This window comes from Marmota monax, unplaced genomic scaffold, assembly GCF_021218885.2.
Source record: "Marmota monax isolate L192 unplaced genomic scaffold, Marmota_monax_Labrador192_F-V1.1 WCK01_AAM20220418_F8-fsc00041, whole genome shotgun sequence".
Taxonomy (NCBI): Eukaryota; Metazoa; Chordata; class Mammalia; order Rodentia; family Sciuridae; genus Marmota; species Marmota monax.
Genome location: NW_026695238.1, coordinates 6,541,034 through 6,613,122, shown reverse-complemented (window position 1 = coordinate 6,613,122; position 72,089 = coordinate 6,541,034). Strand labels below are relative to the sequence as shown.

At 40.9% G+C, this 72,089-nt stretch overlaps 1 protein-coding gene and 1 long non-coding RNA gene across 2 annotated transcripts; one reads left to right on the top strand and one right to left on the bottom strand.

The window, feature by feature from the left end:
- Positions 1-15,691: 15,691 nt before the first annotated feature.
- LOC131423990 (uncharacterized) lies at positions 15,692-49,394 on the bottom strand. The gene is made up of 6 exons (XR_009226295.1): positions 48,957-49,394; positions 29,548-29,695; positions 26,548-26,792; positions 25,555-25,645; positions 18,195-18,410; positions 15,692-17,556 (listed from the first exon to the last, which is right to left on the bottom strand). It is a non-coding gene; the product is annotated as an uncharacterized LOC131423990 (long non-coding RNA).
- A 10,579-nt stretch (positions 49,395-59,973) lies between these two features.
- On the top strand, positions 59,974-63,135 carry LOC124089551 (RING finger protein 223). The gene has a single exon (XM_058577483.1). The coding sequence runs from the start codon at positions 60,120-60,122 to the stop codon at positions 61,137-61,139; it is 1,020 nt and encodes a 339-aa protein (XP_058433466.1). The 5' UTR covers positions 59,974-60,119; the 3' UTR covers positions 61,140-63,135.
- The last annotated feature ends 8,954 nt before the right edge of the window (positions 63,136-72,089 follow it).

The window sequence follows — 72,089 nt, the reverse complement described above, 5'->3', positions numbered from 1 at the left end:
AAACACATCAAGTCAGAGCCTGGGCATCCTCTGGCTACTGACCAGTATCTCCAACAGTGAACTTAAGAAGATTCTTTGTGTGTGGGGAATGCAGAATGATATTGGCTTCTTTTTGGGGGGGGAGTGGGTACTGAGGATTGAATTTAGGGGCACTCCACCACTGAGATAATTCCCCAGTCCTTGCTATTCTTATTTTGAGATGGTTCCTCCTAAATTGCTGAGGCTGGCCCCGAACCTGTGACCCTACTGTCTCAGTCTCCAGAGTTGCTGGGATTACAGGTTTTTGCCACCCTGCTAAAAATCTGGCTTTTCAAAATCATTATTAGTCAGGTTTTTTTTTTTTTTTATTTCCTGTAGTCAGAATTCTTCTTCTTCTTTTTGTTACTGGGCATTGAATACCAAGAACAGTTAACCACTGAGCCACATCCCCAGCCCTTTTTATTTCTTATTTTTGAGACAAGGTCTCACTAATTTGCTTAGGCCCTTGTTAAATTGCTGAGGCTGGCTTTGAACCTGTGGTCCTCCTGCCTCAGCCTCCTGAATCACTGGGATTACAGGCATATACCACTGCACCTGTCTAGTCAAAATTATTCTAGCACACTTTATGTTTTCATTCAATGCTTATTTAATGTTCACTTTATGGCAGGTACACATGGGGGCCAACATTTGTTGCATCCCACTTTGTGCCAGGTGACTTGTACACCTTGCAGCCTCAAAGCCTCACAGCAGCCCTGGTAAGAATGGCCTCTGCCTTGCAGGGGGAATTCTTGCTCTCCAGTGGCCCATGGAACTCCTACCTCATAACCCTCAAATTGGACTAGCTAAGAATATAGATTCTTGGCATCATCTTGGAATTGCCAGGGCAGATCCACTGGGAATAAATATTCTATTAAGGTGGCCCATAAACATACCCGTATCTTATGATGCTTTCAACATAAACCTGAAACCACTGAGATAAAGAAATGCAGACAGAACTTCTGACAGCAGAACAAAAGCATCACAAGGGCATAGAAGTAGGAAAGACAGGAAGTGAAGAACCATGCAAGGCCCAGTCTCTGTCCTCAAGAAGGTGTGGGAGGCAGAATTTTGAGATGGTCTCCAGATTCCTGGCCCTGGGTACCCCATCCTCCTTACTGTTTATTTAATTGAATGCTAATCTGGTACTGCTGTGAAGGGGTTTTACAGATGTAATTAAGGTGCCTAATCTGGTGGCTTTAAAATAGGGCAATTATCCTGGTGGGCCCCAACTTAATCACAGGGACTCTTAAATCAGGGTCTGGAGGCAGAGGAAGTCAGAGGTTTAAAGCACAAGATGGATTTGATGCCTGAGAAGTTTGTTGCTGGCTTGAAGATGAAGGGGGCAAGGAATGTGGGTTTTCCCTGGGGACAACCTGAAAGGAGCCCTGGCTGGTGACTAGCAAGGAAATGGGGACCTCAATCCCATGAGAACTGAATTCTACTGAACCATGTGAACTTGAAAGAGGATCCTGAGCTCTGGAAAGGTACACAGCCCAGTGACGCCTTGACTTCAACCTTGAGTAACCCTGAGCAGAGAACTCAGTTCGGTGGTACCCAAACTCCTGCTCCATAGGAACTGTGGAATGATGAATTGGTGTTGTTTACAACTGCTGAGTTTGTAGTAATTTTTATGTAGTAGTAGAAAACTAATACGGAAGGAATCTTGGAAAGACCAGGAGAGTCAGCAACTGATGGAGCATAGAGAATGAGAAGGCGGGAGAAAGAAATAGAAACTGGCTTCCCTGTACCTAAGTCCGTGTGCTTCCTGTCACTGTTCACCTTCAAGGGTGGTAATGGTAAGAAGTGCTTTGGCTGCCAAGTCGTGGAGTGCTCAACGCCCAGTAGTGTAAGCAAGGTTCCCCTCGAGCTGGTGCGGATGCTTAATCATGCTGTCTTGCCTTCCTCCTGTTTTTCTGAATCCCTGCCAGGTCTCATGCATTGGTTTTTGTCTTCACATGTTGAGATCCTAAGATGACTGCCCTAGACCTTGCTGCCTTCCAGTCAGGAGAAAAGGGGCAGGTAGAGGATTTGGCCAGCAGAGTCCGATCTTTCCTACTGGAAAAAGTGAAAGCTTCCTGAAAACCCCACCTGGAGGACTTACTCTCTTCTCCATGACCAGAACTGGATTTCATGGGCACCTTTCGGCAAGTGTTGGCTGAGGAGAATTGAATTATTAGGACTTCTTGAGACAATCACAGTTCATGGCCTGGGGCTGGGTATAGATGCCAGTCTCTAGCTGAGCAAATCAAGGTCTTCTGCTCAGGGGACAGAGGCAAGGCTGGATAATGGTTAGGAAAGAGATGGTGTCCCCTGCAGTTGGAGAAAACATTTCATCATTGATTCAGTAAACATTTGTTGAGCACCTATTAGGGCATAAGCTGAGATTTAAAAGGGGTGTGTGTGTGTGTGTGTGTGTGTGTGTGTGTTGGGGAAGGAGGAGGCCCAGACGTGCAAATGAAAATTACAGTGAGAATTGCTTGAATTAAAATAAAGTCTCTACTTTTGTATGGATCAGAATATGCTACCTACCCTAGATACATCAGGTGAGTCTCAAAAGCAGCAATAAAGGTCCCAAGAAAGCATGTTTCAATTTATGCTTTAATTTAATTTATGTTTTAACTGACAGAGAACATATTCTGAGTAAATTTCTAAGAAAAATTAATTATTGATTAATATCTTGAAATAAATCCAGGCAAGAGACATAACTATCATTTAAAATGCAGAAGTGATAGAAACACAGATATGAAGTACTCCAAACGAGGTGTTATCTGTCTCCATTTTATGGGAACAGCCACACTGAGTTTCAGTATAATTTGTACAAGAGTCTCAGGGACTCCACCCATTTTAATATGTAGTTAAGAACTTGGAATACATATATATCCTTTCCAAATTGTTAGCTTTTGATCCACCAACTTTATTCTTGTGAAACATCTGCATGGAAACAATCATTTGTTTCCAAACTCTAATTTGATGCTATGGAATGTGACACTTGGGTTTATTAATACAAGAAAAAAATCAATTCAGTAATTAATTGTTCTGATATGGACTTGGCTTGAAGCTTGCTAACCAGTTTCAGAACTAACATAATTAACCAGGAATTTGCTCCCATGTGAAACAGATGTTTTAAAAATGAGCAACTTGCTGTGGATAATGCAAAGGAAGAGATTTGCAGTTTTTATTTTGAAGGTTTAAAGATTTAAGAGTTGGAAGGAAATTCTATGACAATTTCTTAGGTGCTATTCAAGTGTATGAGTGTTCCCACATAGATGATAACAAATATGATCATGTTTTTTTCTAGTGAAAACTGTTGGATTGGAAGATGAGTAATATAGACACTGATACCAGACATGACTTGAGGGCAGGACCTCGGATTTTGCTCTGGCTTTCAAATCCCTTATGATGCCTAAAAACATAGTGTGATAACAGTAATGCTAGGATGCTTTTCAACTCCATGATACTTTTCAAAGATTGATTGATTGATTTTTTGCAGTGCTGGGGCCCCATGCATACTAGGAAAGTGCTCTATCACTTAGTCACACCCTCAGCCCTAAAGAATTTTTTAAAAAATAAAACTGTTTTTTAAAAATGGTGAAGCATAAGCTTTGGGTGATGTTGCATGGGTCTTAATGGGTTTTCCTGTACCAGCAATTTGTCTTCTCAGCACAGAGCTAAGTCCTGCTCTACTCTCTAGGAAACATCCTGGCCCAGAATGGAGGGATCCTCATTAGGATTGACGGGTGTGCTGCTGGCTCACACAAACCTTTCAGAGGCTGAGTCACATGAATGTCACACTGGGACCTGGTGGCCCCATCTCTGCATGGCTGGGTTTCCAAACCTGCACGCTCCTGCCATCCCACCTTGTCTTTAGGACTGGCTTCAGGAGAGGCCAATTCATCTGAGCCCTTGAACTCTCTCTTTTGTAAGTGCAATAAACCTGGCTTTCATTTTTTGTTCTGATTTAGAAACTTTCTTGAGCTTTAATTTATATACCATAAAATTCATCTTTTTTTGTTTTGTGTTTCGTGGTGCTGGGGATCAAACTCAGGGGCTCATGCCTGCCAGGCAAGTGCTCCACCACTGAGCCTATCACAGTGCCTATTGTTTGCTTTTTAAAAATTTTTATTGATTCTTTTTAGTTACATATGACAGTAGAATTCATTTTGATATGATTATACAAGCATGGGATAGACCTTATTCTAATTAGGACCTCGTTCTTGTGGATGCACATGATGGTGGTATTCACTATGGTGTATTCATATATGTACATAGGAAAATTATTTTGTATTCATTCCACTGTCTTTCCTTTTCCTATTTCCTCTTATTTCTCTTTATTCCTCTTTGTTTAATCTACTAACTATCTGTTCTTCCTCTCTCCCTGCTTATTTTGGGTTAGCCTCCTTATATCAGCGAGAACATTCTACCTTTGGCTTTGGGGGACTGGCTTATTTCACTTAGCATAATAATCTTAGATCCATCCATTTACTGGCAAATGTCATAAAGTCATTCTTAATGGCTGAGTAATTATTCCATTCTTACATATATCACATTTTCTTTATCTATTCTTTTGTTGAAGGGCACCTACATTGGCTCCATAGTTTAGCCATAGTTAATTGAGCTGCTTTAAACATTGATGTGACTGTGTCACTGTAGTATGCTGATTTTAAATCCTTTGGATATAAACTGAGGAGTTGGATAGCTAGGTCAAATGGTGGTTCTATTTCTTATTTTCTGAGGGCTCTCATACAGCTTTCCAGAGTGTTTGTGCAAATTGGCAGTCCCCCCAGCAATGTATGAGTGTACCTTTCCCCCACATCCTCACCAACATTTATTGTTACTTATATTCTTGATCATTGCCATTCTGACTGGAGTGAGATGAAATGTCAGTGCAGTTTTGATTTGTGTTTCTCTAATTGCTAAAGATGTTGAACATTTTTTCATATATTTGTTGACTATTTGTATTTCTTCTGAGAAGTGTCTGTTTAATTCCTTTTCCTATTTATTGACTGGGTTATTCATTTATTTTTTTTTGTTTTGGTGTTAAGTCTTTTGAATTCTTTAGCTATCCTGGAGATTAATGCTCTATCTGAGGTGCAGGTGGCAAAAACTTTCTACCATTCTGTAGGCTCTTTTCATGCTCTTGACTCTTTCCTTTGCTCGAAAGAATCTTTTTAGTTTGATGCCATTCATTTATTGGTTACTGATTTTATTTCTTTATTGTGGTGGGGGGCACGGGTACCAAGGATTGAACTCAAGGGCACTTGGCTAGTGAGCCACATCCCCAGCACCGCCCCCCGCTTTTTTTTTTTGGATATTCTTTAGCGACAGGGTCTCACTGCGTTGCTTAGCACCTCACTAAGTCACTGAGGCTGGCTTTGAACTAGTGATCCTCCTGTCTCAGCCTCCTCAGACACTGGGATTACAGGTGTGCTCCACTGGGCACAGCTGATTGTACTTCTTGGATTTTAAGGAAGTCAGTCCCTGAGCTGATATGTTGAAGGGTTGGGTCATTTGCTTTTTTTTTTTTTTTTTTTTAAAGAGAGAGAGAGAGAGAGAGAGAGAGAATTTTTAATATTTATTTTTTAGTTTTTTTTGGCGGACACAACATCTTTGTTTGTATGTGGTGCTGAGGATCGAACCCGGGCTGCACGCATGCAAGGCGAGGGCGCTACCACTTGAGCTTTTGTTTGTTTATGTTTTTTGGTGCTGGGGATTGAACCCAGGGCCTTGTGCTTGTGAGACAAGCACTCTACCAACTGAGCTATATCCCCAGGCCCCGGTCATTTGCTTTTGATAGAGAAATTTTCTTTTATTTTGGGGAAAATTTTGGTAACAATCTTTATTCCAAACTAAGTATTAATATCAAAAGACTTTTTCTTAAGAATCAAACTGAGGAAAGCATCTTAAAGTAGTGTTCTTATTCCTTAAAATAATTCCACTAAATTTTTACTCATAAATATTGTGTTCTGAAAATAACATAGTTGTTATGTAAAGCACTTGAAGGTAATTATTTTTCTAAAGTAGCTCATTTCTGGTTCTGTATATGATGAACCAAGCTTTTGAAGGCTAGCTTTTCTTCTTTAGAAACTCATGCACATAGGAAAAAACATCCCTGCCGGGCACAGTGGATCATGTCTGTAGTCCCAGTGGCCCAGGAGGATGAGGCAGGAGGACGGCAAGCTCAAAGTCAGCAATTTAGCAAGGCCCTAAGCAACTATGAGATCCTGTCTCTAAATAAAAATATAAAAAAGGACTGAGGGTGTGACTCTGTGGTTAAGGTCCCTGGGTTCAATCCCTGGTATCAAGGAAAAAAGAAGAAGAAAAAAAAAATCCCATAAATTGTATAATTGGCTTTCAACTGCTGGACACTGCAGACTGTCGTGGGCATTTGCATTCAGACACAGGCTGCTCTGAGCCCTCAGCTCATTCACCTTGGTGCAGACTTCTGTCCTGGGAGTGTGTTTGCTGGGCCAAAAGCTGCGTGCTTTTAATTTGAAAGATACTCTGAAATTGTGCTGCAGAGTGATGTCACCAATTTAAAGGTCCTCTAAGAAGATAAGAAATGAATTTACTATATGCTCATTGATATTAAACTTGACCAATATTTAATATGGTCATGAAAAAGGCATCTCATTATTCTAATTTGCATCTTGTAATTATTAAGATCTATCACCCTGTTGTACCCTTTTTTTTTCCCCCTGGGAACTGCCTAATCATTTTCCTTTGCACATTTTTTTCTATTCTTTCTCCATATTTTTTCTTACGGGTTCTTTGTACAGTTCCCAAAGTAGCTCTTTGTCAGTAACATGTGTGGCAATTTTTTCCGGTTGTTATTTGTCTTTTGATTTTGATGACTTTATTTTTGCTGTGCAGAGTTAAAAAAAAATTTCATATGGTCATATTTAACAGTCTTCTTTCTCTGTGGATTTTGGATTTTGTAATGTGTTTTAAAAGGTCCTTTGGGTCGGCATGGTGGCACACGCTTGTAATTCCAGCCACTTGGTAGGCTGAGACAGGAGTATCGCAAGGTCAAGACCAGCCTCAGCAGCTTAGCGAGACCCTGTCTCAAAATAAAAAATATAGAGGACTAGGAGCATGATCAGTGGTAAAGCATATTAAGGTTCAATCCCAGTACCGAAAGAAAGAAACAAAGATCCTTCATATTCCTACATTCCTTTTTTTTTTTTTTCTAATCCACCCACCTTTTCCCCAACATTTTATGATGTCAGCTTTTAGGTTCAATATTGATCCATCTAGATTTCATTTTGTTGTAGGGAAGGTGTACACATTCAATTCCCACTGTGAAATCTGTACTTCACTGCCACCCTTCTTGGCTCTCAAGCCCACACCCACCTTCATGGCTGGCTCTCTGCCTTGGCCCTCTCTCCTCAACACCCTGCAGTCTGACTTCAGTACCCATTGATGCGTTAAAAGTGTTTTCTTCTTTGTCATGTTTCTTGACCTCTGTTTCTGACATCATGTTTCATGCCCTCTTTTTTTTTTCTATTTTTTTTAAATTTTTTATTGTTGGTTGTTCAAAACATTACATAGTTCTTGATATATCATATTTCACACTTTGATTCAAGTGGGTTATGAACTCCCATTTTTAAGATTTAACTTGTCTGCTATCTCAGACACAAGTGGCTCTCAGTGGGGAGGAGGTGGGATTTTTGCCTCTGGGGGACATTTGGCAATAATGGACGTGTTTTGGGTGATTGTGACTGGGGGAAGGTGCTCCTGACTGACTGGAGGGATTCTGCCAACCACCCTCCAAACACAGCACAGCCACCACAGCAAAGGATCAGGACCCTGATGCCAGTATTGCCAAGGATGGGAAGTCCTTTTGTAGTGTGGTAAGGAGCAATGGCATTATTTTGGTGGCTACAATGACCAGGTGACCTGGGAGGCCATAGGCATTCATTTTGAATTGCACTTTTCCTTGGTGCATTATAATCACACATCATAGTGGGATGGGAAGTTACGTGTTCCTGCACATGCACAGTGCCATCAGCACTTACACTGGGAACGAACGATGCAAAACATCCTGCCAGGTAGCACGGGTTTGTGCAGTGGAACCGCCAGCCCCTGGTGCCTGCAGCATCCTCTCTGGGGAGCCCTGCTGTGCTGTCCACCTCTGTGTGCCTTCTCCATTTCTCTCTCTTGTTTTTTCCCCCTCACCCAATTATAGTGTTATTTAAGCCCTTAGTCTCTCTATTTCTGAGAGCCCATCTTATCTCTAAATACCTGGTGATGACAGTGGTGTCACTGGGGATCTATAAATGACAACACAACTTTGATAGTTGGATGAAAGTTTGGTGTTATCTTTCAGCATTTCTTTTTTATTTATTTCCTTTTTTTTTTTTTTTTTTTTGGTGCTGAGGATTAGTGTTTTGGTGCATGCTAAGCTTGCTCTCTACCACTAAACTACACATCTTCTATTATTTATATGGTATAACCTGAATAAAAGGTTTCATTTTCTGCGGATGCTTTTAATATTTACCTTGATCTTTGATGTGACGCTGTTTCATTATGCTGTGCCCAGGTGTGGTTTTCTTTGTGCCCAGCCCACATTGGGTCAGTCAATTGAATATTGTTAGGGTTCAGATCTAGAATGTCCCCCAAAGGTTCCTGTGTGGAAGGCCTGGTCTCCAGGGCAGCAGTGTTCAGAGGTAGGGCTTTTGTGAAGTGAGTGGATCCTGAGCAATGGATTAATCCATTCATCATTTGATGGCATTATTGGGAGATGGTGGAAACTTTAGGGGTGGAGCCTGTTTGGAAGAGGTGAGTCACTGGGGTTATATTCTTGAAGGGTATATCATGTCCCTGCCCCCTTTCTCTCTCTCTTTGCTCTCTTCCCAGCCATTATGAGGTGAGCAGCTACCATGCCCTTCCACCACAGGCTCAGAAACAATTAAGCCAACCAACCATGAGCTGAAACCTCTGAAACTGTGAGCCAAAATAATAAACCTTTCTTTCCTTTTCCGTTTTTCTCAGGTATATTTGTCACAGTGATGGAGTGCTGACTAACACAAGTCTCTAAGATCTATCATTCATTGGTTTTGGAATGTTTTTGACATTATGTCTTCCCACATTTCTTTTATCCCATTCTCTCTCTCCTCTATATCCAGGAGTCAAATTCCATATATGTCACCCAGATCTCAGATGCTCTGTCCTGTTCTTTTCCCTTCACTCTTTGTGTTTCATTTGGAATATATTCTATGGACCTGTATTCAGGTTCATTAATCTTTTCCTCTGATGGATCTGACCTGCTATTATGCTTTTCCAGCAAATTGTTCATTTCTGGTATCGTATTTTTCATTTTCAGCTTTCCTTCTTGGTTCTTTTGTGTAGCCTTTCTCTGATGAATCTCCCCATTTCTTTGCACATGTTTTCCATATTTTCCAACATACACATCAGCATTTTTCTTATAGTTAAAACCACTCTCTGGAAATTCCAACATGTGAGCCATCTGTACATTTACTTCTGTTGATTATTTCCTCTCTTGACCTCTGGTTGCATTTCTTGCTCTTTTGTGTGACACGGTGCTTTCAATGCATATAGTTATTTTATTAACAAGAAAAATAGAGGGCTGGGGATATAGTTCATTGGTAGATCGAGGGCTTACCATGCGTGAGGAGCTGGGTTCAATCCCTAAAACCACTCACACAAAAATAGAGACTCGTGAAAGCAGTAATTACCTTGAAAAAAGGGGCCTACTTCTTTGCTGGTGGATGGCTAGAGAGAGGTCTGAGTCCCTCTGCTCTGTAGTTGAGCTGGGTCGGGGCTTGGTTGCAGTGTGAGTTGTACTGACGTCACTCCTGCCATCAGGTATTTTGAAAATGGGATCAGGACGTCTCTCCCTTCAGCAGACCTGGGGACTGGATGCCAGGAGATGTCAGCCACCTCTGGACCTCACATCAGCACCATCAGCTTCCGGATGAGGAGAGTGCGCTCAGCTTTACAACCTGCTGGCAGCCTGTGGCTCACTGGGCAGCCCTTTTGGACCATGGTCCCATCCTTTGATTTTGCAGGGCCTTGAAGGACCCCTTTATTCCCAGCTTTTAGAGGGCTGCTACATTTGACTCTGTAAATCCCTAAAATGCATCCAAGAAGTGCTTCCGGGTAGTTTCTTCGTTTCTCCCTGCTTTTCTGTCCTACCCTGTCATCGGTCACTGGAACACCAGATGCCTCCAATGCTGCCTGTCAGCTTTCCTGTCTTGTCACCTGCCTTTGGTAGCTGGAAGTCCAGAGAGCCCTATATGGATTTCTCTTGTTTCTCTTGTCTCGCGGCCATCTTTGGAGAGACCCCATTTATATCAGGAAAGTTTTCTCTCTTTTCTCTTGCCTTGCCTCAAACCTTCAACAATCCCCACTGCCCTTGAGGAAGACCCCTGGGAAAGTGTGGATAGATGGGAGCAGATTCACTCTACAGCTGAGTCTCCTTGAATTCCCATCTATCACAACTGCTTTATAGGCCATTTGACTTTGTTAAAAACTCAGCTGCATTCCTTTTCCTCTCGTCCCTCCCTTAAGGATAAGAACATCCCTGGGGGCCCTTCTCTCCAAAACAGTGCCTATCTGTTTCTGGAATTTGGTTCCTTCAGGGTTCTTTGCATCATTGGCTTTCTTGTAAGTCTTAAAATACATGATTTCATAGCTTTTCTAGGTTGATTTGGTCATTAGGACGACAGCTCTGTTCTGCTGAGACTTTCTGTACCCTAATTGGAAGCAGACATGCAATTATCTTGGGGACATCCTTTCTCTTCATCTCTGGCCCTCAGTAATCAAGAAGTCTCCCTGGGGTTGGGGATGTAGCTCAGAGTTGAATGCCTGCTTTAGCACACGTGAGGCCCTGTTTTGACCCCCATCATGGCCCAAAACAAACAAATAAAAATGCATTAATACTTCCTCTAACTCTATGAAGCTGCCCCTACTATCAAGCAAACTGACTGGAAGTCTTGTCTACTTCCACATTACCTTAAGCTAAATGATTTTAAAGTGACTTTCCAGTAACTCCTGAAAAATATTCTGCAGGAAGAGGCAAGCCCTAGATTAGAGAGAAGCAAAAAAGAAATTTCTAATTTTAAATATTGTTTATGGCAACTGGATCTTATATCAGTTGGCTCTCTTTTTAGTTGTTATGAACCTTAAAAGTCAGCCTGAAGAAGAGAAACTCAATTAATTTGAAGTGATTCATATTTTAATACAAATGGACATGAATAAACCTAATTTTCTAAGATTGGTAGTAGCTACTAGGCTGCTTCTTATCATGGGAAAAATAAAACCAACATCTTCCCAAAGAGATTTTTGGAATAGAGACTTTAGTTCCCCTGTAACTAGAAAAATATCCAGCTCACTGATAAACTTTATAAAACCTAAGCAAGGTATCATTCCATCCCACAAGACTACCAAAGGGAAGAGGCTTAGGTCTTATTCTATATAAAATATGTTAACAAAGGAGAACAGTATCATGAAAATGAAGTAAAGAAATCCAAATATTCTTTCCAAGGACTAAAATAGAACGTCTCCAAAAGATGGAAAGTATTTCCCCATCTCACGCAAAGGCAGTGGTCCGTGGCATCGCCTACCTTGTGGAGTTGAGGAAATAACTCTAGTTTATTTTAATGTACCGTGTCATCTGGCTCCATTCCCATATTGTTCTGCGATCTTAACTGTGCAATTCAAAGGAAAACCGGAGCCAGCATTTCAATGTCATCTTGATACAACCTTCCACATTTCCAAGCTCACCTCAGTAACTTGCCTTCCTTTTCCTCCCTCTTTCTTTTATAAAGTTAAACCAATGATAATAAAATCAGTGAAATGAACAACACTATGAGAAACACTTGCCCCGGTACCCAAAGTGCACTGGCTCAAACTCCTGACCCTGGAAGTCCTGACTTCCATGTGCTTGCATGGGGATGACCCCTGGGTTTATTGTTGGTGAATGCTTCACTTTTGATTATTCCATCTTTGATTCTCTTTCTCCCTGAATTGTGCAGATGTCCTACACCCCTTCTGTGTTGGATTAGGTTTTTTTTCTCAGCCTCTGGGATGGACCATGTGGCAGAATCTCTGGTGTCAAGGTTAGAGCTGATCCGGTTCTGGCTTTAACAGAAGGTCATTTTCAGCAAAGGGCTCTGCTCCACGTTTGTGTGTGACGTAGCTCTGCCAGGGAATACACAGAGTTTGCCAGGCATGTGATGCCTCCCCACTGTGTGGTGTGCAGTTTGAGTGCAATAAGCCTTGGTGGAAGGGCATCACAAAAGGAAAAGTGGCTTGTAAGAATGGGGGCTGACTGGCTGTGACCTTGGCCACACAGTCCTGTCTTTGTGAAGAAAAAGAAGGACTGAGGTGATTTCTAAAGCCTACTGCCTGATCTTCCAATTTAGAGACCTTCTTTAGGCATAAGGCCTGTCAAAAGGAAAAAAAAAATGTAACTGATGCTTCCCTGGTGGGAAGACAATGACTGGGCCTAGCCCCATCCCCAGCCCTGCTCCACATAAATATTGGCTGCAACTGAGTCAAAGTATGATTCACATCCATGATTTGTCTGTTGTAATTTGATCATCAGGTGGGTGTCTTTATAGAGGTGGCTGGACGATTTGAAAGAATTTCCAACCTCACAGCCAGGCAAGGTGGTGCATGCCTGTAATCCCAGTGACTAGAGAGGCAGAGGCAACAGGCTTTCAAGTTAGAGGCTAGACTCAGCCACTTAGCAACACCCTGTCTCAAAATAAAAAATAAAAAGGACTGGAGATGTAGCTCAGTGGTAAAGCACCATACTGGGTTCAATAATCCCCAGTATGACCAAAAAGAAAGAAATAAGGGAAAGGAAGGAAGGAAGGAAGGAAGGAAGGAAGGGAGGAAGGAAGGAAGGAAAAAAGAAAAAAAGAAAAAAAAGAAAAGAATTTCCAATCTCATCTTTAGTATTAAAAAAAATGACTTCTGAGGTCAATGTCCTAGGTCTATAGGATAGTCTCTGAGTAATACTAATGAGTGTTCCTGTGAGTTTTAATTGGAAAAATGTATTATTAAAAGATTGTTTTTCTCGTTTCCTGGCCTTAGAAGGACCTGCTGTATCAAGAACTGAAAAATTTTGTATGTACTTGAATTAATTGAAGAAAAATTTCACTGTGAATAAAAGAGCCTGCATCACATGTCTGTCTCCTCACCAACATAAGCTGCAGCCCGAAATCATTTCCCATATTCAATTACCAGAGTCAGGACTGTGTCCAGCTCTAATTGACTCCAGGAATATTTTATTTTTTATTTAAAAGATAATTTAATTCATTGCCACATGTTTACTGGGGTAGTTCTCTGTTCTTGGCCCTGAGGTTCCCTTCTCCTCACCACCAGGTGGGGTTTCCAAGGAACCCAGAGCTCAGTCTTCACTCTCATCCCCACCATTTTTACTGGCTTAGTGTTCTATTTGGAACAACATTTACTCTTCTGTGGTTTCCCCTCCAGTGTCTTTCTCTCTTTGTAATCATTGAAGTCTTCATGCTTGAATTGAAATAGTGAAGTCAGCTTTTAATGCTAGATCAAAAATACCAGAGAGGAGCTCCAATTTCACGGTTCACAAAATAATGGTATCAATCTGGGCTTCTTAAGAGATACCAGAATCTCCTGACCTAAATGTAAACTCCATTGGCCTTGAAATAATTTTACTCATATCTGATGACTGAGGAGACATAGTAAGGTTTTGCTTAGAATTTTCCAGACCAATAACTGTTGTCACTGACTTTCATCCTTAAAGGAATAGAATTTGTGGATTCTCAGAGGCACTCACTTGAACATCAGAAATTCAGAATTCTCTTTTCTGGAAAAACAAACATGGGCGTTCACGGAGTGCCCTTTTATGTGAAAATAGAATGGCCCTCTTTGATTTAGATATGAGATTCATTCCCTCCGCCCATCGCTCAACTATTGCTTGTATAATAAACTATCCCAAACTTGATGGCTTTAAAAAACAACTATTTCTTGCTCCTCTTGTGTCTGTGAGTCTGCTCCGTGGTTCTGTGGATCCCACTGGGCTTGCTCAGGAGTCTGGGGCCAGTTGGCTGTTGTTATAGGACTGGGTGCTCCAGGTCTTAGCTGAAGACCTTGTCCCCCTGCATGTCACATGTATTCTTCCAGTGGGCTAGCTCCAGCATGCTCCTGAGGAGGTGACAAAAGTCTGAGAAATGGGGCCCAACCGGGCAGGAGGGCAAGCACAAATACTCAGTCTTGAATCCTCTGTGTTGTTGAATTTCTCTTGTCCTATTGGCCAAAGCAAGTTCCATGGCAGGCACAGAGGGCAGAGTGGGGGGACTCCGCCAGAGGGCGTGGATAGTGAGGGCACAGACAGGGAGGCCTGGAAAGTCGGGGCCATTAGGGCAAGGCACCTGCCACCCTTACCCACAGCTGGAGCAAGGCAGCTAACAAGGCCAGAGAAGGGGCTTTTACCCATGTTTGGATGAAACTGGATGCCAAATCTCTACACGTTAAAGGACACAGGGGACATGAATTATATTAAACCATCACTCAAAGAGCCCAATACCTACAGGCAATGGAGGTTTTAAAATTTCTACACACGGGAATTTGGTTTTTGTTCTTGTTAAGAACCAGTTGCTGCTGTATTCTTTTTATATATCCCAAAGATGCATGTTCCCCTGGACAGATTTCCTCCAGAACCGAGGACTGGTAAAACCATTTGTTTCCACGTGAATTAAGAGTCTAGCCACAGAATTGCTGTAGCCCACTATATTTTTTTCTCTGCTTTGTTTGTTAGAATTTCAGAGACAAGTTTTGGAGACTTTTTAGGTCAGGATCTTTGGAAATAATTTATCTCTCTTATTTTCTTTTTCTGTGACCTGCCTTTTGTTTTGAATTATGTCCTGTCTTGTATCCTCAGTGTTTACAAACAGAAACTGAGGAAATGGCTGTGAGATCCTGCTCCTATTTTCAATGCAGAATCTCTTGGAATTCTGGTCTCTGGCTCCTGTTTCTCAGAAAGAGAGGGCAGAGCAGGAGTATCATCGTTTTCCTGGTCCCTTACACATTTCAGTTAGAGGAGCTTATGTGCGAAATAGGACCCCAGGCGCCCTGAGCAGCCGGCAGGAGAACCCACAGATGCTTGGCAGTTCCCACATCTCAGAAATAGGGTCAAGAGGGGAACAGACTTCTGGAACAGTGCCCTCGCCCCAGCATTCTTCCCTCTCTATTTAGGTCTTCCCCACCCTACCAGAGCAGAGATGATGATGATGATTATTATTATTATTATTATCAGTGCTAGGGGTTGGACCCTGGGTTTTGTACTTGCTAGGCGGGCACTCTACCACAGACCTACCCCAGCACAAAGCCTCCTTCTATTTTTTGTGACCCTTCTATAGTCAGTTTTCAACTGATAAAGAACACATTGGGATTCAAACAAGATACACAAAATAATATTTTTCTTAGTTATGTTCTTTAAAAGTACTATTTTAAATGTTCTTCAAAAAGTCATATAGTCCACACAAATTTTTCATTCCAAATAACACTTGTTCAGAAAAGAAAATGAAACTTATTATATCCAATTACTTTTCTGTTCACTAAATCAATGTCTTTGAAAATAATGTCATTATGAATACTTACTCATGTTGATGGGAGTTTCATGTTTTGGAGATATTTAAGCAGGCCAGTATTAGAGAATCACAGCTGCAGTGTTCGATTTGTTTTCTTTTTCTTTATTTTTTTTATTGGCTCTTTTTAGTTACACATGACAGTAGAGTCCATTTTGAGATATGTCTTATTCTAATTATGACCCTATTCTTGTGGAGGTACACAATGGTGGGATTCACTGTGGGGTATTCATATATGTACATAGGAAAGTTAGACCACTCCACCGTCTTTCCATTTCCTACCCACCCTTCTCTTCCCTTCATTCCCTGTTGTCTAATCCATTGAACATCTATTTTCCCCTGTCCCCCTTATTGTGGGTTAGCATCTACATATCAGTGAAAACATTTGACCTTTGGTTTTTCTTGATTGGCTTATTTTACTTAACATGACAGTCTCCAGATCCATCCACTCATTGGTAAATGACAAAGTCATTCTTCTTTATGGCTGAGTAATACTCCATTGTCTATATACACCACATTTTCTTTATCCATTCATCTGTTGAAGGGCACCAAAGTTGGCTCCACATTTTTCTTAAAAAATATATTTTCAGCAACATCTACCACATGGGCCATTTTACAGGACATTTGAGCAGGTTTCTTCAAGAAGTCAGTGAACTACAAACAAATAGAAGAAAGAAGAGAATATTTCAGATTAAAGATTAAGGCAGGGAAAATATTATATTAGCAGCCAAATACAATGAGTGGAACTTGTTTGAATTTTGCTATGTGTACACCAATTTTGCTTTCTTTTAGTCAAGAGGGGCAATTTGATCATGGCCTTAGTGTTAGATGGACTAGGAATCATTCTTGGCTGTATTATGTGTGGTCATGCATTGCAGTTATGTAAGAAAATATTCTTTCTATGTTGAGATTCATGTAACAACATTAAGTAAACATTTAGTCCAGATGAAATTATAGAGGCGAGACCCAACTTTTTTGCCCGTTTAAAAAGTGCGTATTTAAAAACGAGGAGGGTGCCATGGATTGCATGTTGTGTCCCTGTAACACTCACTTGCTGAAGTCTAATACCCACTGTGATGGCCTGAGAGATGGGGCTTGGGGAAGTACTAGGTCCTAAGGGTGGGGCCCCCAAGCACGCAATTTGTGGCTTCATGGGGGAGTCAAGAGACCCTCTCACCATGAGAAGACAACAAGAGGCTCTGAACCGAGCACTGGATCAATTGGTGCCTTCATCTTGAACTTCCCAGCCTCCAGACCCTGAGAGAAATAAATTTCTGTTGTTTGTAAGCCGCCTAGTCTTTGTTTTGTTTTAGAAGCCCAAAAGGATTAAGACAGAGGGCAGAGCCTTCTAGAATGCCTTCCTTAGTCGACTGGCTCAGGGAAACAACATCTTCAATCAATGATAATGGTATTCTGAAACAGACATTTGGATGCAACTTTGCTTAGAGAATAGAAGAGCAGTTGGAAGTCTGACAAATTAAGTGAGGAAAACTATTTCTCACCACACCAGCAGTTCCCTGGTTTCAGATTTCAGACCATTAGCTCTGGAGAGAGACTTAGCGATATGATTAATTTGGAAAATTATTTCGTGCGACAGAATAAAAGGACAGTGTGGCAATTGCCTTAAGTTCCCGTTCTAAGTAATTTCGAAACAATGGCGATGGCAGTTGGCCAATTTAGGGACATAATGGCAAGAATCAGGAACATGGATGCTGAATTATCCCAAGGGTGAATTAGCTCTGCCAAACTGCCAACAGCACAAATAAATATTTATTGATGAAGTTAATTGCTTCTTTAGTAAAGAGCTTAGAGGTCTTGATCATTGGAGTTGACCCAAGCAAAAAAAGCAGCTTATCTTGCACACATTGAGATCTTTTTCTTTTCTTCTGCTCTTCCCAACAACTGCTCAGACACCAAATAGACCTGAATATTTCACTTCTCTCTAGAATCAATGAGATATAAAAAGAAACAGTCACATATTCAGGTATGATTATTTTCAAAAGTGCTTGCATTTTAAAATGACCCTAAGATCTTAAGCGAGATCCTAATGTGTGATCAGCACATTAAAATCAACTGGGAAGATTTGAAGGAAGCAAGATTAAAAATGAAAACAAGGATCCTGGGATATATCCATAAAAATTATGATTTAATTTATCTTGAGGTAGGACCTGGGTATCAATGGTTTGTTTTTAATTTTCCTGGGTAAAAATGTATAGCCAGGTAGAAGTGCCTTAACTTAAAATGAAATCCTAACAAGAAGAAATCCAGGCACTTCTTGGGGGTCTCCAGAGAGCTTTTAAAGGGTACTTTATTCATCTCCAAATTTTTTTCTTTGATTTAAAAATTCATGATTAAAGGCTGTGGCTGTGGCTCAGCAGTAGCACACTTGCCTGGCTTGTGTGAGGCACTGGGTTCAATTCTCAGCACCACATATCAATAAATAAAATAAAGGTCTATCAACATCTAAAAAAATTTTTTTAAATAAATAAATAAAAATTCATGATTAAAAAAGAGCATGTAAGTATACTATTAGAGTATCATTTCACCCCCAAATTTTTGAGCAATTTAAAAATAGCATACACTTTTTATGTCACAGTTTCTATCATGCAGGAGTCCAGATCCAACATTCTGAGTCCTTTCCTCAGGGTTCCACAGGTTAAAAATCAAGGTGGCACCTGGAGCTGTGATCACATCAGAGGTTCTGGGATCCTCTTCCAATCTCCCTGGGTGTTGGCAGGATTCATTTCTTGCCACCTCACGACTGAGATCCCGGGTGTGTTAGTCAGCTTTTCATCACTGTGACAAAATACCCAACAACAACAATTTAGAGTAGAAAGGTTTACTTTGGCTCAGTGTTCCAGTGGTTGAGTCCACAATCAGCCAAGCCCATTGCTCTGGGCCCAAGATGAGGCAGAACACCATGATGGAAGAAAATGGTGGAAGGAAGCTGCTCCCCTCATGGAAGCTAGAAAGAGAGACAGAAGGGTAGAAGGGGCCACAGGGCAGATGAACGCTTTCAGGACATGTCCCTGATGACCCCCCTCCCCCAGCCACACCCCTGCCTGCCTACACTTACCAGCCAGTCCATTCATTCAAACTAGGATGGGCCAATTGGGTTACAGCTCTCATACTCTGTAATCACTTCACCTCTAAATATTCCTACATGACACAGGAGCTTTTGGGGGATGCCTCGAATCCAAACCTTCACACAAGGTTCCCTCCTGGTTGCCAGCCAGGAATGCTCACAGCATCTAGAGATTACCCACCATTCCTTGCTCTGCAGCCTTCTCCACAGCAGGCAATTCAAGGCCAGTCAGAGAACTGCTTCCTGCAGCAAAGATGGAGTCTTTTTTCTAATTAGTGTGCTTTAATTAAACAGAATAATGGGTTCACTGCGGCATAGCCATATGTGCATACAACATACTTTAATCATATCCATCCCCCACTACCCTCCCCTCCCCTCTCCCCAACCCCTTTGTCTTCTCTTACAGTCTCCCTGTTACTTTCATGTAATTTTTTTCTCTCTAGATTTCAAAGATAAGAGAAAACATGTAATACTTGTCTGAGTCTGACTTATTTTGCTTAATGTTATGATCTCCAGTTCCATCCATTTTCCTGTAAGTAACATGATTTCATTCTACTTTGTGGCTGAATAATACCTTCATTATTTTTTTCCAATGAACAAGGCCTAAGCTAATTCCACAATTTGCTATTGTTAATTATGCCCTGATAAACAAGGGTATGCCGGTATCTTTATAGTATATTGATTTAATTTCTTTGGGTGTATACCAAAGTCATTCCATTTTTTTTTTTTTTTGAAAAGCATGCTTGCTGTGGATACTATGGTTCATAATAAAGTATGATTGATGTCATTGCCAGGCTATGACATCCAAAATAGTTTTCTCCATTGACAACCCCACAGTGTGGAATACCTCCAGTGCCCAGACCTTCATTTCTAAATAATATTTTCTACTAAAGTGACTCAGGGTTGTTTGAAGAATTGGAAAGTTTAAGTCTGGAGCATGGAAAAATACATGATGAGCTTTAAAGTAGCTGTTTGCCCTAAGGTGATGATGCTTAAAGCCTATTGGGGATGTTTCAAATAGACTCAAAAGCCAGAATGAAGGCATTCATATTAGCTAATTTGGTACAGTTTGAGCACTAGAAGGAATAATGACTATAAATTGATCGTAACATAATAAATAAATAATCTCAGTCCATAATGAGACTCAAAATTAAATAAAAACAACAGAAAAAAAAACAAAAAAACTCATTTGCTTATTAGAGTCAACTTCTCATTTGGAAAGGAGAGAAAAATTAGACATTAATTCTGCTCTTGTAAAAGAAAGGAAACTCATTCCAGTTGATGCAGGGAAGCTCCTTTTTTTAAATAGATGGAGCCTACTTAATAAAAACAAAAACAAAAAAATCACTAAATTCCAATGAAATAATTGATTAATGTCACGATCACTACTGGATGATGAAAACATTAGGTATATAAACTTAATGGGACTTCTGCTTTTGTTAAGGATTGAGTAATAGGAGTATGATAAACCCTTCCACCAGACACACCTAAACACCAGACAGAATATATGAAACAACATTCAAGACTTTGGACACAAGCACAAAAGAAAATTGATAGGTAGAAAATAAATGAGGTCAGCCCTCTGCATGCCCCAGCTAATTGCTTGGAGTTAGATTCTAGACTGAAGGTGAGTTCAGGCAGAGCTCAGAGGTCTCCCCAAGTTGAAAACATGGAATTTGTAGTCCAAGGAAGCCAAGATGCCCAGAGTTTGCAGAAAAGAAGTGAGTGCCACAAAGAAAATTCTGGGAAGGAATCTCACTCAACTATTCAGCTGAGTACTGATCAGTACATTCATGAATGAAAACTCTCTGAGATCCAGGAAAGAACTAGCTGACACGATTAGAGGGATTTGAGTTTTATAGTTAAAAACAAAACAAAATCAAAGATTCCAACAAAGAAAATTTGGGGTTGAGGATGTCTTCATTTGTGAAATAACACCATTTTTACATAGTCTTCCAGAAAATTGGAGGAGGAAATACCAACAACATTCTATGAACCTAGAATTACTCTGATGAGAATTCTACTGCTTCCGTCAGTATTATACTAGAGGTTACAGCCAGTGCCAAGGGTAAGAAAAAGAAAAAGGAAAGCATAAAACCGCTATCATAGTGTATATCTGATCATTTCCATAGAGAATCTAAACAAGCTACAGTAAGTAAGCTGGGAAGGTGGTACACACCTATAATCCCAGTTACTTGGGAGGCTGAGGCAGGAGGATCACAAGTTCAAGGTCAGCCCCAGCAACTTGGTGAGAGCCTGTCTCAAAATTTAAATAAATATGTAAACAAACAGACAAAGAAAAATGGCTGGTGATAAAACATGCCTGGGTTCTATCCTCAGTACCCCTCCAAGACTCCAAATCTACAGAAAAGCAATTAAAACTATCAAGCAATTTAAACAAGCTTGACTATATAAGAAAATTAGCTGACATGTATATTAGAAACTATGAGAAAATAAAATTTAAAAATTAACATTTATAGTAGCATCAAAAACTGTATAAGACCTGTAAACTGAAAACTATAAAACATTGCTGAGATAAATTAAAGAGGAACTAAATAAATAGAGAAAAATAGTATTTCCTCCTTATCTGCAGATTCTTTTTTTTAAACATTTTTTTAGAAGTAGTTGGACATAATATCTTCATTCTATCTGTTTATTTTTATGTGGTGCTGAGGATTGAACCCTGGACCTCACACGTGCGCTGAGCCACAATCCCAGTCCTGTATCTGCAGATTCTATACTCATGATTTCAACCAACCACAGATCAAAAATACTTGGAAAAAAAATTATATCATTGAATCTGTACTGAAAATGTACAGACTTTTTCTTGACATTATTTCCAAAATGATACAGTATGCTAACAAATAGTTTTATATAGAATTTACATTTTATTGGATATAAGCAGTTGAGATATGTTTTAATGTATAAAGGAGGGTGTGTGTGTTGGTTATATTCAAATACTATGCTGTTTTACATAGGGACTTGAGGGTCCATGGATTTTGGTACCTGGGGTCTTGGATCCAGTCCCCTGACAATACTACAGGGTGACTGTACTATATTCCTGGATCTGAAGACACAATGTTAGAATGTTGATTATCCCAAAATCTCTGTGCATATTCAATGTTATCTCAGTTAAAATACCAGCAAGCTGTTTTGTAGAAATTGGCTCCAAAATTCATATGGAAAAGCAAAGGACATAAAATGTAAAAACAACTTTGAACTAAAGCAATGGAGTTTGAAGAGTCACACTAACTTCAGCATTCATTTTTAAAGCCGTAGTAAACAAGGTTATGACATTGATATCAAAACAAACAAACAGATCAACCAAACAGAACAAGAGTTTTATTTCACACATAAGGTCAAATTTTTCAATGAAGATGCAAAAGCAATTCAGTTGAGAAAGAATCATCTTTTCATACTACAGGGACACAGCCACATCAGTGTTTATAGCAGCATAATTCACAATAGCTAAACTGTGGAACCAACCTAGATGCCCTTCAATAGATGAATGGATAAAAAAAATGTGGCATATATACACAATGGAATATATTGCTGAGTAACAATAAAAGAGAATAAAATCATGGCATTTGCAGGTAAATGGATGGAGTTAGAGAAGATAATGCTAAGTGAAGTTAGCCAATCCCAAAAAAGCAAATGCCAAATGTTTTCTTTGATATAAGTAGGCTGATTCATAGTGGGATCGAGAGTTGGAACATGGGAGGAATAGACAAACTCTAGATAGGGCAGAGGGGTGGGAGGGGAGGGGAGAGGGCATGGGGTAATTAATGATGGTGGAATGTGATGATCATTACTATCCAGAGTATAGGTATGAAGACACGAATTGGTGTGAATATACTGTGTATACAACCAGAGATATGAAAAATTGTGCTCTATATGTGTAATAAGAATTGTAATGCATTCTGCTGTCATATATAAATTTTAAATATTACATAAAAAAGAATCATCTTTTCAGTAGATGATGCTGAAACCATTTGATAAACATGCTGGATACCTGTAATCATATCAAAAAATTAATTCAAATGGATCACAGATGGGAATGTAAAACCCAAAACTGTGAAACTACGAGTGAAAAGCAAGAGAAAAACTTCATGACCTTGGATAAGGCAAAGACTTCTAAGGTATGATAACAAAACCATGATCAACTTAAATTACGAATTATAAATTGCATATAATAAAAATTAAAAGCTTTTGCTTGCTGAAAGACATCATGAAGAAAATTAAAAGTCAAGCCACAAACTGGGTAAAGATACTTGTGACTCATATTTCTGATACAGGTCTTATGCCCAGAATGTATAAAGAACTCTCAAAACTCAATGACAAGAAAAAAAAACTAAGCAGGGTGTGGTGGTGCATGCCGGAAATCCCAGCCACCCTGAAAGCTGAGGCAGGAGGGTCAGGAATTCAAAGGCCACCCTCAGCAAAACAAGGCATTAAACAATTCAGTGAGACCCTGTTTCTAAATAAAATACTAAATAGGGCTGGGGATGTGGCTCAGTGGTCGAGTGTCCCTGAGCTCAAGCCCCAGTATCCCCCTAAAAAATAAATTAAAAATAAATAAATAATTTTAAAAAATAGAGCACGGGTAGCTCAGTGATAAAGCACACTCCCTCCAGGTTGTTTGAGGCCCTATGCTTAACCCCAGCACCAAAAACCAAAACAAAACAAAATAAAACAAAACAAAAAAGGTGGGGGACAAAAAATTGAATAGATAATTTTATAACAGAAGATATACAGATGGCAAATAACTACATGAAAAGACCATACCATTAGTCATTAGAAAGATGCAGGTTAAGACTGCAAGATTCTACTTGCAATCAGATTAGAATGGCAAAAATTTTAAAAAGATGGGGCACAACTAGGGTTAACAAGGATATGACAGAACTGGAATTCTTTTACACTGCTGAGAAGATGTAAAAGGGCACAACCACTTGCCGCAGTCCGGCTGCAGCAAAATAACCGGGGGGTGATGAACAACTTGTGTAGATTGATACAGCAGGAGTGGGAGCCGTTTATTGCAGGACAGGAGCAGTATTTATACATTCCACACAGCTTATCTAATTAGCATAAACTAGATACATCAGTCAACCAATAAGGAATCTCCACACTTAATGGCTCACTTTTGTTACTTCTCAAACCACTCCCTCTGGCATTTTGCCAGGCACCATCCAGACTTGTTTACGAACTCTAACATTCCCCTGGCAAAATGCCAGGTGTTATTTTGACTTGTTTACAGACTCTAACCACCACTTTGGACATTAGTTTGGTAGTTTCTTAAAATTTGATCAGGACTAGGGATGTAACTCAGTGGTAGAGCGCTTGCCTAGCATACATGAAGCCTGGGTTCCATCCTTGATACTGCACGAAAAATCATATATTTACCACATGTAATCCAGTTAGGTATTTGCCCAGAAAAAAATGAATTCACATATCCATACAAAAACTTGTAAATAAATATTCACAGTGGCTTTATATTAATAGCCCAAACCAAAAAAAAATGTCCCAGTGTCCAACATGTGAATGGATAAATACTATAATATCCATACAATGGAATCTTTTCAGTAATAAAATGGATGAAACTATAGATATACTCAACAAATTGGATATATCTCAGAATAATTATACTAAGCAAAAGAGGCTAGACCATAAAAAAGTACATATTGTGGGTAATTTATGTCAAATTGTAGAAATATGAACTTCTCTACAGTGACAGAAAACATCTGTGATTGCCTTGGGTTGAGTGAAGGGAGAAAAGGGCAAGAGAAACATTTTGAAGGTGAGTCATTAACATGTTCATGGCCTTTATTGTGTGATGATTTCACAGGTCTATATACCTTTCAAAACTCACCAAACTGGGGGCCAGGGAACCCCGGCATCTCATAAAAAATAAAATAAAGATGTTGTATACATCTACAACTTAAAAAAAAAGAGTTGTTACTGTGAGAAAAAAAAAAAAAAAACTCACCAAACTGTATGATTTAAACAAGTTCAGTCTATACAGAGTAATTTCATGTCAAGAGGCAAATAAAAGTTGGTAGGATGTTTGCATGGTACCAAAGTATTAATCTTGACTGATTGATTGCCCCACAGATTAATTGCAAATTGAATACGAAACAGGGATATTTACAAAAGAAAGTTCTGGCTGCCCCTATGATAACCAACTGACCAAATTTAATCTCAGTAACAGTAGGACCAACTGACCATAAGGGCTTCCTTCTGTCATCCAGCAAGTTCATGGCATCACCTGTTTCTACACAAAAGGCTTAACTTGAATCTTATTACATCAATTGCACATCATTTCAAGTGTATAGGATATACCAGGGAGAAAGAAGTTAAACAGGACTCCCAGGGAAACAGTTAGAAAAATGCAAAATGTGAGATATTCTGCAGGACAATATTCCCATCCTCTTCAAAACAACAACAACAACAACACAATGTGTGAAATTTTATAGCATCCTACTTTAAAAAACAAAACAAAATTCGTTTTGGAGAAAATTGATGATAAGATGATAATTCAATAAGGACTTAAACTGGCCAAAATTTGTATTTGTGGTCAGGCTCAGTAGCACATGGATGTAATCCCAGGGACTCAGGGGACTGAGGCAAAAGAATCATATCTAGATGCCAGCCTCAGCAATTTAGGGAGGCCCTAAGAAACTTTGCAAGACCCTGTCTCAAAATTAAAATAATAAAAAGGGCTGTGAATGTGACTCAGTGGTAAAGCACAAAGAAAGAGAGAGAGAGAGAGAGAGAGAGAGAGAGAGAGAGAGAGAGAGAAAGGAAGAAAGAAAGAAAAGTATTTACTCTAGCACAAAATCTCTCTCCAATCTTACTTACCACAAGCCGAATTAGAAAGAAAGTTGCCCACATATAATTGCAGAGATCTTATGAAGCCATATGCCATGGACATGGGAAAGCTGGCTTGTCCCTTAAAGTAGAGGAAGAAAATTGAAATGTTTCCCTTAATGAAAGGATGCCATCATTCCAGAGTTGTGGCCATTTCTTTTAATATTGTTTAAGAGATCACAGAGGGACTGTCAGCTCTACAATTAGTATGACATATCAGTACATTTTGGGATTTGATATCTTGTGTTGCACTGATACCATCAAAGACTCCCGGCTTTGCAACACCCTTTTGGACATGCAAAACCACTGATAACTTCAGTGTGGAATTCCCAGAATAGACCTTCCTCTAGAAAAAGAATGTTAATACTCCATGTTAAGATGGATCTTGTGATGCTTGACAAACATCTGCACTTAGAGCTCTGCAGAAAAGTTGGCAGCTGTCTTTTCTGCAATGAATCACATCCATTGCCATGAACAACACTGTCTTCATCAGACTCAGGACCTTAAATCACCACTATTTCAAGATTTTTTTTTCCTTTCAATTAAGAGAGGCCAGTAGAAGATAAATTACTTTCTTATAGACAGAAATGTGTTGGCCTTTTAGAAGACAAGCCTTGAGCATTTGAATGATCCTCAGACACACACCCACACCCCCCCAAAAACAGGGAAGGACAAGGAACATCGCTCAGAACTGGGATGTGGGTGAGTTTTTTCACTGATTTATTGGGTGGATACTTTTGATCAACTGAATGAAGTGATTCTTTCTTCAAAGAAAGAATTCAAAGCTTTACATGCTATTAGGAAGGCTGCATAACCACTATGAACCCTTCTGTCCAAACTGCTGCTTTGGCAAGGGAAGGGAGGAGACAGTCATATTAACTTTTCAAAGCTAAAGAAAAAAAAAAAAAAACAATGTTTCTTTATGCTGAAGTGGAGAGTAAAATTTTTTTCCCAAAACTTTTACAAGTAAAAATCTGTAGATACCTGGAACCCTGCAGAAGTCTTTTGATAGCTATTTCTGCTCCAGTGATCTTGAAATTAAATGTGTGTTCATGATCCTAAACTTGCTGACATCAAGTCTGCAGACTCTGCCAAAAATGACCTCACAAAGGAATCGATGCTACTTGGCTTCACTCAAAAGAGCCTTGGAGAAATCTGGGCAGACTCAAGTTTGTCCTTGTTTCACAAAGTGTGCTGTGGGAGCTCCGATTCCATGACTCTTTTGGGAACTGTATGCAATGGAGAGTTAACATCACGTGTCAGTCAAAACGAAAGATGATATTCACTGACTGTCAAAGACGACATTTGCATTTATTTGATCAAACAGCATTCCACAATTCCATTCTCTCATTCAAGCTAAGCAACAGCAGTTTTGTGTTGAATTCACTTTGACCAGATTAGAGTGGACCTTTTATTTGTTTGTATGAAGTGTGGTGTATTTTTTGCATATCTATGCAATAATTTTGCATACTTTTTTCTAGAATGGTCATTAATTTCTTTTTAAAGTTTTTTTATTTGTTCTTTTTTTTAGTTATACATGGCAGTAGAATGTATTTTGACATATCATATATACATGGAGTGAAACTTCCCATTCTTGTGGTTGTACATGATGTGGAGTTACACTGGTCGTATATTCATATAAGAACATAGGAAAGTTATATCTGTTTCATTTTACTGTCTTTCCCATTCCCATCCCCTCTTCCTTTACCCCACTCCACTCTGTCCAATCTAGTGAACCTCCTCTTCTCGCCCCCATACCCCCTATTGTGTGTCAGCATCCACATATCAGAGAAAACACTAGGCCTTTGGTATTTGGGGATTGCCTTATTTCACTTAGCATGATAGTCTTCAGTTCCATCCATTTACCACCAAATGCCATAATTTCATTCTTCTTTATGGCTAATATTTTTTTTAGTTGTAGATAGACACAATATCTTTATGTGTTTATTTTTATGTGGTGCTGAGGATTGAACCCAGTGCCTCACACATGTGAAGCAGGTGCTCTGCCACTGAGCTATAGCCCCAGCCCCTTTATGGCTAATATTCTAATATGTATATGTACCCCATTTTCTTTATCCATTCATGTATTGAAGGGCACCTAAATTGGTCCCATAACTTAACTATTATGAATTGAGCTGCTATAAACACTTATGTGGCTACCTCACTATAGTATGCTGATATTTGGTTATATGCCAAGGAGTGGGATAGCTGGGTCAAGTGAGGAATCTCCATACTGCTTTCCAGAGTGGTTGCACCAATTTGCAGTCCCACCAGGAATACATGAATGTACCTTTCCCCCACATCTTTGCCAACATTTATTGTTACTTGTATTCTTGATAATTGAAGAATGGCCATTAATTTCTACTTTAAAAAATGGGAGTGAAACATGGCATAAAGATTGTTTTTATTTTATATGTAAGTAGGAAAATGAATTTCCTTTATTGCAAATGGTATGAAACATAGTGGGTTGAAGTTTATGTGTTTTTTCCTGGGATGCATACCATTACTTCCCTTGGTGTCTCAGAGTAGTGCTATATCCTAAAACAGTAAGAAACTGTGCAAAAGAAATGAAGCTCTAACCGTGGAAATTCAGGCATTCCTCTGTAGCTTGAGCAGGACTCAGTGTCCAGCTCTTCCCAGGGCTCTAAAACCTCACCAAGACATTCTGTCCTCATCTCTGCCTAAAAGCATTCTTGTGGTCTACTTCAAGAAGTGAAAAATCAGATGTTGCCTATCTTTACAAATTTATCTTTTGTGACCATGCTACTTAGCTGCCACACTATTCAGTTTACTGAAAGTAGAAGCTCAGATTTTGACCTGTGTGTAAGAAGCAGTAGGGGAAGCCAAGAGACACCTTCATCATATTTTTATTCTTGAGGCTAATAATATCTTAGACTATGTGCTCTATTTTCAGCATAATTTCCTGGACATACTTTTTCCTGTTCACATTGGAAAATAAATCTGCTATGAAAAATATTTCCATCATAGCAGGGCTGCTCCATGACCAGAAATAGAGACTGTGAAGTACAAATAGAGGATAGGACCAGGACTGCTACATTGGTGCCGTATTATTGCACATGTGTGGCGTCTGCTTTCCTTTGATCTAGGAATCAATGACATGTGAACAGAGATGAATGTGCTGGAAAGATGCAAATTGCCTGAGCTTGAATACTTGTGAATAAAGTGCTTTGAGTTATGATGAAATACGAAAATGCAAACCTGACAACCAAGGTAATGTTTTTGTTTGTTTGTTTTCAAATAAAAGCAACTTTCTTATCATCCTTCTCATCAGCCTGTTTATTATGGCCACTACAATCTATTCCTCTTCCCCATGTATTTGATTAAAAAGGGAAACTTTCCCTCCTGGCTACACTTAGTCTTTCTTGAATCTACAAGTTTCAATGTATATTTCAGGTTGTGGTTCAGTGGGAGAGTGCTTACCTAGCATGTGTGAGGCACTGGGTTCAATTCTCAGCACCACATATAAATAAATGAATAAAATAAAGGTCCATCAACAACTAAAAAAAAATTTTAAAAGAAAGAAAGAAAGAAGAGAGAACCAAAGTCTATCTAAACAATTTATTTTATAAGTATGATACCCTGTAATTTCTCTCCAGAATATGGCTTTTTATAATATGTGATTTTAGGAATGATGACTTATTTTGTATAATAAATACAAAAGAATAACCCTAATAAATCTTTCATTGAAATAAAAATTGTTTTCTAAAAGCTTAAATATCCTTATTCCATAAGTATTATTCAACTTTAAGAAATCTATCAAATTGGTTTATTAAACAACACTCTAAAAGAGAACAGAATGTCTATCATTTTCAACAAAGACTCACTAGTAGCATGGAATAGAAGGAAATAGAGTAGAGAACTTTATAAGAATACCATGACAAACATATGAAATAACACATTGAAGCAATTTCTATTAAAAATAGGATCACAAACTGTACCTACAAACATAATTTTTAGTCTTACCTGAAACAAGGAGATAAGAAAATAGTCATTGTAAGTGTTGGGGGAGAAAAGGTGGACACAGTAGCACATGTCTATAATTCCAGCTATTTCAGGAGCGGAGGCAGGAGGATTTCAAGTTTGAAGCCAGCCTGGGCACCTTGGCAAGGACCTGCCTCAAAAAAAAATTTTTTTTAAAGGGCTGGATATAACTCATTGATACAGTATTTCCCTCACATGTGGAAGACCTTGGGTTCAAACCCCAGTACTGGAAAAAAAAATTGAGAAGAAGACACCAAAATGTCTTATGTTTTCTTAATATCATTGCATTTTCCAAAAATAATAAGAGAAACTGTTAATGTGATTAAATACAAGATAAATATACAAAAAGCCACAATAATTTTATTTTCTAATAGCAGTAATAAGTTAAAAGTAGAAACGTGAAAAAATATTCCATTCGTATTGGCCAAACCAAAAGCAAGCGAACATCCAGTCACGGTGGTTCATGCCTATAATCCCAACAACTTGGAGGCTGAGACAGAAGAATCAAGTTGGAGGCCAACCTGGTCACCTTAGAGAGACCCGGTCTCAAAATAAAAATAAAATAAAACTGGGGTTGTAGCTTAATGGTAAAGTACTCCTGGATTCAATCTCCATTACCCCAAAAAAGTTTTATTTGTAAAACTAAACTTTCAACTGATGAATATAAAACAAAACCTTGGCTAATAGATACCATGTGGGAAGTCTTAATATTAAAAATAAAAATCACTGGGGCTGGGGATATAGCTCAGTTGGTAGAATGCCTGCCTCGAATGCACCAGGCCCTGGGTATTTTAATTCCCAGCACCACAAAAAATAATGATAATAATAATAATAAATAAAAGAAAATCACTTCTAAATGAATGCAAAAATTTATTGTAAAACCAAAAAGAGCATCAATGTTTAAAACTAACCAAAATGAACATAAAGTTTATATGAAATATCAATAATCTGAGAAAAGGCAATAATTCTGGAGAAAGATGTGTGTGTGCCTGTGTGCGCATGGACACATATGCAGGGGATGGAAACTATCTTGCCTTTAAAATTTAAAATGTATTACAAATTTATTACACATTAAAATGTATTGCAAAGCCACTGTGATAAGGTGGCATTGCTATACATTAGCCTAAAACATTTTATATTTTAATATCTATGGGGTAGTATTGAAAGAATGTAAGAATGGTATATTTATAATAAACAATGTAACATGATTATTTTAATTATTTATTTTCTCCAATATAGAACACTCTACCCTGATATATCATAATAGTGATGCTGATAGAGCGATACAATAAAATAGAGAGGACAGGAATAAATATAAAGATGTACGGTAGCTTAATATAGAACCAAGCTGGTATTTCAACTCAGGGTAATGCATAATTAAGTGAATCAATGATGCTGGTATAATTGACTTTCCCCCTGAAATAAGCCCTCAAACAATAACATTTTATACTAACTTTGAAAAGTTATGTGGGAAAATATGTCATAAACACAATTGAAAAGCAAATGGTATTTTGGAGCAAAATGACTGCATCATCTGATGGGCCAGGTCTGGTTTCCCTCTATGTACAGATTCTTCCTATTAGTCCTTAAGAAAAAGACAGACCATCCAGGGAAAGAATGGGCAGTTCATGAAAGACAAAACAAGGATCCTCAAGAAACCGCCTGTAATCCCAACGGCTTGGGAGACTGAGGCAGGAGGATCGCAAGTTCAAAGCCAGCCTCAGCAACAGCGAGGTGCTAAGCAACTCAGTGAGACCCTGTCTCTAAATAAAATACAAAATAGGGCTGGGGATGTGGCTCACTGGTGGAGTGACCCTGAGTCCAATCCCCGGTACCAAAAAAAAACCAAAAACCCAAAAAACAAAAAACAAAAGAAACACTGGAAAATGTTCATGGCCCACTGGTAGTATGGAAATGTAAATTAAGCAAGACAATATTTCAACTTCAGATTGTTAGTTAAGAGCCATGGGAGCCAATGTTGTTGAGGGTGGGGCTGAAATTGACAATCTAATATATAACTGCCCAAAATACCTGTGACTATAGCCTTTTACAAAATTAATCTGTAAATAGCTACTGAAAATCAAAATATATGTGCCTTAAGAATTCTACTTAGAAGAATGTATCATATAGAAATAATAACTTATATGTAAGAGCACATGTTTAAGAAATTTTATTAAGATATTATTTATAAAGGCAAAAAATCCACCTTTGAACAACCTGGATGTTCATTGTAAGGAATGATTGAATAAATTATGATACACCCACACCATGTGCTATTCATGGCTATTAAAAAGAATGTTAAGTGTGCATTATGGCTTTGGAGATGTCCATGACAATGAAAAAGACATTGTAGTATATGCGGTATAATAACCATTTAAAAAACTCCTTAGGTTTGGTATGTGCTAGTTTTTTTTTTTTTTTGCGGGGGTGGGGGGTAGTGGGAATTGAACCCAGGGGTGCTTAATCATTGAGCCACATCCCCAATCCTTTTTCTATATTTTTTGAAACAGGATCTCAGTAAGTTGCTGAGGTTGGCTTTGAACTCATGATCCTCCTGCCTCAGCCTCCTGAGCCGCTGGGTATAGGTGTGCACCACCAGTATATGCATATACTTTGAAGTGAGCATTAGGAAAGCTCTAGAGGGCTGCACAGCAAACTCTTAATGCAAGTTATCCTGAGGAGACTGAGCAGCAGTAGAGGCAGGTTACTAAATTTTGTTAAGCATTTCTGTATTTGACTTAAAATGTGTGCCACTTTTGTTGTATAATAAAGTTTAAACAAAGTACCAACAGGGAAGGAATTCCAGATATTAGCACTGAATCACTTTCCTTGGACAGTCCAGGAGGACAGCCTCCCAAATCCAAAATACTATTAGCAATAGTAACCAAGTCCCCAAGAATGGAATCACAGATTCTTTCACATGGTTTAATAAATTCCTTTGCATCTTAAGTGGAAATATCTAAATCTCATATCAATTGAAAAGATTTATGGTGACTATTTAAATACCAAAGCATATTTAAAAGATTCAAATATAGGTTAAAAAAGAAAAAAAAAGAACCTCTACACTGTGATGAAGAAGTCTTCATTAACATAAAAACAAGCAAAGTATAAGCACAACAATTATCTAGAAAGAATTTAAATTTCCAGTGAGAAATGATAGATTTAATTTCATACAGTAAAACATTGTGTTGTGATTAAGATTATATTTGTGAAAATTTTGTAGAAATTTGGAAATTCTGTAACTATAGTATTGTTTGAAAGTAGTATACAATATCCCATATTCTTGTTTTTTCTTTTGTTTTGTTTGTTTGTTTTTAATACTGGGGATAGGACCCAGGGGCACTTAGTAACTGAACCATAAGCCCAGCCCTTTTTTCTTATGTTTTATTTTGAGACAGGGTCTTGCTAAGCTGCTTAGGGCCTCACTAAATTGCTGAGGCTGGTGTAGAATTCATGATCCTCCTGCTTCAGCCTCCTGAGTCCCTGGCACTACAGGTGTGGACCTCCACACCTGGCTATATTCTTGTTTTAATGACTAAGAAAAATGCTTACAATAACAACACAGCTTTAATATAGAAATAAAAAGACCAAAAGGAAATAGACTTAAATGTCAACAGAACCCTGCAAGGGGGCTCACTCCTATAATCCCAGCAATTTGGGAGGCTGAGGCAGGAGGATTGCCAAATTCACTGCCAGCTTCAGCAATTTAGCGAAACCCTGTCTCTAAATTTAAAAAATATTTTTAAAAAATGGCTTGGGGTGTGGCTTAGTGGTTAAGCACCACTGGGCTCATTCCCCCTGGACCAAAAAAAAAAAAAAAGTCATTATCATCAACAAAGCATGGTTATGTTAATCCAGGATGGTTCACTTTACCATGATATGTTATGCTGAAGAGGGTAAATAAATACCACACAACTACCATAATACAGAAAGTAAGAGTGGAAGCAGGAATGTAGCCATCCCTTCATATCCATAGGCCCTCACCCCCACAGGTGGGTACCAAAATCTGCAAATGCTCAAGAGCCTTATATGAAGTGGCACAGTACCTGCCAACAACCTTCACATACCCTCCTGTATACTAAAACATCTCTGGATTACTTAATACCCAATACAATATAAATTCTACATAAATAGATGCTATATTGTTTAGGGAGCAATGACAAGAAGAAGGAGAAGCCTGTATGTGTTTAATATAGACACAATTTAAAAAAATATTTATCTGGGGTTGATTGAATCTGTTAATGCAGAATCTACTAATATGGAGTCTCTACTGTATTGTGTTATGCAATCTTACAGAACTATCGCTTGACATTTCTTCATTCCCCAAACTTAAAGTAGATATCCTCTCTCAAATGATCATTTTATTTAGGGAGATAATTAATGGCAAGTCAATTTAAAAAAAAATTTTTTGTAGTAGGGATTGAACCCAGGGCCTTGGGCATGCTAGGCAAGTGCTTTACCATTGAGCTATATCCCCAATGACCCCTCAAGTTCCTTTGGATACAGGGTTTCACTGCCCGGGCTGGCTTCCCCGTAGCTGGGGTTACAGGTGTATACCTTGCTAGCTTGCCCTGCTTGTGTTCCCTCCCGTCTAGTTGAATGTTGGTGCGTCTTCATCCGTGCACCAAGCATCAACGTCTGCGATAAGGAGTCAGGTGAACTAATGAACCAAGGATCAAGTCCCTGTAGGCACCTTTCCCCAAAGTGTTTCCTCCTTCTCCTCTTCCTCTTCCTCCTTCTTTTTCTTATCTTTCTAATTCGCTAGAAGGGGCATTATATTAATATAATGTCTTATCTCCCACCAGTCTCCAAGAAATAGATTCTGCTTTGAGTCAACAGGAAGCCCAGGAAAGTCATCAAGTCCAAAAGGAACAATTTCTTTTCGGCATCCACTATGAACCAGGCTCTTTGAGTCCTATGGTGTAGAAACCCCCTCAAAACCAGAGGACGGTAAAATGGAAGAGATATGGCAGCAATTTAGCGCATCAGGAAAGTCTCCCAGAACCTCGGGGTCATCACAGTGTGTGGGCAAGGATCAGAAACTGACCTAAGCCAAGGTCTGTGCTCATCTGTTTGGGCCTTGCCAACTGTCTCTGCCTGTGCCTCTGTGTCTCACCCTGGTGGGTTCTTGGCCCGACTCTCACCCACTGCTTCTGCTTTTTCATCTTCCCATTGGCCCAATTTAGCCAAGAACTTGGCCTTGACTTAAATGAACTTTCAGTTCAAGGGCCTCCCACAGACAAGAATTTCCCTCTGGGTTTTTAGTTCAGATTCTAGACCATGGGAAGGTGATTGCTGGATATATGACGGAATGCGTACATGCGTAATTAATCGATAAATTGACTCAGGATTATTCTTCTTTAAATAAGAACTTTTATTTAAAACAAATGAACTATAGAACTCACCTATTTGCCAAACGATGTCTGTGGGTAGAAATGTGCAAAAATAATTTTCATAATGTCCTAGTGAAGGAAGGACTCCCCTGAGACTCTGTGGCTCATGTGCTCAGTTATGGGGCTCTGTTCTCTCCTTTGCAAAGCTCAGTGAAATGTCTTCAAAGCCTCACAATATATAGTTCTATTTAATGCATTTTTTTTGAAGTTTTAGCAATTGGATAAGCATTGTGACTGTTAGTAGTCAAGTTGAAAATATTATAGGATTGACAAAGAGAGCATGTTTGTCATCAATTTTCTTTTAAGCACTTCAGATTTTTAGATTACTTGCAAACTGATTCAGAACGCTTGTGTTTTGCAAGGAGGTGTTCCCATCAGCCAATGCAGTTAGCAGTTCCAGTGTTAACAGAGCAGAGAAGTTCAGGTCTGTCTTCCTCATCTGGCCAGCAACTTGTGGAATTGTTCCCGACTGGTAAAGCTTAAAAACAGCATTTCTGTATTCCAATCACAACTACCATATCGTTGCAAATATTTTGTCTACTACTGTAAATTATATATAAATTCATATAATTTGAAAAGCAGAGCCCAACTTATTGTCTTAATGTGTGTCGCTTTCTTTTGGACGTTTGTGATTATTACTTATTTTTATATTCTTGAGTATGTTATCTGTTCATTATCACAAATAAAATACTGTTTCACTGAAGGAAGTTTGGGGAATGAAGAAATGGTCAAGTGATAGTTCATTTATACTTTAGAGACTGTGACTCCCATGGCCTTATGACATGACATCATAGTAGTTGTCTTTTTATACATCTTCTCCATATAGCCTAGTCCCTTTACCCATTTCTAATGATTATCTTTCTAGTCCTTTAAATCTCCAGTAATGAAAGATATATCTTCATTATCTACATAATGGCCACAGTTCTTCGTTTCCCTGGGTATGGTCTGAAATTGCATTACATCATCTATAATTCCATGTTTCATGTTTTGAGCCAATGGAGCTCTGACTTCCATAGAGAGGCGATTGACAGCTTCTACTAAATTGTAGTTGATTTTTTTTTTTTTTAGTCCTTCTAAGTTGCTGGGATTTTAACTGTAAGGGACATAGTTCAGGAATCTCATATCACCATAGTATGTTATATCACTATATCACTAAGCTTTCCTCTGATGAAAAGTATTTCAGTGGACATGAGCATCTGACATGGATGCAGCTAGTAGCTTCTCCAAGCCTGTGGCTTCTTTTTCTGACCTTGCTCAAATTTCAAGTGTATCTTGAGTTTATAGAGGTATTAATATTTGAGTGTAGGGCAGAAATTTTGGCCAAGTCATGCCTGGCTTTTCTTTAAAATAAAATTAGGCTGAAGATTGGTAGAATTCATCTGAATTCCTGATTCAAGCCTTTTCTTCACAACTAACTGCAACAAAAATATACGGTTGTGCCATGAATATTTCTTCCTTTCTTTGACTCTCACAGGCAAATACTTATTCGCCATCTACGTAGTGCAAAAACTGAGTGTCCTGAAAGTTTATGGAATTAATAATGGGGGAGAGATGTATTAAGGAAAGTCCTGGATTGCTCCTGTCAACCTGCGGAACTGTCAGACTGGGGCTTTGAGTCTGGTAAGGTCCCTGAATTTCCCTTCCACTGGGCCGATATGCAGTTTTCTAGTGACTACAATTTCCTATCCAGCAATTAACTGAGTCAGTAATTAAAGGAACAAGACAAGATATACCCCCTATTTCCTACTCGCTTGAAAATTGTACTACTTGAAGCAGAGGTTTACTGCTTCTGCCTAAATGTGCTTTGATTCCCGGCATATGTCAGTCATTTTGTAAATGAGAAGCCAGCTAAAACCATTAAGGGCTGCATTATTAGCCCTTATTTGGATGAATATCTCTTCCTCCAGAGTACACATCTAGAGGGGGCATCTGTTCTGCAGAGCTTCCATCTGGAGAGCCACGGTTCTAATTTTTTTCATTTGCATATATAATAGTCATTGTCATGAAGTAGGTTTTAAGAACAGTAATATATATTTGATTTTAACTAGTGCACAGAAAATGTCAGTCTTTTCCAACTTCAAGCTGAGGAAACATGAGATCAGTATAAGTGAAGAAGTTGCATCTTTTTAAAAAAACAGTCTCATAACTAATATCATTTGTCAGTATGGTTTGGATTTGTAGTCATAATTGATTAATGGATTGTCCATTTACTGCCATTCTCGTCGTAGACTCCTACATGTACTATGATCGTTCAGTGGTGTACATTTTAATTAATGATTTATTTTCTCTGAAACTGAAATGCCAATATGATTATAAGTGTGTTTGCTGAGGATAGAATTCAGCAGAGCATCTCAATAGCAGAACTAAAATAGAAGACATCGGGCTGTCTGCCACATGAGGCCTGTGGTCAATTAAACCAGCTCCCTCGGAATGTTCAGCTTGGGGAGGGAGAACTGTCAAGAGGCCCTTCTACTAACAAATAAGTTCCTGAGCACCTATGTCGTGCATGTTGACTATGGCTAGGAGCCATTTAAATGGAGACTGTGATCTTTTCCTTATCTCAGAACTTGCATCTCTTGGCATCTTTTGTCCATTGTACCAGTCTTGCTGCCTCTAGGCAACATGCATGATGTGGAAATCAGATGGTTCTATGTTTAAAACTGAATTACCAATTACACACTGAGCCTCAGCTTCTCCATCCGTGAAATGGATATTCAAGAAGGCAATATCTCTAAAGTACCAGGTAATGAATAAGAACCATATTTTCTCTTAGGGCACCCAGATCCAGTCTGGTTCAATAATCTACCTTATCCTATATTTAAAAGAACAAGCAGAACTTTGTCCTTGTATATTCCTCTGGGAGAGATGTGTCCTAAGCTTTCTAGATGTTTTCTAATGATTCTGAGTGAGTTTTTAAGCCAAAGGCAAGGAGGAAAATCCTACTTCTTCTTCTTCTTTTTCCAAAATGGCGTCCACATGCAGAGAACAGGTTTTTTTATGTACTTCCCTTGAGAAATTCCATTAAAGTCATAATACAGAAATAAAAGGGGAATAAAGTCAAAGAGACTTTTGCAGATTAGAGAGTTCAACAAATCTCAACTTTGAGCCAAGAGTGACATGCAGAAGCTCTCCTGGGCAGCAAGGGCAAGAGGGCATTTTGCTTCATGGTCAAGAACTCAGTTTGCTTTGCATCATTTATTTCTGAAGAATTTACTCAAGGAAGAGTACCAAGGGTGACATGCAATATAGGAAACCAGTCCCTATCCAGGAAACGAATGAGAACAGACATCAAGAGGAGAGTTGAGTCATTGTTCTGAAAAAATCAGAGCAAATCAGAATATGAAATTGGAGGACTCTAGGAAGACACTCAGGAAAAACAGGGGTTGGGGAGGAGAATGGGAAAAAATGGATCAACAGAATGACTAAAGTTCTCAGAGTACAGTGCGTAAAGTGTGTTATTGTTCATTCAACAGCAACGATAACAAAAGAAAAGGCGACCAAGAAGTTGGAAAAACAAGAAATCAATCAAAAAAACATAATTTAAATGTTCAACAACCAAGTTGCGTGTGGTTTTAAGTATTTCATAGAATATGAAAAAACAGAAGACATTTGGCCTTGATGTCTAGACCATTTCCCTTTGAGAGGTACAGAGTTCATGGCAGTGAAACCGCAGAGAAGGGTAGATATTTATAGCACTCTGCATGGCTCTGCAGTTATTCCCTATGGCGAGGCATGGAAACAAAATTTCTTCATAAAAGTGTTAAGGCCGTTTTTGTAGATACCAACTCATGGAATCAACTTACAGACCAGCTCAGGAGGTTTAATTACGGTTAAAAATAATATAAACTTATCAATATTGACAGTGTAAGATTGAATAATAGCTAACAGAGGTGAGGAACTCAGGGAGGGAAGAAAGGGTAGAAGATGAACAACCAAGAGAGACTTGAAGGAGCTAGCATGGTAGCACACACTGTAATCCCAGCTGCTGCGGAGGCTGAAGCTGGAGGATCTTGAGTTCAAGGCTAGCCTAGATAACTTAGTGAAAACCTGTCTCAAAATAAAGAGTAAAAAGGGCTGGGTATGTAGCTCACAGGTAGAGCACCCCAGTACACACACACACACACCCCAATGGAGTAAGAGAGAGTTTTTGTATACTATTTACAGTTATAAAGATACCAAAAAATAGTAATTTAAAAACACAGACTGGGAAGATGTGAGAACTGAATCCTCACTCATCATAGCCAAAAAGCCAATATTTAACATTCAAACTCGGTGGATCAAGGAGTAGTGATGTAAATATATGATTGAGAGATGTGTTAGGTAATCACTTGTGGAAATTAAAATAGACATGATTAACAAATTACTGCAGATGAGGAGCGTTCTTCCTCATGGTATCTTTTTCTGAACTCTTTGAGTTCTTTCAACTATGTCCCTTATTATTGGCGTAAAACAGTATCAAAATTTTAAAAGCCTAAGTTAGGACATTGTATCCCATTCATAGAAAATAAGTTAACACAGGCCTGCCTCTATGGATTGATCCTTTCCACAGCTGCAATGAAAGGAGAAGGCAGTTTAAACTGGCGTCTCAGATACATTTAGAAATACCCATGTGCCTTGAATGCTGAAAAATAATACTGTGTTTTTGGAAGTTTGGGCCAAGTTCAATGTTATTTTAATCTTTCAAATGTTGACTTAAAACATGGTGAAAACAATGACTCTTTACTGCCCAGATATTTAAATTAGATCTCTTTCTCAGCATAACTTCTTTTTATTCACAAGACTCTCTAACTTTGATGAAATCAAAGAAAATTTTCTAGTTTGATTCTTAAGAAAAGTGACTAAAATAAATGAAGGGAAAATACTGTACTTTATGAAAATTTATATAGAAACTGTATCCCAGCTTGGAGTCAATTCCTCTGTTATATTTAATCATTATGCAAATAGATAATTTAAATTTTTCAATTTGATACACTGTGTCTTTTAAGGAAAAAACCAGGCCCAGTGGCTCACACCTGCAATCCCAGTCACCTGGGAGGCTGAGGCAGGAGGATTGAAAGTTTGAGACTAGACTCAGCAACCTAGTAAAGCCCTAAGCAATTTAGTGAGACCCTGTTTCAAAATAAAAAATAAAAAGGGCTGGGGATGTGGCTCTGTGGTAGAGCACCCTTGGGTTCAATTCCCAACACCAAAGGAAAAAAAAAAAGGAAAAAGAATCGAGAAAGTCTTATGTCTTTTTCACTAATTAAAAAATAGTTGGACCGGGGTTGTGGCTCAGCGGTAAAGTGCTCGCAAGGCGCTGGGTTTGATCCTCAGGACCACATAAAAATAATTAAATAAAATAAAGGTATTGTGTCCAATTACAACTAAAAAAAATTTTAAAAAATTAGTTTGCAAGCTTAATGTTTCCGTTCCTTGTACTGTTAAAAGGGCAATTATACCACAAGCTAATGATAATTATCACGGATTTGTTTTTTTCTGGAAGCACATGCTGAAACCAATTTTATTAGAGATCAGTACCTATAAGAGGATGCATGAAGACACAGAATTGGGCAGACGAAAGGGTGAACTGCTCCCTAGAGCCCCTGATTGAAAGGGAGCCCTGGATCAAATATGATCTGCTAGAATTGTCCCGTACTGGACTGAAATGGCTGTGCTTTTAAACCCTGCTTCTAGATACAGGCTGACCCACAAAGGGCATGACAGCAACCCAGGGGAGGAGCTGTCACCTGGGGGATGCTGATTGCTCTCCCCGACCTGAGCAGAGAGCCCTCCCTTGAAGGAGGATTGGGGTGCCACATCTTTGGGCCTACTACACCACTGATCTGTAATATTTAAGTGCAAAAAAAAAATACATAACATGAAGCATATATCATTACAGAGACCATGTTTGGTAAACTAAGCATGCAATCAGTTGGCTGCGCCCCATAACAGTGAGGAGAAATGGCTCTGTGGGTCGTTCTGGCCATTCCTGCTTCTGCTCAAAAATTTTTGGCAGACCCTGCTTGTAGGAGCCTCACCCAAGTAAGTAGACACACAAGTTCCATCGCACCCCACCCATGGCCCAGATCAGCAGCAAGGCCTCTGACATGCAGGACCCCCCGAAGCTTGGCAAGTCAGAGAACTCCGAAAAGACAAAGCAATTCCACCCTCAGAAGTGGCCCCAGAAATCACTCCACCAGACACCTGTTCATCAGTTGTTTCTGCCTATAATCCCAATTTCCTTTAGGGGAACTACCTTCCCTTTCTCAAGTCACATTTTTCCATAAGGCTGACCCCACTCCTGTGTGCCTCAGGTGGCCATGTGCCCAGGGCCGGCTAATCCACCAATCTGGATGTAGTGGTTGGTCTAGAAATGGACACTTGACCCAGTCAGTACAACAAAACTACTCCACCACTTCTTTCAGGAATTATTGAAAGGGTGCTTTCTTTTCATGGGCAATACTCAATATACGGTGTTTTAATCCTTGATTCTGCCATGTTTGAAATGGATATACCTAAACTAACCCAAAATGGCTTTTTTTTTTTTTCTATTTGTGCTCAACAAAATTGGGTAATACAAATCCACCCCACAGTCTTCTCACTAGCTGCCAGTCTAGTCAGTTTGATGGGGAACTTCTTGCTCCTCTTGCACCAGGTCAAAAATCTTTCTGCTGGTTCACCCTTTTTCTAACCTGTGGAGCTGGAGTGGGCACAGGCATTTTCCCAAACATTTAGCTTTTATTCATGGTTCTCGAACTTGGCAGAGCAGCAGAATCAACAGGAAAATCTTAACATAAAAAATTCCAAGGCTAACCTGTGCCGAAGAATCATAATTCCTAGGTTTATAGCCAAATAATGTCTACTTTTTAAAGTTACATAGACAGTTTTAACCCAGTTAAGAATCCTGATTCACATAATTTCAAGGAATTGTTTTATTAGATTTAATAAATTGGTCAGCTAGGACGCAAACATGGTTTTGTTTTCTATGTATTTGCCTCATGTTTTCTACAGATCTGCTCATTACATTCAAGATTCAAATGTAAATACTTCCAAGAGAAATGACAGCATGTCTTGTGGAAGAAAACCTGAATTTAAACTAGAAGTGGATTTACCATGAAACGAACGAAGCTTGTTTCAAGGCCCCTGGCTTGAACTGATCAGTGTTCCCATGGAAATACGTTTTTGCAAAGTTTATAGATATAGAATATTTTAATTTTCAATGCTTGCGACCATGGTCTCTCTCCACTTTAACTTCCGCTTGGTCCTATTTCTCATTGTGTTGGGTAGCATGGGAGTAGTTGTGGGCATTTGGGGACCATGGCTAAGGAAATTAATGGTGATACATAGTTTGGGTTCAGTGGATATTTGAACCATTACTGCTGGTTTTCCTACTGCAAAGACAATTTCCAGTAATAATCCTACCACTGCTAGAGCTGTACACTCAAACCTGTAAAAGGAAAACTTTGGGTTCAACATTACCTTCATCATGTTCCACGCCATTAGGGGTGACAAAGGTAAGCTGGTTGGTGCGTTTCATCAATTCATAGTGTTTAAGATTACTCTTTGCAACAGATCTTGAAATCTTCCAGTTCATATATGAGAGACCCTAGAGAGACGTCTTCTTAAAAGTTGTAACAATCCTAAAAGTCTACATGCCAATACCAACAATACATCATGAAGCCAAGAGGACCCTTTCCACACCAAAAATAGGAAACAACATTTGACTTGGGCTGTAGCTCAGTGGTAGAACACTCTCCGAGCATGCATGAAATCCAGGGTTTGATCCCCAGTACCACAAAGAAGACAAAAAAGCAAGAAGTATTATTTGATCCACCATACTAAGATTGATTTTTTTCTTTCAGTCTCTCTATATTAAGAATGATAAAACTGGGCTGGGGTTGTGGCTCAGAGGTAGAGTGCTCACCTAGCTTGTGTGAGGCACTGGGTTCGATCCTCAGTACCACATAAAAATAAAATAAAGGTATAACTAAAAAATAAATGTTAAAAAAAAGAATGATAAGATCATTGTTGCATGACTAGGCAATCAAATAGTATGCAAATAATTTTATTGAGGGGTGCATCAGATAGCTAATTAAAAAACGATATTTTTCTAGACTTTGAGATCTTTTTAAAACTTGTCAACTTCGTATGTTTTGTGTTGGTGGAGGTTTACTTTATAATTTAAATAAATATGTAACATTTCTTCTTACCTAGTAATTTGAATGATTTTTCCTAAAATGGGCCTCCAAAACTGCATGAGCTTTAGGTCCAGAGTTTTGCCCTATTGGGTGGAAGTGCCTCGCCCCTGCACTCTGATAATGGAAGTGAAAGACCCTAATGGCTTTGTCCTTTTCAGCTCCCTCAGTCTCCTGAAAACCAAATCTGCTTATGATTAAGTCAGCAAATGCACAGTTGATGGATTGTAATGACTCTGAAGGAATCTGTGTGGCCAGAAAAATAAATAATACATTGTTTAAAGGTTTTTGAACTCTTATCATGTTTTGGAAGAAGACAGTCTTTAAAATACAATGAGGAGGGAGGATATATGATGGTCAGGGAGGAAAAAATATATATTTATGTATGTATAAATATATATATATGTGTGTGTGTATATATGTATATATTTATATATATTTACACACACACACACACACACACACACACACCAATCAGTTGTGATTAACCATGCTAAATGAAAGGCTATTTCCAGCTATAGGAAATATTACAAAATCATCATCATGTGAAGTCAGTGAAACAGATACCATCCAGGAGAGTTGGGCTTGGCTAAGTGTACCCTTGGAATCTGTTTGCTCTTTTTCAGCAAGGGCACTGCTGCAAGTAGAGTGGCGTAGGGCACTGTGGAGATGATACAAATAGCACATAGAGGGATCACTCTGTTTCTTTATTGCCAACACACCCAGGTCTCCATGCATGCTGAGTCCTGTTCCCAGTTTTAGCCCTTGATATAGCAGTAAAAGCAGAAATCAATTCCACCTTATTTCCTGCACCACTTTGAACAATCTCAGTCCTTACAATCTAGATGGTATCTAAAAGATGTTTATTTAAAACTCTTGCCTTAGGCTGGGGATGTGTCTCAGTGACAGAGCCCTTGTTTAGCATGCATGAGGCTCCGGGTTTGATACCCAGCACAACAATAAATAGATAAAGTAAAATTCTTTCCTTCAAGTTCATCCTTTAGATTCATAAATAGGCTTACTAAAAAATGTGTGGCCATTAAAGCTTGGTTTATACTACATTATATAAAATAGAGCTTTACATCTCTGCAACAGTACTTCTCAGAGCACTTAATAATCAATCTTTAAGTGCAGACTATAGAATGTGGTTTGGAATGCTTCCCAAATTATTTAATCACAAAATCCCTTTTTGAGGAATTAATATTTCAGGGACTGTAACATTGGGCAATGCAATTTCAGACCAAAATAGAATAAGACAATGGGATGTAAATGCTTTATAACAGAAAACTAAGCAAATTGTCTGATACTATGGTAATAGCCATCATCATTATTATTAAGGCTGCTATGATTAAAGCAATCAATTGTTCTCTCACTTTTTTCTAATGGAGTCCATTTAAACTATCTATAGATATAAGAAAAAATAAGATAAAGTGTTTACTTGCATAATTTTTTGCTATGACAATTTTACTTCACAAAGAGGCTGAGAAAAATTATATATACTCCTAATGATCAAGCATTTGTCTGCTGCCTCAGTGGATTTTGCTACTTTATTATTAGAGTCTCCATTGCATTTAATGAAGAACAGAGACTGTCAGCATCATCTTTCTCAAAATCCCAATGGTATTTTATGCAAAAATAGAAAAACTCATCCTAAAATTCATATGGAGTCTCAAGGGACCCCCAAAAGCCAAAACAATGTTTAAAAAGAGCAAAACAAGAGAACTCATGAACTCATAGTTCCTGATTCTTTTTTTTTTTTTTTTTTTGGTACCAGGGATTGAACTCAGGGGCACTCGGCCACTGAGCCCCACTCCCAGCCCTATTTTGTATTTTATTTAGAGACGGGGTCTCACTAAGTTGCTTAGCGCCTCCCCATTGCTGAGGCTAGCTTTTTGATCTCACCATTCTCCTGTCTCAGCATCCTGAGCCACTAGGACTACAGGCATGGACCACCACACCCAGCCTCCTGATTCTACTACATATTACAGAGCTACAGTAATCCAAATGTGTGGTACTGGGAAGTAGCTTAGTGGAAGAGCTCTTAACTTAATGTTATGGTTCGGATGTGAGGTGTCCCCAACAGCTCATGTGTGAGACAATGCAAGACAGTTCAGAGGAAAAATGATTGGGTTATGACAGTCTTAACCCAATCAGTGACTTAATCCCCTGACAGGGATTGGTAACTGAAGTGGCAGGGTGTGGCTGGAGGAAGTGGGAATTCAGGAGTGGCTTTGGTGTATATATTTTGTATCTGGAGAGTAGGCTCTTTCTGCTTTTTGATCACCATAATGTGAGCTGCTTCCCTCTGCTGTGAGGCCCTGGGTTCAATCCCCAGCACTATCTCCCCACCTGACCACACACCAAAAAATAATGCAGTACTGTCATAAAGACAGACAAACAGACCAAAGGAATAGAATACAGAGCTCAGAAACATCTCTCAAATGTGTAATCAAATGATCTTTGATAAGGATACCATGATCATTTAGTGACAGTCTTTTCAACAAATAGTGTTGAGAAAAGTGGATATACACTTGTACAAAAGAACAAACTTGAACTCTAATTCTGTAAAATATACAAAAATGAAATAAAAATGGATTAAAAACAAGTCAATTGAACTCCTAAAAGAAAACATAGGGGGAAAGCTTCATGACATTGATCTTGGATACAACAGCAAAAGACTCGCAACAAAAGCAAGATAGATACATGGGACCACATCAAATTTACAAACTCTTGTGAATCAAAGAGCATATTTAACATAGTGAAAAGCAACCTATGGGAGAAAGCATTTCCAAATCTCATATCTGATAAGGACTTAAGATCCAGAATATGATAGATGTGGTGGGGCATGTCGTAATCCCAGTGCCCCTGGAGGCTGAGGCAGGAGGATTGTGAGTTCAAAGCCAGCCTCAGCAAGTTAGCAAGGTCCTAAGCAACTCAGTGAGTCCCTGTCTCTAAAGAAAATACAAAATACAACCAGTGTGGCTCAATGGTTAAGAGCCCCTGAGTTCAATCCCCAGAACAAACAAACAAACAAATAAATAAATAAGAAAGATCCAGAATATGTGAAAAACTGCAATTCAGCAACAACAAATCAAATAATCTAATTTAAATATGGGCAAAGTCCTTGAATAGATATTCCTCCAAAGAAAATATACTAATTGCCAACAAGCACAGGAAAAGGTGTTCAATATCACAAACCATCAGAAAAACAAAATTCAAACCCCTAATGAGATGTCACTTCACACCCATTAGAATTAGATTACTATTTTTAAAAACACAGAAAAAAACAAGTGTTACCAAGGATTTGGAGAAATTAGGACCCTTCTGTGCTATTGGGATTCTAACATGGAGCATTTGCTGTGGAAAACAGTATGGAATTTACTCAAAAAATTACAAATAGAACAAATATGCCCTAACAACCCCACTCCTGGGTATAAATGCAAAAGAACTAAAATTAGTATTTTGAAGAGATATGTGCACTCCCATATGCAGATAGGATTATTCATAATATCCAAGAGACTGAAGCAATCCAAAATGTCCATCAATGGATGAGTGGATAAACAAAATGTGTCATACATATTCAATAGAATATTACTCAGACTTTAACAAGGAAGGAAATTCTGACACATATTACAACATATATGAAACTTGAGGACATTATGCTAAGTGAAATAAACCAGCCACAAATGGACAAAAACTATATAATTCGACTGGGTGTAGTGGTACACACCTGCAATCCCAGCAACTGGAGAGGCTGAGGCAGGAAGATCCCAAGTTCAAAGCCAGCTTGGGCAACAAAGCAAGACCCTGTCTCAAAATAAAATTTAAAAAGGGCTGGGATGTAGCTCAGTGATAGAGTGCCCTGGGTTCAATTCCCAGTACCACAAAAAATAAAAATCTTATATGATTTCATATATATAAGGTATGTAAGGTGGTGATGGTCATAGAAACCGAACTGGAGGTAAGGGGGAACGTCTGTTCAGTGGGTACAGTTTCAGAGTTGCAAGATGAAAAAGTTCTGAAGATTTGTTGCATAACAATATTAAAACTCTTAGCACCACTGGACTGATTGCTTGAAATGGCTGCGATGGTAAATTTGATGGTATATGCTTTTTACCATAAACACACACACTCAAAAAGTGTAAGTGCCCTGAAGCTCCTCAAAGATGAGTAGATGTCATTTACATCTGGATTTTACTAGCACCACTTCTCCTGTTTACCTTTGTTTTGATCAAATGTAGGGGCCAAAATACTTGAGATTATAAAGAGATACAAAATCTATTTGCATCTTGAACAAAATCAAGAGAACCCAAGAGTGATAATTTGATAATAGCCTGAAATGTTTTCATGAAATTCCCTTTTCCTTCAAATTTTTCAGTTGGTGATCACACACAGGAGAAACTAGCATGGGCATATGGTCTGTGACGCATTTTGTCACTTAGATCTTTACACAAATGTCATAGAGAATAGAGTCTCAGAAGCTGGGTCTCAGCTCCCACAAACTGTGAGAACCTAAGATACCTCTTCTTTCACTCCAAGATAGGGTTAAATACTGTGTGTTCAGACTTATACCATCTTTGGCTTTCATTGTCCGTAGAGGTCAAGACTATCCCTGGTGTTAGGTTGGAACTTGAGACCTTTAATAGTTCTCAGCACTCTGGCAGCCTTTATTTTTGAGACTCATTGCTGTGCTGGAAGCATCAGAACAAACAATGATACAGAAGGCAATTTAATTACAGCCTTATTTACTCCTCTTTGTGGCATCCACGAAACTGCTTTTCTTTTCACTTAAAGTCTGTGCCTTACTTTCATCCCTTAGAGAAGATCCATAGCTCAAAGAGAAAGCCCTTTTATACCTTTAACATAACTTTTCTACCTAATTAAGTATTTTACAGCATCTAATGAAAGGGCAAACTTATAAGGGGGTGGGGCAAGCTTTCTGACAATGCAGATTTGATTCAAAGGATCCTAGGCTGCAGAGAGTTTATTTGAAGAAAAATACATTGTATGCTTGGCCAGCTGATCTTGCCCGTGTCATTGTGCAAGAAGGCCACAATGACACAAGGGAAGAAACTGTTAAAATTGAGTTTGAAGCTGGTTGACATATAAAGTATGAGCTCTTTTTTTATTTTTTAGTTGTAGATGGACATAATACCTCTATTTATTTATTTATTTTTTATGTGGTGCTGAGGATTGAACCCAGTGCCTCATACTTGCAAGGCAAGCACTCTACCACTGAGCCACAATCCCAGCTCTCGAATGTCTCCCAGAGATGACGGTGGCCATCTGAGCCCATAGATTTTCTCAGGTGAGAATGGCCAAGTCCCACAGAATTGCATCTCTTTAAACTTTCAAAACATCTGGAGAGCCAGGTGCATACCTGTAATCCCAGCAGCTTGGAAAGCTGAGGCAATAGGATTGAAATTTCAAAGCCAGCCTCAGCCACTTAACCAGGCTCTAAGCAACTTAGCAAGACAGTTTTAAAATAAAAAATAAAAAGGGCTGGGGATGTGGCTCGGTGGTTAAGCACCCCTGGGTTCAATCCCTGGCACAAAAACATTAAATAAATAAAAATAGTATCTAGGTAGCAAAAAGCTTCACCGACCATGTGAAGAAGAGACACAGGTATTTATATCTACTGCAGAGGAAGCTCCTATTTTTTCCATTCTGCCCTTGTAGCACTGACACTCATGCATTTCCTTTTCATCTCCCTTGATCCACTCATTCCTGGATTTAGAGTAATGCGTGTGTAGAGATGGAAGGGCCCGGGTTCCAGGCTCTGAAGAAGAGAAAAGACAGAGGAGGCAGGACTAATAGAACTTACCCTGAGCCCAAGCTCTGAACGCCTCCATCTTCCTCCCTGTTTCCATGGGGACACCTGCATTCCCTGTCCCCTTTAGCACTTCCTCAATTTCTTTAAGGAGGCAGATAAGAAGAAAAGAGCAAAGGTAAAAGGTAAAGCTGGATTCAAGATCATTTTCTATAATCCTTCCAAACTCAAGTGCTTAGTGAAATCTTAAAAGCAAACAAGCATTATTAGTGCTATTTTTATAAGAATGTTGCTGATTTGGGTTCAACATTGGTGATTGACAGGAGCATCTTCAAATATAAGCACCTATATCCTACCACACAATCTCGACCATTTTCATACACTGTGATAATCTGATCTCTTCCATCCCCATTCTTGTAAAATGAATTTATTTATCTATTTCTTTTTGCTGGAATATTTGGAAGCAAATTCAAAATATCACATCCCCTTTCCCATAATATTCAGCATGTGTTTACAGAAGGGCATATTCACTTTTTCCATAGTCACATTGCTATCATTATAATAAACAAAATCAAGAATAATTCCTTCATATCATATACTATGTTTTGAGGCTCCACCTGATTTGTCTGAGTTCATTGGTCCAAAGGAGGGAGCCAGGAAAGTTCTCTCTGATTCCTTAATTTCCCTCTCTCATGCCTGCACACCCTTCCCCAAGCTTTACCCACCTCCTGACACTGGAGACTCCAGGGTCTCTTTTCTGGGATGGCTCCCACCTTCTCACTTCCTTAAGAGCAGAGCAACTCAGAGGAGTGGTGTGTGTGTGTGTGTGTGTGTGTGTGTGTGTGTGTAGAAATGCAGCGGTTTGGGTTTAATATATTTGTGTTATTCCACATTATCTAATAAACCTGCTGCTCCCTAGGGTTATTTCCATGGAATCAAGATGAAATAACAGTTCAAATAATAGGAAACAAAATACCTTCTCTAGTGACAGGTATAATATTTTATCCTCAGATTTATGAACTTCCCATTTCTTTTAAACATTAGCAAAAGGACAAACTTAACTTTGCCAACAACTCCGTCACTCCCCGGCCAGCTCAAGAGTCACCTTTTCTGGAAGTATCTGTTCAGTCAGATCAGGACGAGACCCTCCTCCCTGGCTTCCTTTCTCTCTGGAGGGCACCTGGCCTGAGGTAGGCAGGACTGGAGGCGAGGAGGACTGAGTGGGCCCTTGCTGGCCTCTGCTCAGATGATCATCACACACCTTTGTTCCCGCCCTACCTACTGCTGCTCTGTTGTGGCTGCTGGCTCTTGGATTCCTCTGTCTCCTTCCTCTTTCTGCCATGACCCTGTTGTGAATGCTCTTAGATGCTCCCGCTCCCTGCTCAGGTTCAGGAAGGTTAGCATAGCCTGAGGAAGTGCTCTGGAGCATGGGGCGGGGGGGGGGGGGGCAGCCGCGGGGTGGTGGAATGAGCTGGTCCCACTCCCTCTGCGTGGACTTGCTCTGCCACCATCAGTACCCCCACTCTAGCCTCTGCATGTGCAGCTTCTCCGAGGGGTGTGGAATCTACCCAGGGTGCACTCTGGAAAAGAGACACCAACTTCACACCTGGAACCACCCGTGATGTGTCAAGGACTTGCTATTCCACCTTCCCCTGCCTGGTTGGTCTTTAAGAGGGGTTCAAGGAGAGAGGGTTTGCAGATGTGTCCACACAGGCTTTGCTCTCCTCTCTGTTCAGAGTTTCCTCTCAGGTCTTACCTTGGCTTCCCCCAGAAGAGGGGATCTCAAGGAAACACCTGGAGGGACAAGAACACAAAGCAGGGAAAGACAAACAGTCACTAACAGGTGTCCTGCCACACAGCCACCACTTGTATGTCTGGGGCTTCATTTTTCTGGGTGAACCCTGAAGGGAGAACAGGCCTCAGATCTATGTCACCTGGGAGATGAGGTTGCTGGGGCTATTCATACCCACGCTCCTCCCATCTGTCATTAGTGGAGGGCTGGCCCTGGGGGTGTCAATCCTCTGCTATGGATTGGATCTATCTGGAGTGTACCCCAAAGGCCTGTGTGAAGGCTTTGTCACCAGCCTCTGGTGCTATTAGGAGGTGGTGTAACCTTTAAGAGGCGGGGCCAAGAGGGAGGAGGTTAGGTCATCGTGGGCACATACCCTTGAAGAGGATATTGGAACACTGGTCCCCTCTCTCTTTTGCCTCCTGGCCATCAGGAGGAGAGCAGGCCTCCTTCACCACCTGCTCCCGCCATGATGTTCTGGGCCACCCAAAGCACAGGGCCAAGGGACCATGGAGTGGAATCTCTGAAACCATGAGCCAAAAGAAGCCTTTCCCCCTTAGGTTAATCTCAGGTATGTTGTCACAGCAACGGGAAGCTGACTAACAGCCTCAGCGCTCCAGCCTGCCAAGGAGATTGACTGCAGGAGAAGGTGCTTAAGGGAAGAAACGCAGGTGCTGGCAGCCGGAGGTCGCAAGGTGGGCCGGGGGCAGGAAGGGCAAGGCACTGGCGATGCTGGCCCTCTCCAGGACTCAGAATGGCTCCTCCCTCTCCTTCCTGTGGCAAATAGCTGCTCCTACGTCATTATACACCTATGACAAAAGTTTCCTCAGGGGCCCTACGTAGGCTTGGAGATACAAATACCCTCTGTCCCTTGGCAGCTCAGTGGTGCCTGAGGCAGGTCAACCAAGGGCTGGTCACCTCACGTGTGAGCAGCCCTGCAGGGGCTGCACAGGGAGCTTCCGGGTTCACAGAATAGTGACACCTAAGACGTCCACTTCCTAATCTCAGGACCCTATGACATTATACACCTGCAAGAGGGACTTTGCCAACGTGATTGATTTACAGATGACAAGAAGGGGCAAGCATCTGGGTTATCTCAGTGGACCCGATGTAACCACAAGTGTCTCTCTAAGAGGGAAAAAGGAGAGTTGGAGTCAGAATGGGAGGAGGAGATGCCACAGTGGAGGGACCAGGAGCTAAGAAATGCCACTAGGCTCTAGAGGCTGGAAGAGGCAAGTGATGGGCCCTTCTCTAGAGCTTCCAAGGGAACGCAGCCTTTGATTTTGGCTGAATTTACCCTGTGGCCCTGCGCAACCAGTTTGGACTTTCAAGGGTGTTCTATACGAGCACCCTTAGCAGGAAGTGGGAGTAAAAGGGTGAAACAATTGCAAAATCCTGCTGTGGGGACCTCTAACTCTGAGCACGGAAATCCCACTTATCATCCAAAAAACACTGTAAAACAAGCTTGTGACGCCTTGACCTAATCCCATCTTACTTAGACCTGGTGCTATTGGGCTTTGGTATGGAGACACTGCTAGCCCTTGGTGACCGCCACCTATGGAACCCATCAATCTGCCAACGGGCATAAGCTCTGGGCACTACGAGCGTCATAGATTTGAATAACTAAAAAATTAGTTTGCATAATGAAAATTAGGATTGCAAGTCTCTGGAGCTTTTCTTCTGGCAGTACTTCTAATAATTACTGAAAGTTTTAAAGAACAACTTCTAATAATCACTGGGGAGCACAGAGAACATGCTTTTTTTTTTCTTTCCCAAATTGTAGTCTAAGCAGAGAACTGAAGTAGTGACAAAGTATTGAAACATCAATAATCCAGTGAAGTGGCTCACATCTGTGATCCCAGCAGCTCAGGAGCTGAGACAGGAGAATCACAAGTTCAAAACCAGGCTCTAAGCAACTCAGTGAGACTTTGTCTTTAAATAAAATACAAAATAGGGCTGGGGATGTGGCTCAGTGGTTGAGTGCCCCTGAGTTCATTCCCCGGTTCCAAAAAAAAAAAAAAAAAACTCCAATGAAACAAGAAAACATGGGAAAAATAGAATATATTTATTGAATAAATAGTAAGATTGACTTAATTATTCTTTCTTTGTTGATGACTCCCTGAAACAAAATTAAAACACTCAATAGGAAAAGAAATGTTTTTAACACTTACAATGGAATTTTTGAAGAGAAAGGAAAATATCCTCCCCCCAACTTTTTTTTTTTTAAAAAAAGAGGTTTTTCATAAACATGAATGTTAAAAGAATGAAAGTTCTTTCTTGGATGACAAATAAATAAAAACTGTCAAAATTCAATGTAAAGTCATCCAGCCAACTGTATTTAGCAAATGACATTTTTGGAAAGGAAGGGCTTGCACACAGTCTATTCTGACAATCAATCTTAGAGAATTAATCCAAAGATGAGAAACTCTGTAAGAGGAGGATTTTTATTGCTGCATGATGAAGGAAGCAAAATAAAGAAAGACCGCTGCCGCAGTCCGGCTGCAGCAAAATAACCAGGGGGTGACGAATAACTTGTGAACGTTGATACAGCAGGAGTAGGAGCCGTTTATTGCAGGACAGGAGCAGTATTTATACATTCCACACAGCTTATCTAATTAGCATAAACTAGATACATCAGTCAACCAATAAGGAATCTCCACACTCAACGGGTCGCTTTTGTTACTTCTCAAACCACTCCCTCTGGCATTTTGCCAGGCACCATCCAGACTTGTTTACGAACTCTAACATTCCCCTGGCAAAATGCCAGGTGTTATTTTGACTTGTTTACAGACTCTAACAGACCGCTTCAGAAAATTCTGGTGGGGTCATGGTATGCAATGCTAACCTGCCATTAACCCCTTTACTTATTCAACAGTACTTACTGTATTGGGTGTCTACCACATGCTAGGTCCTATACTCGGCATGAGAGAGATGGCAGGGGACAAAACACAGACACCCACACCTTTCACAGACTTATACACGTCCCTGGAGGGGTGGACAACAAAGGACCACCCCACATGCTTATATATGGATGTGTGACAGTCCAGGAACCCAGAGGGGCCTCACACTGACAGCCTTCTTGACATTCTCAATTCTTAAGGCTCTCCCATTTTAATTTGCACCACACACCAACAACTATGCAGTTATGAAATACAATACAACAGGGTAAGAGGGACAGGAAGTGTGGATGGGGCTGCAGATTAAGATGGGGAGGTTGGGGAGAGCCTCACTGATGTGACCCTGGAGCAAGGATGTAAGGAGGTCCTGGTATTATTAAGATTACTGAGACTATTAAGATTCTAGGGCTGGGGTTGTGGCTTAGTGGCAGAGCGCTTGCCTAGAATGTAGGAGGCACTGGGTTCGATTCTCAGCACCACATAAAAATCAATCAATAAATAAAGGTATTGTGTCCATGTAGAACTAAAAAAAAATCTAAGATTCTAGAAAATGCATACTATATTTTTGTTAGTGATTATGAGTAATATATATATATATACACACACACACACACTGGAGTTTTGGGGATTGAGGTCAAAAGCCATGGGAACATCCCTAGAAGTTGCCCTTCCTCTCCCATTCACCACATTAGTGCATCCTGAGGGCTTCACCTGCAAATGACTCACCCAGTCTCACTTGGTTCAAAGTATCTTCCTTCTATGATTTGTCAACAGACCCACCTGCCCAGGTTATCTGCCTCTGAACTTGTCCCTTCTCAGCTATCACACAGCAGCTGCCATGGGTCTCTTGAAACCTAAATCAGATTCTGTATCTTTCTGCTCAGAATCTTTCATGATCTTCCCTCACCCATCATCCTCTGTGGCTTTATATCCTGTCCCCTCTCCTAGCTTACTCTGCTCCTGCTATTGGTCTCTTGGCCATCTCTATAACACAGTGACTCTCACCTCAGGACCTTTGTGCATGCTTTTCCCTCTTGCTTGGGATACTGTTCCAACAGGCAGCCAGTGAGGATTCTGCCCCTCACTTCCTTAAGGTCTTTGCTCAACTGCCACTTTACTCAAATGGGTTTTGTTGGACAAAGAATAAATAGCAAATCCCCTCCTCCACACACCATAACTCCCCTCCTCCGGTCCTGCTGTATTTTTCTGCAGGGCACTTTGACTTCCTATCATGTTACATATTCGTCCATTTGTTCATCTCACACAGGCATCAGAATATAAGTTCCATGAGGGCAAGCATTCTGATCTTTTGTTCACTGTTTTGTATCCTCCCCAAAGCACTGTCTGGCAAGTAGTAGACACCATAGACAGTAATTTGAGTGAATAAATCTAATTAGAGTGAAGCCAGGTATGTGTATTATTATTATAACTATGTAAAAACATATGCCTCTGAGAATGAATCCAAAGATTATAATAGCTACGCTGAAGGGCCAGGATAGAGGGGATTTTAAAATTCCCTTTTCCAAATTTTCTTTAAGGTAGTTGCACGATATCCCTACTTTTTAAAAATTACTATTATTTGCTTATTACAATGAGTAGTATGATGCCCTAGTGCACTAAATACTCAATACAACGTTCTCATGGAAGAGTTTTCAAATCGGCTTCCTGGGTTTTATTTGCAATGATGATACAAATGCAAATGAGCAGATAAGACTCTATCTAAACTTCTCAAGAAATTTAGTAGCCTTATTATTGAAAATCCCCATAAATCAGCCACATTTTGAAAAATAAACTTGTTATGAAGACCTCACATGATACCCTACTGTGGTTTGGAATAAGTGTCCACCAGAGTTCTACTTGTTAACAGTGTGGTTGGTCACAGACTATGGTGCCACAGGGAGGTGATGGGACCTTTAGAAGGTGGGATAGTGGAAGGCAGTTTAGTCATTGGGGATGTGCCCTTTGGAGGGGATATTGGAACTCCAGCCCTTCCTCTTCCACTTTTTTGGTTGCTGGCTGCCATTAGGCAAACATTTAGCCATGATGCACTGCCTCAACATAGGCCCCCAAAGCAGCTAGGCCAACTGACAATGATTGGAACCCCCAAAACGGTGAGCCCAAATAAATGTTTCTCCTTTATAAGTTGATTATCTCAGGTACTTTGTTACAATACTGCAAAGCTGACTAACAAAACCCCACAAATATATACAATGAAAAATTCAACATTTTGCTTTAGAAAAGTTTTAGATTTATAGAAAACTTGCAAAGAGTCTCAGTGTTCTCATATATGCCATATTCAGTTTCTTCTGTTATTCACATCTGATATTGATATGCAACCTTTTCCATAACTAATAAACCAATGTTGATACATTATTACTCACTAAAACTCATGCCTTATTCAGATTCCCTAAGTTTGTTCCTAATGCCCTTTATGTGTTCTGGATCCTCTTTAGGATAACACAGAACATTTAGTGTCCTATCTTCTTGGATTCCTCTTGGCTTCTATTGACTTCTATTAAATTCTTGATTCCTGGAGGCCAGGTTTCATCACCATCACCAATGTCTTCTGAAACAGGACCTCAAGTAAATGTCCAATTGAATTGACCCGGTTTCTATTTTAAAATGTCAGCTGTTTGATTGAATGATTGACTACTTACTTCTGAGTAGCATTATCTGCCTCTATATATCTATCCCTCCAATATCACCAACAAGATTTCATTTTGTCCTGATGTTTTATGCAGAGTTTTATTTATTACAACTGTCGGATCTATAATGCATGGTTGACTTCAGGTCAGCCTCTGCCTGGTCTTTTTGATTGAGATGCTACCTGTCTTTGAATAGCAGAAGAGTTGGTTGAGAACCACTATCACTATTAGCTGCACCACCTTGGACTGGTTACAGAAATCCTCTGAGCCTCTCTCATGGGGCATTTGTGAGGGTTACTGAGACCAGGTGTAGGAATCCCTGACATATATAATAATAAGCATTAACTTATTAATTAATAATAAGGGGCTGGGGACTATTCTTTGTGTTGTGTGCACAACATATTCAACCTTTACAATAGACTTATGCAGTTACTACTCTTATCCTTATTTTATAATTTAGAAAACTGAGCACAGGGAAAGTAAAGAGCACATCTAATACTACACATAGAGTGAGAAGCAAGCCTAGGATCTAGACCCAGGACTATCAAACCACACATTATAGGACTGCTTGATCCCACTACTACCTTCTCTGCAAGAGAGCTTTTCCTCAACCTCAAACATTCTTCAGATGATTGACAGAGGGAATGTAAACAAAAGATTGCCCAAAAAGTCAGTCTCCCATTTACTAAGTTCCTCAAAAATTAAACAATTCAGCACATAATGTGTAGTATGTTCAAGGCAAGAGCAGGGAGGGTTCTTGCAAAGTTAATTCAAATATTGAGTTCCTTGTTTCTGACTAAAAAAATCCCTTCAACACATCTTTCTTCGCAGGGAAATTCTAGCTCCTACATGAATAACCAAGTTTCATCATTCACTCCTGTAGGTTACCTGATGAACACTGGACTTTATGGTTCATTGGGACAGAGGTCTGTGGCCTATATCACACAAATTAACACCTCTTCAGAAATGTGATACCTTCCTGTTGCACTAGTGAAATACCCCATATGACACCTTCGAGTTCTAAAAACTGAGCAAATAGCCCCAGGATATAAAATAATTGGGGTAGGCTATGGTGGCCCACACCTGTAATCCCAGGAACCCAGGAGGCTGAGGCAGGAGGATTGAAATTTGGAGGACAGCCTCAGCAACCTAGTGAGGACCTAAGCAACTTAGCAAGACTCTGGTTCAAAATAAAAAAAATAAAATAAAATAAAAAGGGATGAGGATGTAGCTTAGATGTCCCAAAAAATAAAATATTTAGAGATGCTGGGTGCCCCTAGAAAGCTATCCAAACACAAAGAGTAAATTCTAGCATTGCTAACCAAATTCTGGCAATTGTTCATGACCCTATCAACAAAATGTATTATTCAAAAAAACCTTTACTGGCCCTTTTAAGGAGAGTGCAGTACATTACCCTGAACTATAGAAGTGCCCATGGGTAGGAATAATTATTTTGGTAATGCTGTTTGCTGGCACTAGATAGGAGTTGGAAGATGTTTCTGGTTTTGATTTTACTTTAATCGGCCCTGACTTTGGTATAAGCTCCATGGTCCTCCACCGGGGATGATTTTGTCCCCAGGGAATATTCTGGACTCTTAAAACTGAGAAGCATTGCTACTGACATCAAGATGGTAGAGGCCAGAGATGCTGCTAAATATTGACCATTCATAGAGCAGTGCCCACGATAAAAAAAAGTTACCTACTGCAGAATGTCAAAAGTGCAGAAGGGGAAAAACCCTGGCCTATGGTGGAATGTGTCACTGAGTGAAGCTGAAAAATGTTAAAGGTTTTGCTCGAATGCTTCTATATCTAAGCATACAGGACTTGGGGGTTGCACATGTCCTAAGACCTGGGCGGGCAGGAAGAACAATACAAATCAACACTTGTCCCCCTATTTCTGTGCTTCTCGGTGTTTTGCTTTTACATTTTGTCATATCAGCATTATGTTTCTTCTCAGCACAGAGCCAAGGCTCACAGCAAAGGACCCAGCTTAATACCATGCATAGAACACACTATTCCAGGCTCCTCACAATCATACAGCTAAAAGAGGAAGAGGACCACAGGAAGTGATTCCCTATAGTTAGTGCTGGGTCACTGCAATATTTCTAGGCCAGGGAAGGGCCTTCTTCTGATGCCCCATCAACCTGCCCGTTCTGATCACATCCACCATCACAAAATGAAATACCTAAACAACACCAAATGAGAAGCACCCCCAAATCATAATTATGAAATCTGAATCTTGGAAAGTCAGTGGTTTTTAACAAACTTCACCTAAGGTCTCTTGAACTTAAGAATATGATAGTCCCTTTTCATAGCATAAAAAAACTTATTTTTAAATATCACTGAAGCTTTATAGGTATTCAGGACTCCCTCTAAAACTCTTGTCTGTACATTGGTAGTTTACTGGTTCCTTTCTGTCTTCCTTTACCTTTGGCTTCCTTTCCATCCATTTATCCTTTCCAGAAACATTCCCTGGGGCATCTTGCCATCTTTTGCAGAGAATCTGGACAGAAAGTGGGAACATTCCCTTCTCCTGGGAATCCTGAACCTTACAAAGCCATCTTCTTTCCCTTCCTTGTTGTTTGGGTGGGTAGGTGGGTGGGTGACCTTTCCCTCCTCACAGAGTGAGGCCCAACCTGGGGAAACAGGCATCACCCCCAAGACTGTCCCTAAGCCCACCACTCCCAGTGTCCTCCCTAGTGCTCTCTAAAGAAGCTGTACTTCCTGCTCACCTACTCATCTGGGCTTCTATTAGTTTTAATAAAATCAAGAGTTGTCCCATGTTATTCATCAAGTTTGGGGCTCTCTACATTTATATACAAAAGTTGAAGTGGACCAATGGGAAAAGATGACTGACCTCAGTGGCTAGGTTAAATCTGGACTTTTGACATTTTGTGAACTTCTCTGACAACTATCTACCTCTGCAGAGGCCTGGGCACCAACGAAATAGCCCCTGGGTCTGCTGTGGTCAGTATCAGGAAAACAACAAGACCCTGCTCCCGTTCTGTTTTCGTGTCTCCTCAAATCTCAGGAAGCGGTATTTAAGAGAGTGGGGGCAAGTACTGTTCCCCTCCAAAATTTCCTCCTAACAACCAAAGGAAAATGCCACCACTCGTTTCCACCCTGAAAGCGTTCTGCAGGGCTTCATGGTTTCTGCTAATAAAAGCGCAAAACGTAAATGGCTTGGTGATTATTGGCTTTCGCCCTTGGACGGAGAAATGAGATCACGATTTTCATCAAGGGAAGGCAATGCTGCTGCCAGGCTGCTGAGGCTGTCGCTTCCCCTCCCTGCGCGGGCCCCGCATTACATCACCGGTGAGCTCTTGCTGGTGGGGGAGAGGAGGCTCCGACAGGGACCCAGCCCCAGACAGGAGGATAAGCAGAATAAAAAGGAAGGGTGGGAGTAGGCGCGTGTTGAGGAAGAGGGAAAAGGGAAAACAGGTCCGGGTTTCCCACCATCAACCTGGGGGGAGGGGGGTGGTTGGCACTTACAAAACGCAACATCCTTAAACAGCTACACCCCCAAATGCATTCCCGCGCCGCCTCCCAGCCGCCCTCTACTCCCATTTCCAAGTCCAACAAAAACCGGTATCCAAAGCCAGAAGAGCTGCCTTGAGGGGGCTGGAGGGGACCGCAGAGAGGCGCCGGGGGACAGGGAGGGACCCGGGCGCTCGCGCGGGGGCGGAGCGGGGCGGGGTGGGGTGGACTGGAGAGGGAGGCGGTTGCCGTTGCGCCCCCGCCCGGCCCAGCCAGCGGTGCCTCCGACGCCAGGCGACAGCAGTCGGGGGGGGGAGGCAGAAGCGCCTCCTCCCCGCCTGGAGCCGAGGCGGCAACGCAGGGGGAGGAAGGCGACTCACCTTGCCCCCAATGAGGGGCGGATCATGCCATGGCAGCGCCAGCAAACGACAGCGGCGGCAGCGAACAGAGCCCCAGCAGCAGCCCCGGGAGCCGGGCCGGAGCAGGGGGCGCGGCGGCTGGAGGCCGGGACCGCGGGGATAGGAGACCCCGGAACGCCACCGCTACGGCCCCAGGCCTTGCACCTCTCGAAGACTACGAGTGCAAAATCTGCTACAACTACTTCGATGCGGACCGGCGCGCGCCTAAGCTGCTGGCGTGCCTGCACACCTTCTGCCAGGAGTGCCTAAGCCAGCTACAGCTCCGCGCCGCCGCCGCCGCCGCCGCCGCTGCCAGCGCTGCGCCTGAGCGCGCGCAGCGCCCCCCGCCCTGGCACGATCCTCCCGGCGCCATCGCGTGCCCCGTGTGCCGCCACCGCACGCCGCTGCCCGACAGCCGCGTGCAAGCCTTGCCCAATAACACCAAGCTCGCCGAGGCCTTCCCGCTAGCTCTGCGCGCGGCTCACGACCCGCTACCCCAGGACCGACTCCCGCCGCTGCCAACACGCCGCGCAGAGCCTGCAGCACCCCAGCCGCCAGCCCCGGCCCCGCAACCAACGCCACCTGCAGAGGACACCGCCCCCGGACCTCGCGCCCGCCCGGGTCTGCGCGCCCCGGGCGCCTACGACAGCTGCCAGAACTGCAAGCGCGCTGCGCTCACCGCCGGCTGCGTGTGCGTGGTTTTTTCTTTTCTCTCCATGGTGGTGCTGCTCTTCACTGGCCTCATCTTCGTCAACCACTACGGTGGCGGTGGTGGCGGGGGACCCCCCGGAAGCGGAGCGCCCCCTGGGGATGCCCCGGCGACTGGGTCGCCTTCGCCCTCGCCTGTGGGGCCCATCTGTCTGTCGGTGGCCAGCATCTTGGCGCTCTTCTCAGTCGTTGTCACCTGGGTTATCTGCTGGCTCAAGTATCGGCCCGAGGGTGCGGCCGCCAGCTCGGCTGGAAGCGGCGGCGGCGGCCCGAGGACGCGGGCAGCGGCGGCACCCGGCGGCGCACGGAGGAGCGACACGTAGCTGGGCAGCACACTGGTCTCTATGCCTGCACCGCCTGCCTCGCGCAGCCAAAGAGGAGTGGGCCTTTGACTCAGTACACTCGAGCTTCTCCCTCTCCCATGACCTTAGGACGCTCCAGTCGCACCATCCCCCACCCTCAGCCACCTGGCCACCAAGGTTTTCTGCCTCACGGACTTTCTATGCCCCACCTCCTTTGCGCAGGGTCTGAGAGGAAAACTCAAGGGGCGAGGAGGCTGGTGAACCGGCTGGTGGGGCGTTCCTTTTCCCTTTCGTGCACCACCCCATTTCCAGAGTGCGGCGCAGCCGTCCCTTCCCAAAATCTGAGGATTTACAATCAAGAGGAAAGGGGAGAGGTCCCCAGGCAGCCCTCCTGAAAGCTGATTTTCTGGAGGCTGGAACTTGAGAGTTTCTTGAAGGGTGCAGGTGAGCGCAAGTACTAGTCCACAGCGGTTGTGAATGGCCTTGAATTGCCCAAAGGAAGAATAAGAAAAGTTAAAGTGAGAGAAAGGTTTTCTTGCTTCCCGGCGGTCCTAGAAAGGGAGAGATCCTGAGCGCTGAGAGTGACTTACACTCCCCGGGGGCACAGCTAGGGCGTGAACGTGGTGGCTGCTGGACTTAGCAGCTGTCGGCATCTGTGCGTTATTGGGCAGGTGCATAGCACGCGTGCGCGTTCAGAGTAGTTGTCCGACTCCACGGAGATGCGACTGCAGCTTGCAAAAGGCAATGATCCTGCTACCCACCTCCCGGGGTCTGGAGCAGAGCCCAGAAGTCCAATCTTCTGAAAGCTTGCGGTTGTCTTACGGTGTTACTGCCAGGAAGTCATTTCATCTTCTGTAACTGGACTCAGGGAGTTTAAAAAGCCTGATCTCCCTTCTCTCAAAACTGACTGACTGTTGCCCCCACCTGGAAGATATTGAAAGCTATTCACGAAGAATATAAACTACAGGCTTCCCCTTTCCCGTCTTTTTTCTTAATTTCATTTAAAAAATAATTTATTTTTGAATAGATAAATCTGGAAATTTTTGTACATTAAGATTTCCAGAAAAGTTGTTATAAGTGGTGACATTTCTCTCATACCTCTGATTCAAACACATTTTGAAATTAAGAGCAGAAAATAAAGGCTTGTTGGTAATTGATTCAAGTTTTTATACTGTGAAACAACATTAAGTGACTTCCAACTGTCTGATAAAATATAAAATAGTGCCCAAAGATGAAGTTAACTGATAGTCTTTCTTTGACTACCAAGACATACATATATATAAGTACATACAAACATACATACATTATACATTTATCAGAAAAGATATTATTTTGAATTTAGCTGTTTGCTGTTGTTGGAATCAGTGAAATATTCACATCTGGACACATGAGATGACAAAGAATACATATTTGATTTTGTAACTAAGAAGATGAAATTATGAGTGTATGTTGCAGGTGGGTTAGATCCCTTTTTAAGGGGATAAAAGGTTTCAAATGTATTTTATATGAAAACATTCCCTGTTCCACATTTTGGAATTTGGAATAAGAAAGTTTTCATGTTTAAAAGTCACAGAAGAGACTGAGGGTGCTGTTATCACTCGTGTATTTATGCAAGCTGCTTGCATGATATCTTGTACTATGCTATTAACTGTACTTGAATGGATCATTTGTATCTATCATATGAGTGAAGTAATTTATTGGCCATCAATAAGTGGTCTGGCTGCATTTTAGGAACTACAATATGGTGTGTTATATGTCTACATTGTCTTAATAAAAACAAGAAGTATTTATAGTATTTGTGACACTTATTTCATGGTGAAATTGCTTCAATTTTTGGTGTGGCCTTTTTCTTAAATACTTGTCCCTACCTAAATCCCACTTTCACATTTTGAATGGGGCTAAGAGAGAAATACTAAGATGATCATTTTGCAGAACTATCTCTGGGACTTAATAAGAGTCCTTGAAGGTCCAGTAAAATCTGTTGTAGGGGTGGCACATGCCTGTGATCCTAGCAGCTTGGGAGGCTGAAGCAGGAGGATCAAGCCAGCCTCAGCAAAAATTAGGCACTAAGCAATTCCATGAGACCCTGTCTCTAAATAAATACAAAATAGGGCTGGGGATGTGACTCAGTGCTCCTGAGTTCAATCCCCAGTAGCCCCCACCCCCCAAAAAAAGGTCCATTGTAGGATTTAGAAGGGAGAAGTGCCCTGCCCGCCTACAATTATAACATTTGCTAAAACTAAATTCTGTTGTCATCCTTTGTTCTTGTTTTCTGTGAAATGTTTTCAGATTCCAAATACTAAGGGTCAAATTTCAGAGATTAGTTTTAATTTATACCCACATTTTTTTTTTTACCTTTTAGTCATCCTTTGTTTTCTTCCATTGTTAAGATTCTGTTTGCAGTCACTTTAGTTGCACAAATGCAGGAATGCATCTACACAAAATACATCATGTATGCACATATCTTGGATATGAATGTATGTAGTGCATATTATACATATATATATATACATACATATGCATAGTAGTAACAGAACGTGGCTTTGTTGATGTAACCATGCATCCATATGTTTGTTATTTCACTCTCTTAAGCTAGCAACCCAGAAGTCTGTCTAAAGTTACTTGGGGAACAGCTTGCTTCTTCTAGAGTTTATTTATGTCCCACAGAAGTACATCAATGATGCAACTTAAATTATTCCTCATAAATGAGAACTACATCTTTGAATTGCCTCGGTCACAATAAAAGCCACATTTTGCTTCTTTCGTGGGCTGCCCATGTGGATTTCTTGTAATGAGAAATTTGAATTAGAATACTTTGAAATCAAATCAATGCATTTAGTAGCTCAGTACTTAAAGATATTTTTCCCTTGGCTAACTTTACTGTATTGCTAATGTCTGACATTGTTACCAAAAATTGAGTGACAAGATGGCTGATGAAAATATTTGCCTGGTTTTCAGTCGTTCTCTAGCATTCAGGTGTCCCTCCTCACTTCCTATTTGGCAGGTTCGATTTACTCATTCTTACTTCATGTGGCAATGTGGGCACACCAGCATCTTGGAGTTTGGAAATTATTGAAATAATGAGTGAGTTGTCTGGATGGCTCCTGGTGATAATGGGATGCCTGCACATCTGCTCAGGACTCAGGTTCCCAGGTCCTCATGGTTCTGGTTGTGCCTGCATTCTGGGGCAGCAGGTTAGAGTTATCTTGATGCTTCCATAGAATCTAAATTTCAAGTGAAAGAAATTCATCATGCAGACAATGGATTAAAAACTTGGCCTCTGAATACAATGTGATTCCACCTTCAGAAAGCACTTTAGGCTTGGGGGGTCAAAAAAAAAAAAAACAGTGTCTGCAGTCAGGAGATGTGTCTGATATTCTGATATTGGATCTCCCCTTACTTGGAAAGACCTTAAGAAGTCAATCAACCTGTTTGAACCTCAAGTTCTTCGTCTATAAATGAGGATGAGAAAAATTATCAACCTTCTCTACCTTAAGAGGTTGGTTGAGGATTTGTACCCTTAAGAGAGGAGATGGCTAAAAATGCTTTGGAAACTAATACCCTGTATGCATCTCCTTTTCATTCTGGTCTCCAAGGATGTAATATCACCTCAGAGGAGTCTGCCCTTACCACTCTATTCCCTGGGATTATTGGTTCCCGTTTTACTTCCTTCCTAACCCTTGTAACTCTCTGCAGTGATGTTATTTATTTGTTGCTTTTTTTTTTCAGCCTCCTAAAACAGAACAGGAAACTTGTCTCTTTGTTCCTCTACTCTATCCATTAAGCCTTAATGAGTTCTCAGCACATAATAAGAGGGCTATTATAGTCTGCTGAAGGAAAACTCTGGAATGAATGTTGGGTTCCCCAGACTCACTCTGCCACTCAGTAACTAATGAGTCCCTGAAGGTCTTAGGTCAAAAATTGCTTTCCCTATTTCATAATGATTTTGGAAAGTTGAAAATATATACTTATGTAAAGCACTTTGAATTTTGAAAAAAATCAGCACTGCAAAAAGTAGAAGAACTCTATTGCATTGCATTCAGGGACAGGAACCACTAGAGAGACTAAGAAACATTTGGCTTCTGTTTCCAATCATTTCTGCATTGTGACATTTAGGGTACATTTATGTACTGCCCCTCCAAAGTGAGCAGCCTTTACATAGTTGGGACAAGCATACGTTGCTGTTGAATTTTCCATAACATTGAGAGAAAGTTCTATTAAATTTATTATCATTTATGGCTCCCTGTTTTATTAAGTCTTCAACCTTTGTCATATTAAAGATTCTTCATATTCGTGTTAATTTTATTGATCTAAAATGAATGTTCCTATTCCTCTGTGATCCAACTGGTACCCTCTATAATCATTTAATTCCCATTAGCTCATATCTAAATTTTACCTTTTTTTTTTAGATGCTGATGGACCTTTATTTTTTTCATTTATTTATATGGGTGCTGAGAAATCAACCCATTGCCCCACACATGCTAAGCGAGTGCTTTACCACTGAGCTACAACTCCAGCCCTACATTTCTTCTTTTATACAAAAAATGATTAAATTTATGCCATGGACAACGAACTGCATCCTTGCTAAGTATACATTTGCATCTATTCATTTGAACTCATATTTTTATTATATGTTAAATTGTGAGTGTGTTAGAGGAATAGCTAATATTTACTAAAGTAACTATTTTTTTGTGTGTGTGGGAGGGAGATATCTGGGATTGAACTCAGGGGCACTCTACCACTGAGCCACACCCCCAGCCCTATTTTGTATTTTATTTAGCGACAGGTTCTTAATGAGTTGCTTAGCACCTCACCTTTTGCTGAGACTGGATTTGAACTTGTGATCCTCCTGCCTCAGCCTCCCCAGCTGCTGGGATTACAGGCGTGTGCCACTGAGACCTGTTAAAGGAATTATTTCTAAGATCTGTGTTAGAAATGACTGCAGCCAGATCTTGGATTGAAGTCATGTGGATGAATTTATTATAAGAGAGATTTTATTCACCAGGTATGTTGACAGGTGCCTGTAATCCCAGCTACTCAGGAGGCACAAGAAAAGGGAGGATCACAAGTTTAAGCCCAGCCTAGGCAATTTAGTGAGAACCTGTCTCAAAAAAGAAAAAAATAAATAAAAAGTGAGAAGGGCCAGGAAATGTAGAATGTCCTTGGGTTCAACCCCAAGTACCATCAAAAAACAAAAATAAACAAACAAAAACAGAAGAGAGAGATTTTATATTAGATCTCTTTTGACCATATATATATATATATATATATATATATATATGTGTGTGTGTGTGTGTGTGTGTGTGTGTGTGTTTGTGCAATATATATATATATATATATATATATATATATATATATTTAATTGCCTTTGTTTTCTTCCATCAGTGTTGATTCTGAGGAAGTGTTCAGACCTAAAATATGCCAAAGAGAAGCAATTTTGTTTCTTTGATAAATTCAAGATTATTTCTCATTATAAAATATGTTTGGGGAAGTGTTCAAAGTTCCATCTCCAAGCATATTCCTAGGAGCTGGGGAAGAATGTGCATACTTCCTTCAGAAAAACAGTTGTCTTTGCATGTAAAATTGGATTATCTCTGGTTTAGCAGTGCCCTTCTCCATGGGGTTGAGTGGGGGGTGTTGAAGTGAGAAGAAAGAGGGTAAAAAAGTCTCCTTCGTTCCTAATATTACAAAACACACCACAACATAAACAGAAAAGAAAGTGTTTAATCACTGCAAAAATTAAAACATTTTTATTTCAACAGTTATAATTTTGGGAACCATGGAATATATTGTCCTCTCACCTATCTCTTCCAGCAGCAACAATGAGTATTTCTCATCATATGTAAATAACAGATTATGTTTCTGTTGTGTATGCATTTAGAAATGTTTTGCAGTCAAATTTGAAAGGTAGAGTTCCATTTGACCCATAGTTTGGGGGAAGGATTAACTCCCAATGAGAATTAGATATTTTTTGCCTGGGGAAAATCCGTTGTTGGGGGTGCAACTCTGCAAGAGGAATGATTTGTCTCCAGAAGCCCATTATTTATTTATTTTATTAAATTCACATACAGCCAATTTATTTCCTGATGTGAGTTTTAGCAAAGGTTCCCAAACCAGGTCGCAGATTAGAGTTATCTGAAGGGCTGTAAAATAATCATCATCATCATCATCATCATCATCATCATCATCATCATCGATAAGAAAGCACGGTCCGGCCCACAGAGACTACTTTGGTCCAGGCAGGGGAGAAGGAGGTGCATCAATATTTTTTAAAAGGCGCCGCAGGTGATTCTTCCGAGCAACTAAATTTGAGAGTCATTATATTTCACAACCTTTTTATTGAATCGCGACAGTCTCCCTAATCTCACTTTAATGAACTAAATGCCGCCAAGTTGTGTTTTCTTAGAAATTCATTTGGAGAGCATGGGGCCTTGCTCGGATTTCGGAAGTGGCCATAATTTGGATAACTGAAGGAGGGCTATTTAATCGTTGCTTTAATCTCTCTCTCTTACACACACACACAAACACACACACACACACGCACACGCACACGCACACGCACAGTTCTGTCGCCTTTGCAGTCCCAGGCAAGTCAGGTGTATGTTTGCATCCCCATTCCGTGTGCTGTGGTTTTTCTAAGGTGGGCTCAATGATGGCTTGTGCCATATTCCATCAGTAGCCTTATGATCCTACTATGTGCTGGGCACTCTTACTTTAGGCTTTTCTGTGAGCCCCCGCAAAACAGGTGAGTTTCTTCCAAGACCGGTGACAGTCATCTAAATGCCAGGAGCACGAGTTCCAGCACTCACTCGGGAGGCTGAGGATGATCACTTGAGCCCTAGAGTTGGGAACCAGCCTGGGCGACAGAGCAAACCCTCGTCGCAAAAACAAAACAAAAAAGAAAGAAAAAAAGACAAAAGAAAAGAAAAAGAAAGTAAATAAGCAATAAATAAATATAGTGAAAAGGTGGAAACTTAGAGATGGATTTTGTGAAAACCAATGAACAAAACATCACCATTGACAGCTATGGCGTCATCGCCAGTGACAGCCAAAGGGGGCATCTCCTTTCTGCTGCTTAGGAACAGGTGGGTCTGCGGGAGCATCTACAGTTCGCCGAGCGCGGATTCGGTGTCTTAAAATACACGCAGGGCTGTTAAGTTCCTTTTAAAAGATCCCTCCGAGTAGCCGTTTGGCGTGCAAATTAATTCCATGCTCTTGAATCAGGTGTAAATAGATTTGTGCTGAAACAGAACCGCCCTGGGTCGGTATGAAGCAGGGGATTACCTCGATTTCTGTGCCTCTGCGCGCGGACGCTAGCGGCAGCACCTAGCTGAGTCGAACGACTCTCAGGGGACAGATGGGGTACAAGGGGCAGCAATTGCGCTCTTGCCTGCTCTGTGACGACGGTCGAGGGCAGCCACCGCACCTGGAGCCACCGCACCTGGGACCCTAGGGCCCTCTGGGGTCCAGAGGGTGGAATTCTGGGGCTGAAGCTGTCGCTCTCAACCCGGGGGCCTTCTGGGCTAGACAGAACCTGAGACCGCGTAGGGGAAGAAATGCTGATCCCCACTGGGCTGGACCCGCGTCCCTTTAGATTGTTCCCGTCGCAGTCCTTCGCCCCACTTCCCAGGGCAGGTGAGGACCTGGGGAGGAGTCAAAGGCACAGAAGCTCTGTCTTGAGCCCAATTGCCCAGCAAGGAGGAACCGGCTGTCTCGGCATCTGGTCAACCCAATCACTCAGCATCTCCCCTTCGTTTATTTAGTTTATTTGGTCTTTGCACGGAGCTGGTCTTCAGTCGCACCTCTCTGGATTTGGTGACGTTCCCCTATTTCAGGGTCTGCAGCGTGTGTCATTTATGACCAGAGGAGTACTCAACCCCTGGATTCCCACGGGCCATTCCCAAAGCCCATAAAATAGTAGAAATGGGAGCCGGGCTCAGTGGCACACGCTTGTTATCCTAGCGGCTCCGGAGGTTGAGACCGGAGGATCATGAGTTCAAAGCCAGCCTCAGCAAAAGCGAGGCGCTAAGCAACTCAATGAGACCCTGTCTCTAATAAAATACAAAATAGAGCTGCGGATGTGGTTCAATGGTCGAGTGCCCCAATTTATTCCCCGGTACTCCCCCCCACACACACACACACACAAAGATGGGGTTGAGGATGTAGCTCAGAGGTAAAGTCTTGCCTAGCACCTGCAGGGCCCGGGGTTTGATTCCCAGCACCGAGGGGGAAAATAACAGAAATACTCGAAATAGATTAAGAAGAAAAAAAGACTGCAGAGGAGCCGCTGGGGTGTCCTGTCTGCTCTGTCTTTGTTGTCACTTTTGTGCCTTAGCCTCCAGGGGCTGGTGGGACCCCGCAAGGCGTAGGGAGTCCAGTGTTTCTCCAACAGGGTCTCTTCGCAGACCTGGTCTCTTTGCACCTTCTCAGGATCGGAGGGCTCATCAGTCGGACACCTGCAAGAACAGGTTTGTGGGGCTTGAAAGCACCCTAGGAGCCTGGCTTTCCGCCGGTCAGTTCCTCTCAATTTCCCCCCCCCACCCCCCCGAAAGGGCCGCTCCTGCATCCGCACCCCCAGGTCCCCAAGACTGGCAGGTCCGGGTCTGCTTAGTCATGCAATCCTTAACCCACGACACGGTTCCAAACTGAGAGGTGGCAGATAGGAAGAAGAAAGGTTTGTCGCGGGGCTTGGAGCCATCTAGGACCTCAGGAAACCCCGAAGATCCAAGTTTCAAATACGGTGCTGGCTGCAGCAGGAAGACAAGACTTGAACGCTAGAAAGCCAACATTCAGTCTCCTGCTTACCACGCGCCTGGTCTGAACCAGAGCGGTCAGAAGGTGCCATTCCGTCTCAGGTTCTTCTGGGCATGGAAAAATAGAACAATGAATTCTCCCCTGGGACATAAAAAAAAAAAGATTGTTGTACAATAAACAAAAACTTTAGATACTTTATCACTGGATGATAAAGGGAACCAAATTATTTTCAGAGAATAAGTCGACACTTCTCCAGGGCATTAAAGGTAACTTTGGTTGAAATTTATTTTCAACCGGAACGAAGTAAATAATGAAAGGTGAAAGTCCCTCATCCCCACCCCAGGAGTGAACTCAGGGACATTTTACCACGGAGCCATACCCTCAATCTTTTAAATAATAATAATAATAATAATAATAATAATAATTATTATTATTATTATTATTATTATTAAGATAGGGGCTAAGTTGCTCACTAAAGTTTGAGGCTGGCCTCAAACTTTTGATTCTCCTGCCTCAGGCTTATGAGTCACTGGGATTGCAGGCATGCCCCACCTTCCCCAGTGAAAGATGAAGTTTTTAGGTAGCTTCTACATTTCATTTCTTCTAGATCTGATCAAAGTGGTAGAAAATTAGGGCTTTCTGATTAGCAAGATTGGCAAAACAACATTGTTCAAATCCTAGCACCAGTTTTCCTGTCTGTGTAACTTTGGGCAAGTTCATTAACACCTCTGTGTCTTCTCTTCTCCCTCCTCCTCCTCCTCCTCCTCCTCCTCCTCCTCCTCGCCTCAGGGGCACTTTACCATTGAGCTAATCCAGAGCCTCTTTTTTATTTTGAGACAGGGTCTTGCTAAGTTATGGAGGGTCTCACTAAATTGCTGAGACTGGCCTAGAACTTGAGATCCTCCTGCCTCAGCCTCCCAAGTCATTGGAATTACAAGCAAGTGCCACCTGAATGGTCTTGTCTTCATTTTTAACTAGTTGTTTTGAGCAGTAGCTGAATCTTTACAACTTAGCACAATGCCAGCAGGAACTAAGCACTCAAATATATCTGTTGCTATTACAATTCACCATGGATTCTTAAGTATTGTTGTCACTGCATACCAATTATTCCTCTTATTGGTATGGGGAACACATGCAGTTGGACCATGCCTAAAGCTCTTTGAGCTCTGTGTCACTGAAGAAGTCTCATGGAGTGTGCAGTCAGATTCCTGAGATAAAGATAGGAGCAGATGACAGGTTAGATGTCTTAACAGTGACATTGGGAGGAAGGTAGTGACATCTTCCTGAGCTCCACCCTGGCACTTCCATAACCTCTGTTTTGAAGGAGTTATTCACATACACCTTTTCTTTCATGACTCTGTACTTCTGCACTATTTGAGCTGGTGAATTCCAACCTTTATTTGACTTAATTTTAAAAGTAAGCCAATTTTAAAATCATGAGAACAAAGTAAATTAAATTATTCACAAGTCAATAAAGTAAGGGTGCCCTGCACATAGTAGGATCATAACTATTATATTTGCTTTCCTAGAGTCTTTTCCTTCACCTCAGCCTCCTGTAGCCTGCCACACCCAGATATCCAAACTATCTCCCTCTTACTCATATATTCTAGAGGAAGGAAATGGGGATTGAGATAACTTTTCCCAGTGCCAAGCAAAAATAGTCTTTCAGAAGTACAAACCCACCTTGATTCTGGGAGGAACATCACTCAGGATTTATTTCATCTTACAATGGTGTCTCTCCACTCTCTCCCTCTCTGCCTCACACCTCTCCCTCACATCTTCCCTCCCCTATTTCAGTTTAGAGTAGTTCTTTTTCCTCTCTCTAAACCATCCATTCTGAGGATACTTTTCTGTTTCTTCTCTGATTTTCCTTTCCCACTCTGCTCCTGAAAGTCCCAGGATCTGGGGTTTCCCCTCTCCATGGGGACCCTAACTGCTTTGTTTGGCTACCCAGGCCCTACCCATGTTTGCCTGAACCTCAGGCTACCATCTACACTGTAGGTGTTCCCTTCCCTAAAGTATTATGCAAACACTTGGTTTCTTCTGTTCCCTTCCCCTTGCCATTTCTTTTCACCAAGACCCTTTCTATACTCCTTTCTCTGCAAGAAGCTACGTCTGCAGACCCTGCCCAGACCTCCATTGCTAAAATAGCAATGTTCCCAATTCTTAGTCCAGACTTCCACACTCAACCATTCAGCACTCCTTCTTGCTTCTGTA

Coding starts and splice junctions, on each gene's coding strand:
- LOC124089551 (XM_058577483.1), top strand. CDS start 60,120: ATGGCAGCGCCAGCAAACGACAGCGGCGGCAGCGAACAGAGCCCCAGC.